This window comes from Pan paniscus, chromosome 20 (assembly GCF_029289425.2).
Source record: "Pan paniscus chromosome 20, NHGRI_mPanPan1-v2.0_pri, whole genome shotgun sequence".
In the NCBI taxonomy this organism is placed as follows: domain Eukaryota; kingdom Metazoa; phylum Chordata; class Mammalia; order Primates; family Hominidae; genus Pan; species Pan paniscus.
Genome location: NC_073269.2, coordinates 28,673,743 through 28,745,831, shown reverse-complemented (window position 1 = coordinate 28,745,831; position 72,089 = coordinate 28,673,743). Strand labels below are relative to the sequence as shown.

Sequence of the window (72,089 nt, the reverse complement as noted above, 5' to 3'; positions counted from 1 at the left end):
CTCTTTTGGTAGAAGCGGTGAAGAAACATTTGGGGCAATGGAAGCCTACAATGAAAAACTGAATATCTCCAGATAAAAACTAGAAAGAAGCTCTTTGTGAAACTTCCTAGTGATGTGTGAATTCATCTTACAGAGTTAAATCTTTCTTTTCTTTTTTTATTTTTATTATTATAATACTTTAAGTTTTAGGGAACGTGTGCACAACGTGCAGGTTTGCTGCATAAGTATACATGTGCCATTTTGGTGTGCTGCACCCATTCACTCATTATTTAGCATTAGGTATATCTCCTAATTCTATCCCTCCACCCTCCCCTGACCCAAAACAGTCCCCAGTGTGTGACGTTCCGCTTCCTGTGTCCATGTGTTCTCATTGTTCAACTCCCAACTATGAGTGAAAAAATGCGGTGTTTGGTTTTTTGTCCTTGTGATAGTTTGCTGAGAATGATGGTTTTCAGCTTCACCCATGTCTCTACAAAGGACATGAACTCATCATTTTTTATGGCTGCATAGTATTCCATGGTGTATATGTGCCACATTTTCTTAATCTAGTCTATCATTGTTGGATATTTGGGTTGGTTCCAAGTCCTTGCTATTGTGACTAGTGCTGCAATAAACATGCGTGTGCATGTGTCTTCATAGCAGCAAGATTTATAATCCTTTGGGTATATACCCAGTAATGGGATGGCTGGGTCAAATGGTATTTCTAGTTCTAGATCGCTGAGGAATCGCCACACTGACTTCCATGATGGTTGAACTAGTTTACAGTCCCACCAATGGTGTAAAAGTGTTCCTATTTCTCCACATCCTCTCCAGCACCTGTTGTTTCCTGACTTTTTAATGATCACTATTCTAACTGGTGTGAGATGGTATCTCATTGTGGTTTGATTTGCATTTCTCTGATGACCAGTGATGATGAGCATTTTATCATGTGTCTTTTGGCTGCATAAATATCTTCTTTTGAGAAGTGTCTGTTCATATCCTTCACCCCATTTTTGATGGGGTTGTTTGTTGTTTCTTGTAAACTTGTTTGAGTCCATTGTAGATTCTGGATGTTAGCCCTTTGTCAGCTGAGTAGATTGCAAAAATTTTCCCCCATTCTGTAGGTTGCCTGTTCACTCTGATGGTAGTTTCTTTAGCTGTGCAGAAGCTCTTTAGTTTAATTAGATCTCATTTCTCAATTTTGTCTTTTGTTGCCAATGCTTTTGGTGTTTTAGACCTGAAGTCCTTGCCCATGCCTATGTCCTGAATGGTATTGCCTAGGTTTTCTTCTAGGGTTTTTACGGTTTTAGGTCTAACCTTTAAGTCTTTAATCCATCTTGAATTAATTTTTGTATAAGGTGTTAGGAAGTGATCCAATTTCAGCTTTCTACATATGGCTAGCCTGTTTTCCCAGCACCATTTATTAAATAGGGAATCCTTTCCCCATTTCTTGTTTTTGTTGGGTTTGTCAAAAATCAGACACTTGTAGATATGCGGCATTATTTCTGAGGGCTCTGTTCTGTTCCATTGGTCTATATCTCTGTTTTGGTACCAGTACCATGCTGTTTTGGTTACTGTAGACATGTAATATAGTTTGAAGTCAGGTAGCGTGATCCCTCCAGCTTTGTTCTTTTGGCTTAGGATTGACTTGGCAACACGGGCTCTTTTATTGTTCCATATCAACTTTAAAGTAGTTTTTTCAAGGCAGTGTGCAGAGGAAAATTTATAGCACCAAATGCCCACAAGAGAAAGCAGGAAAGATCTAAAATTCACACCCTAACATCACAATTAAAACAACTAGAGAAGCAAGAGCAAACACATTCAAAAGCTAGCAGAAGGCAAGAAATAACTAAGATCAGAGCAGAACTGAAGGACCTAAAGACACAAAAATCCCTTCAAAAAATCAATGAATCCTGGAGCTGGTTTTTTGAAAAGATCAACAAAATTGATAGACTGCTAGCAAGACTAATAAACAAGAAAAAAGGGAAGAATCAAATAGACGCAATAAAAAATGATAAAGGGGATATCACCACCAATCCCACAGAAATACTAACTACATCAGAGAATACTATAAACACCTCTATGCAAATAAACTAAAAAATCTAAAAGAAATGGATAAATTCCTCGACACATACACCCTCCCAAGACTAAACCAGGAAGAAGTTGAATCTCTTAAAAGACCAGTAACAGGCTCTGAAAATGAGGCAATAATTAATAGCTTACTAACCAAAAAAAGTCCAGGACCAGATGGATTCACAGCCGAATTCTACCAGAGGTACAAGGAGGAGCTGGTATCATTCCTCCTGAAACTATTCCAATCAATAGAAAAAGAGGGAATCCTCCCTAACTCATTTTATGAGGCCAGCTTCATCCTGATACCAAAGCCTGGCAGAGACATACATAAAAAAGAGAATTTTAGACAAATATCCCTGATGAACATCGATGCAAAAATCCTCATAAAATACTGGCAAACCAAATCCAGCAGCACATGGAAAAGCTTATCCAACATGATCAGTTGGGCTTCATCCCTGGAATGCAAGGCTGGTTCAACATATGCAAATCAATAAACATAATCCAGCATATAAACAGAACCAATGACAAAAACCATATGATTATGTCAGTAGATGCAGAAAAGGCCTTTGACAAAATTCAACAAAAAACTCTCCATAAATTAGGTATTGATGGGACGTATCTCAAAATAATGAGAGCTATCTATGACAAACCCAAAGCCAATATCATACTGAATGGACAAAAACTGGAAGCATTCCCTTTGAAAACTGGCACAAGACAGGGATGCCTTCTCTCACCACTCCTGTTCAACATAGTGTTGGAAGTTCTGGCCAGGGCAATCAGGCAGGAGAAGGAAATAAAGGGTATTCAATTAGGAAAAGAGGAAGTCAAATTGTCCCTCTTTGCAGATGACATGATTGTATATCTAGAAAATCCAATTGTCTCAGCCCAAAACCTCCTTAAGCTGATAGGCAACTTCAGTGAAGTCTCAGGATACAAAATCAATGTACAAGAATCACAAGCATTCTTATACACCAATAACAGACAAACAGAGAGCCAAATCATGAGTGAACTCCCATTCACAATTGCTTCAAAAAGAATAAAATACCTAGGAATCCAACCTACAAGGGACGTGAAAGACCTCTTCAAGGAGAACAACAAACCACTGCTCAATGAAATAAAAGAGGATACAAACAAATGGAAGAACATTCCGTGCTCATGGGTAGGAAGAATCAATATCGTGAAAATGGCCATACTGCCCAAGGTAATTTATAGATTCAATGCCATCCCCATCAAGCAACCACTGACTTTCTTCACAGAATTGGAAAAAACTACTTCAAAGTTCATATGGAGCCAAAAAAGAGCCTGCATTGCCAAGTCAATCCTAAGCCAAAAGAACAAAGCTGGAGGCATCACGCTACCTGACTTCAAACTATACTTCAAGGCTACAGTAACCAAACAGCATGGTACTGGTACCAAAACAGAGATATAGACAAAGGGAACAGAACAGAGCCCTCAGAAATAACGCCACATATCTATGACTGTCTGATCTTTGACAAATCTGACAAAAACAAGAAATGGGGAAAGGATTCCCTATTTAATAAATGGTGCTGGGAAAACTGGCTAGCCATATGTAGAAAGCTGAAACTGGATCCCTTCCTTATACCTTATACAAAAATTAATTCAAGATGGATTACAGACTTAAACGTTAAACCTAAAACCATAAAAGCCCTAGAAGAAAACCTAGGCAATACCATTCCGGACATAAGCATGGGCAAGGACTTCATGTCTAAAACACCAAAAGCAATGGCAACAAAAGTCAAAATTGAGAAATGGGATCTAATTAAACTAAAGAGCTTCTGCATAGCTAAAGAAACTACCATCAGAGTGAACAGGCAACCTACAGAATGGGGGAAAATTTTTGCAATCTACTCAACTGACAAAGGGCTAACACCCAGAATCTACAATGAACTCAAACAAGTTTACAAGAAAAAACAAACAACCCCATCAAAAATGGGGTGAAGGATATGAACAGACACTTCTCAAAAGAAGATATTTATGCAGCCAAAAGACACATGATAAAATGCTCATCATCACTGGTCATCAGAGAAATGCAAATCAAACCACAATGAGATACCATCTCACACCACTTAGAATAGCGATCATTAAAAAGTCAGGAAACAACAGGTGCTGGAGAGGATGTGGAGAAATAGGAGCACTTTTACACCATTGGTGGGACTGTAAACTAGTTCAACCATCATGGAAGTCAGTGTGGCGATTCCTCAGTGATCTAGAACTAGAAATACCATTTGACCCAGCCATCCCATTACTGGGTATATACCCAAAGGATCATAAATCATGCTGCTATAAAGACACATGCACACGCATGTTTATTGCAGCACTAGTCACAATAGCAAAGACTTGGAACCAACTCAAATATCCAACAATGATAGACTAGATTAAGAAAATGTGGCCCATATACACCATGGAATACTGCGCAGCCATAAAAAATGATGAGTTCATGTCCTTTGTAGAGACATGGGTGAAGCTGAAAACCATCATTCTCAGCAAACTATCTCAAGGACAAAAAACCAAACACCGCATTTTTTCACTCATAGTTGGGAGTTGAACAATGAGAACACATGGACACAACAAGGGGAACATCACACTCCGGGGCCTGTTGTGGGGTGGGGGTAGGGGGGAGGGATAGCATTTGGATATATACCTAATGTTAAATGAGGAGTTACTGGGTGCAGCACACCAACATGGCACATGCATACCTATGTAACTAACCTGCACATTGTGCACATGTACCCTAGAACTTAAAGTATAAAGAAAAAATCCTAGGCCTCATTTTTGTATGAAGGTCATAGAGAATTACCTCTGTCTCACATTTAATAGAAAGCCCTTGGATGTTACAGGGAGTTTCAACACAGAGCCCAAGGCACAGGTGAAGTTGTGTTTCTCGTTATTTTCTCAATTGAATGAAGCCCATTATTGAGGTCCTGAATCTTACTGGTTGATGTAGTCTACATTTGAGATTGTGGCTATCATATGTAAACATGTAAACACAGTTGGGATGGTGACTCATTTTAAGGTCAACTCATAGGAAGGTGAAGATTCTTCATTCTGGACTCAGCTAATTGGAGAGACATTGACCCTCATACTTGGGCTGAAGAGCACAGGAATGATCCTGATTCACATCAGCACAAATGTCTCAGAGCAGATTGAGAATCTCATGCATAAGGTATAAAGCCCTAGGGTGATACATAAGTGAGATTTTGACACTCACTCAGTCAACAGAAAAAATTGTCATCTGTTGCAGGAAGTCAGGGACCCCGAACAGAGGGACTGACTGGAGCCATGGCAGAAGAACATAAATTGTGAATATTTCATAGACTTTTATCGGTTCCTAAAATTCATAGTTTTATTATTTCTTATGTCTGTCTTTACTGCAATCTCTGAACATAAATTGTGAAGATTTCATGGACATTTATCACTTCTCTAATAATACTCTTATAATTTCTTATGTCTGTCTTTACTTTAATCTCTTTATCCTGTTATCTTTGTAAGCTGGGAATTTATGTCACCTCAGGATCACTATTGTCCAAATTGATTGTAAAATATATGTGTTTGAACAATATGAAATCAGAGCACCTTAAAAAAGAACAGAATAACAGTGATTTTCAGGGAACAAGAGAAGATAACCATAAGGTCTAAGTGCCTGCAGGGTTGGGCAGAATAGAGCCATATTTTTCTTCTTGCAAAGAGCCTATAAATGGACGTGAGAGTAGAAGAAATATCAGTAAATTCTTCTCCTAGCAAGGAATATTGAATATTAAGACCCTAGGAAAAGAATTGCATTCCTGGGGGGAGGTCTATAAGTGGCCACTCTGGGGGTGTCTGTCTTATGCAGTTGAGATAGGACGGAAATATGCCCTGGTCTCCTGCAGTACCCTCAGGCTTAGTAGGATTGAGAAATTCCAGCTGGTAAATTTTGGTCAGACAGGCTCTCTGCTCTCAAACCCTGTTTCCTGTTAAGATGTTTATCAAGACAATATGTACACAGCGGGACATAGACCCTCATCGGTAATTCTAATTTTGCCTTTGCCTTGTGATCTTTGTTGCCCTTTGAAGCATGTGATCTTTGTGCCCTACTCCCTGTTCATGCACCCCCTCCCCTTTTAAAATCCCTAGTAAAAACTTGCTGGTTTTGCATCTCAGGGAACATCATGAACCTACCTATATGTGATGTTACCCCTGGAGGCCAAGCTGTAAAATTTATCTTTTTGTACTCTTTCTCTTTATTTCTCAGACTGGCTGATGCTTAGGGAAAATAGAAAAACCTACATTAAAATAGTGGGGGCTGGTTCCTCCAATAGTCATCTTCCCACAGCAACACAGCCCATTGTTAAGTCTCTGGATTTCACCACCAAAAGCAGTCAAACGTTGGAAAATTGAGTCTCATATGTGAATCTGATCCACAGGTAGGTTAATGACTCTAAGACCAATATTCAGCACATCCATGAGGTTGTAACTGACTCAGATAAAACAGCACACAGGAAGGATTGTGCCTCTTATGCACAGATCCAATTTATTGTTGAGATGAACTCATGTACTAAGACCCAACATACATAAGGCATTAACTCACGTACTCAGAAACAGGACATGCACTGGATTGTAAACATCATTATATGACCTTCCTACAAGTGTAAATGTGATATATGCCTCTGGCCAGCACCTGACTGATTGAAATTTCTAGCCTGGGCCCAGCCCACATACAGGATTGTGACTTATTGTTGGACCCAGCACCTAGGTGACATGGCTTTATTATCCTGCCTTGGTGCTGCCCAGAAGGGACATTGTTGAGACTCACTTCTCCTGCCTGGTTCCTGCTCACAGTGGGAATTGTGACCTATGACCTACTCTGTCCCTCTTCTACCTGTGCTAGACCTATTAATCGATAGGAATCCAATCTGGTAAGTCAATAATCAAAAGCTGTAACTCAATTTTCCCACTTTGTTCGTTGTTAGTTTTTTACATAGAAACACACTCAGCATGATAGCAGTAAGAGCAGAAGTCATAAGATCTAACAATTATTGAGCAATAGCTGCCAGCATCCTAATTTTTTTAAGCATCACTTTTTTCATTCATTATAATTCTATGACAGAGGGGTGTAGAAGTAATTATTATCCTCAGGATTTACATGAGAAAATAGGGACCCAGAGAGTGGGCCAGCTATTACAATGCAAACTGTTAAGTTTGTCTCCAGGGCTGTGCTTCTGACCCCTGACAGACTACCTACCATAGAGACATGATTCGTTCACCAAACAAATACTAACTGAAAACCTCCTGTGTGCAGAGTTCTTCCTGTTAGGCATGTCAAGGGAAAAGATGGGCACACCAAGGAAAAAGTATAAATGTGCTAGGACAGGGTTCTGGTTTCCAGAAATAAATCACAGCTTACCTATTCAACAGCTAATTTGAGCTAATATTTGACAATGTAAGTTAGAACTTCCCTTCTGTGATGGTCAGGAATGGAGATTCCTGTTCTGTGGACTGAGGGGCTTGCAGAGGTCATGTTAGTGCATGAACTGACTGACTTGGATTTGTGTGCCCTTAAAGAGGGGGGGTTCAACAAGACACTAAAGCAGAATGCTGGCAGACTGAGACCCAGTGGAAAAGTAGAGTGAAACCCTGAACAAATCCTGCCAAGTATCAAATTTTTACCATGTTTTCATTGGAAAGAATAGTATGTGAAAAAGTGGTGGTCTTTCACATGGTGGGAAATATTCCCACAGGTGAAAAAGAATGGGCATGGACTCTGTGATTCTGCTGGTCTTCTGTGTGGTGGGTAGTGGGAGACTTTCTTATCTCTTGAAACCTTTTTTGTGGACACCCACTTTTAACCTCACTGAAAGTGCTGAGCCCTGTTCAAAGACTCATATGAAACCTACTTTTGAAGAGATTTGAAACTGTAAACTCATAAGTGTTTGGGAAATTTAGTTTTGCTTTGGGTAGGCCCAACACTGTGAAAACAGGTCTATTGGTTTGTTATAATAGGTTATTGTCACTTACATAATATAGAAACTCAAGGTTTTGCCTCAGAATTTGCATTGGGTTAATCCTAAGAAGTTCATAACATATGATAGGAGCCAAGTAAGGGCAACAATTGAATTGACTTGACTACTAATTTAATCTAAAGATTTGTCCAAGATCAACTGTGATAGCCTCTGGGAGGTATTATTTCTTTGTTGTTCTGCTTTTTAAGCAGGAGGAGCTACACGTACTGGAGGACAGTGAGAGAAAAACCTTCTTTTTTTTTGAATGTTTAAGATGGGGTCATCAGCGTGCCTAGATTCTTTTATGAGGGTGCCTGAGCAAGTTATGAAATTGGCAAATCTTGCCTTGTGATAGGCACTTGAGGTTCTGTTTCCAGTTTTTTCCTATCTGTGGATAAGGACTATTTCAAAACTAGGAATAAACAGAGAATTGAAGTCATGCATGCTACCAGCTCAATTTTAACTGACTTATCTTCTGTATTTACTACTAGTATTATTATTATCATTGTTATTTTTCTCATGACATTGGGAGAGTTTCAACAAAACAATATTGGAAAGCAATCTGGATTAGTAGACCAGCATTCTGGCTCCTTTCTTTTCTCATCTCTTCAATATCACTTTCAGCAAGCTTGCATTGGGAACCATTTTTTGACACCTACACCTGGTACCAGGCTCTAGAACTACAAAGATAGATGTAATATGGTTCTGGTTCTAAAATTCACCAGTGCCTCACAACCAGCAAGAACAAGTGGAGAACTGGCAAGTGAGAAGTTGCAGTGGAAAGAAAAGGTGATACCCTCAAATGTGCAGGTTTTCCATGTGTAGAAGAAGAACGTGGGAAAGAAGAAATGTAAATTTGGGCAAAAAAGCAGTTTAAGTACAGGACTTGAAGTATTAAAATATGAGGCTTATTTGAGCACAGGGTAGGACAAGAAGTAGAGTGTGACAAGAGAATATAGTTTAGCGGGGTGGTGTAGCATTGATATGATAACAGGAGTTTGCCTTAGGAAAATGGATGTTGGCTCAGCTGTGTAGGCTGTTATGAGCCATCAAACGTTTTGGAGCTGGGCTGTAATGTGAGCAGCTCTGTGTTTTGGAGAGAACACTGCTAAGCTTTTCGAAAGTTTAAGCTGGAAAAAAGACAATGAGTTCAGCTAGGTGACGTGACTCTCCTCTTTTTCATTACCAAAATCCACAGGGGCATTGTGACATACAGGTAGGCCTTGCCCCCAGGTGATATGAGTCTCCTGTTCTGCCTTGGTGATGTTTGTAGGAAGCATTGTGACACATTGCTGGATTCAACACAAAGGTGATGTCACTTTTAGCCTTAGTCCTGCCTTCTAAAGGCACTATTAAAGATTGCTTGGGCCATTACCAAGGTGATTTGAGTTTCTTGCTTGGACCCTCCCCACAGTAGGCATTGTGACATATCACCTAGAAAATGTGACTCCTCATCTCTGCCTGCACCCTGACCACAGAAAGAATTGTGACATATCATTTGATCCAGAAACCAGATAATGTGTTTCTTTTGCCTGGGCCTTTGTCAGAAAAAGCATTGTTACATATCTCTGGGTCTCTTAGCTAGATGATGTGACTCACTCTCCTGCCTGGGGCCTTCACTCAGAGGGTATTGTGATATATTGTTGGACCAAGCATTTAGGTGATGCAACTTTCTCAACATCTTGGACTCTGACCAATAAGGAATTTTTATGTGGTGATGTGCCCTGCACCTTGGTGATGTGACTCTCCTCTCCTGCCTGGGCCCTGCATACATTGTGTGTTGTGACATATTGCATGTTGTCACGCCTAGGTGATAACTACTATCTCACATAAGCCCTGCTCACAAAGGCATTTTAATATATTTTTTATGTCTATTACCTATGTGATGTGTCTCTCCTCTTCTGCCTGGGTCTTAACAAAAAATGAGGGGTTGTGACGTATTACTGGACACAGATTCTAGGTAACATGTCACTCCTCTTTTGCCTGGCCCCTGGATATTTAGGGCTTTGTGACATATTTTTGCACTAAACATCTAGAAAATAAAAGGTTCCTGCCTGGGTCCTGCCCATAGGAGACCTGTGACATATCTCTACATCTATCACTTAGGAAATGTGACTCTCCTCTTCTGCCGGCACCTTGTGCACAGGGAAGATGGGGATATATTACTGAGCCCAGTGAGCATGTGATGAAACTCTCCTCTCCTGCCTGGCCCCCACGTATATTGTGCATCATAAAATATGGCTGGGTCCAACACCTAGGTGATATGACTCTCCTGCATAGGTCCTACCCACAAGGTTATTAAGATGTGTCTTTTTCTTCATCACCTAGGTATTTCAAATTTCCTCTTCTGCCTGGGCCATGCCAAAAGCACTGTGACACATTACTGGAGCCAGCACTAGGTAATGTGCCTTTGCTGACTCAGCCTAGCCACAGAGACATTATGACATATCGTTAGGCCCAGCAACAAGGTGAAGGGACTCTGATGCCTTAGTCCTGCTTTCAGGAGGGGATTATAACATATCATAACTAAAAACACAGGTGCTGTGACTCTGTTGCCTGTTGCTTACTCTCATGAAAAATTATGACATAACCCTAGCCCAGCAACAACATGGTGTGACTCTCTTTCCTGGTCACTGCCCTCAGAGAAGGTTGTAAATATCTCTGACACAGCATTCAGATGGTGTGATTCTCCTGCTCACTCCCTCCTTACCCAGTTATGGGGTTGTCACATATATCTTAATTCAGTTTACAGGTGTCATAATTACTCTCATAACTTGAGTCAGCCAATATGAAAATACTGTCTGTTTTAGGAAAACGTGTCAAATCCTAGGTCTCATTTTTCTATGAAAGTCATAGAGAACTACCACTGTCTCACATTTCATAGAAAGTCCTTGGGTGGTACAGAGAGTGTCAACACAGGGCTCAAGACACAGGAGAGGTTGTGTTTCTCATCATTTTCTCACTTAAACAAAGCCCATTATTGAGGTCCTGAATCTTACATGCAGACACAGTCCACAGTTGAGATTGTGACTATCATATGTAAACATGTAAGCACAGTTGGGATGATGACTCATTTTAAGGTCAGCTCATAGGAAGGTGAAGATTCTTCATTCTGGACTCGGCTAATTGGAGAGATGTTGATTCTCATGCTTGGACTTAAGGCCACAGGTACAATCATGATCCATACCAGCATAAATGTCTCAGAGAAGATTGAAAATCTCATGCATCAGGTATAAAGCCCTAGGGTGATACATAGGTGAGATTGTGACACTCACCAAGTCGACAGAAAAGATTGTCATCTTCCCACATGAACACAGCCCATTGTTAAGGCTCTGGATTTCACAACCCAAAGCTGTCAAACATTGGAAAGTTGACTTTTATATGTGAATCTGGTCCACAAGGTTGGTGACTCTAAGACCAATATTCAGCTCACCTGTGAGGCTGTAACTTCACTCAGATAAAACAGCACACAGGAAGGATTGTGCCTCTCATGCACAGATACAGTTTATTGTTGAGATTAACTCAGGTACTTACACCTAAGATACATGAGGTGTTAACTCACATACTTAGAAACAGGACATGTGCTGGATTGTAAATATCATTTTATGACCTTCCTGCAGGTGTAAATGTGATATATGCCTCTGGCCAGCACCTGAGTGATTTGACCTATAGTCTGGGCCCAGCCCACATACAGGATTGTGACTTATTGTTGGACCCAGCACCTAGGTGATGTGACTCTATTATCCTGCCTTGGCACTGCCTAAAGGGGACATTGTTGGGACTCACTTCCCTGCCTGGTTCCTGCTCACAGGGTGTATTGTTACCTATGACTAACCCAACACCTGGCTGACGTGACTCTTCTTCTTCTTTGTATGTTCTTCCCTCAGGGGAGATTGTGAGATATTACTGGGCCCAAAAGCCCAGGTGATGTGTCTCTCCTTCATGTTCCTTGCTAACAGAGAACATTGTAATTTACTGCTGGCTCAGCGTCAAGGTAAGGTGACTTTGCTGTCTGTGACCTGCTTTCAGGAGGGGATTGTAACATATCTCTAGCCCAGGTGAGATTGTGACACTCTTATGCACACAAAGCTCTTAGTAAAGATTTTCATTCTTGCACGTGAATTCAGTTTACTGCTGAGGTTCTGAATCTCACATTAGGAGGAAGTTATAAGTTGGATAATTGACTCATACTACGATGTAATTCACAGGTGGGTTGGTGTATTTCAGACTAAGATTCAACTCACCTGTGAGGCTATTACTCCATGAATAAGATACGGTCCACAGAAGGGATTGAAGTTCTCGTGAACAAATTCAGTCCACTGTTGATATTGTGAATTTTGTACTAAGACCCAACATAGAAGAGGTGTTTGCTCTCATACCCAAATAGGGACATGTGTAGGATTTTTAATCTTATCCTTGAACCTACCTGCAGCTCAAATTGTGACATACACTTCTTCCAAGCACCTGAGTGAGGATGTCACAATAAAGACATATACCCTATATGTTAGGTCCAGGAAGGTCACATGGAATTGTGACATACTTCTGCACCTAGCACCTAGGGTATATGTTTTTTATTCTTCTGTCTTGGCATTGCCCAAATTGCATCTTGTGACATATTTCTAGGTCTAAAACCTAGGTGATGTGAGTCTCCTGCCTAGATTCTGCCTACAGGGGGAATTGTGACATATTTCTGGACCCATAGTCTATTTGACGTTACTCTCCTCTCTTACTTCATATTTGCCAACAGGTGACATTGTGACATATCTCTGGCCCCAACAACTAGATAATGTGACTCTCCTTTTCTTCCTGGGCTCTGGTCACAGAAGGGAGAGTAAATTATCCCTGGACACAGCCCAGAGGAGATGTGATTCTTCTGCCTGGTTCCTGCCCATGAGGACAAGAGATAAATACATTGTGATGTATCTCTGTGACCATCAACCAGATTATGTGACTCACCTTTATTTCTAGAGACCTGTCCACAGTGTGAGTTATGACATATCACTTGGCACATCATCTACGTTATGTGACCCTCCTCTTATGCCTGGGCCCTGCTCACTGAGGTTGTTGTAACATATGGCTGGCCCCAGCCCCTAGGTTACTTTTCTCTTCTCTTCTTCCTGAGACTTACCCACAGTAGGCATTTTGACATATTCCTGGAACCCTCCCGAGGCGATGTGATTCTTCTGCCTGGGCCCTTTTTCAGGGTGTGTTATGCCATATTTTTGGGTCCAGCAGCAAGGATTACCTCTACTGTTTGGGCTTTGCCCTAAAAGAGATTGCAATGTATTGCTGGGCACAACACCTAGGTGATGTGACTGTCCTCTCCTGTCTGGGCTCTGCATACATTCTGTATTGCAAAATATTCGGCACCTATGTGTGTGACTCTCCTTCCATGTTTGAGCTCTTGCCACTAGAGTGATTGTGACACATAGATCAGCCCACCTATTAGGTTACATAACTTCCCTCTTCATTCTGTTCTTTACCCACACAGAGATTGGGACATATTTCTAGACCTCTCACATAGATGATGTTACCCTTTTACCTGGGTCATCCTCTTCGGGGTCATTGCAAGATATTGCTGGACCTAAAGCCTAGGAGGTGTGACTCTCCTCTGCTGCTTAGCCTTTGCTCAATAAAAAATTTTAATGTTTCCATGGGTCCAAGACCTAACTGATGTGACTATCATTTCTTGCCTAAGCCTGGAATACATTCTGTATTATGACATATGGCTGGGTCCAACATCTAGATGTTATGACTGTCTTGCATGGGCCCTGCCAACAGAAGGCATTATGACATATCTGTGGCTGCATCAATTATGTGATGTGACTCTGCTGTTTTATGTGGACTTTGAAGAGATAGTGACATAGAAGAGATAGTGACATATTTCTGGGCCAAACAGCTAGGTGTTGTAACTCTCCTCTTTTCCCTGTGCCAGACCCACAGAAGGAATAATGAATTATCACTGGGCCCAGCACACAAGCAATGTCATTCTTCTGCCTGGGTGTTGCTCACAAGGGCCACTGTGACGTATTTCTGGGCCCATGACCTATGTGATTTGATTCTCGTTTTCTGTCTTGGACCTGTCCACGGTAGAAATTGTGACATACTGCTTGATGCAGTACCTACATAATATTACTCTCCACTCTTGCCTGAGCCCTGCCCACTGGTGAGATTTTGACAGATAAATGAGCACTGACCCTACATTATGTGATGCATCTCTTTTTTTCTAGCCCTACCCACCAGGGACATTGCCCCATATTTCTTGTCACCTCACCAAGATGATGTGACACTTCTGCCTAGGCCTTTCTGGAAGTATTGTGAAAAATTGTTGTACCTGGCACCTAAGTAATGTGACTCTTCTCTACTTCTTGGGCTCTGCTCAAGGAGCCATTGCGATGTATACCTGGACGCAGCACCTAGGGGATGTTACTCTCTTCTCCTGCATGGGCCCAGCATTCATTGTGTATAGTAATATATGGCTGCACCCAACAAGTAGGTGATGTGACCCTTCCGCATGAGCCCTGAAGACAGGGGTATTAGATGATACTCTTTGTTCAGCACCTAGGAGATGTGACACATTTTTGTTGCCTGGGACCTGCCAAAGAAGACTGTGACACATCACTTGACCCAGCATCGAGGTGAGGTGAGTCTCTCTCTCTCTCTTTTTTTTTTTTTTTTTTGCCTGGTCCCCACATGTTTTGAGTATCATGACATATCGCTGGGCCCAATACCTAGAAAATGGAAGGCTCCTGCCTGGGGCCGTCCACAGTGGACCTGGTGACATATCTCTGATGTGGCTGTCTTCTTGTGCCTGCACACTGCCTACAGGAAAGACTGTGACATATTGCTGGCCTCAGCAAACAGATGATGAGTCTCTTGTAATTGGGCCTTGCCCACAGAAAGAATTTTGACACAAAGCTGGGCCCATTAAAGAGGTGATGTGACTCTGCAGCCTGCACCCTGCTTTCAGGAGGGGATTGTAACATATTCCTGGCTGAATACCCAGGTGATGTGACTCTTCTGCCTGGTCCCTTCTGTCAGGGAATATTGTGATATATTCCTGGCCCAGAACACAGGTGATGTGACCCTCATGTTTGCTTCCTACCTACAGGTAAGACTGTGACATATATCTTGGTCCAGCCAGCAGTTGGAATGGCGACTCTCATACCACACACCAGCCAATAGAAAAGATACTGTCTGTTTTAGCTGGGATTAGAGAAATGGGCATACATGTCTCTTTTTGTATGAAGGTATAGAAAATTGCCACTTTCTCACACACTATATAAAGCCCTAGTGTGGAACAAAATGCCATCACAGACCCCAGCATCCAAATGAGTTTGTGTTTCTCAGCCTACTATCCATCAGGATTTTCACCCTTCCACGTGGACAGAGCCTGCAGGTGAGGTCCTGAATCTCACAGGTTGACATAGTACACAGCTGGAATTGTTTCTGTCATATGCTACAGTTGATGGTAACTCACTTCTAAACCTAGTTCATTGGTAGGTAAGGAAACTTTTATTTGGACCCAGCCAATTGGAGAGAAGTTGACTCTCAAAGAGGTTTGGTAAAAATTATAACCATGGCTCCCACCAGCAGGGAGGCCTCTGATCATATTGAGACTCTCATGCATAAAGACCTCAGGTGCTACAAAGAGTTTCCTGACAAGGCACAGCCCAGGTGAGATTTTAACACTTGTATGCACATCCAGTTGACAATAAAGATTGTCATACTGCCACATGAACACGGCCAACTTTTGAGGTTCTGAATGTCACATTTGGAGATAATCGAAACTTGAAAAAGTGGTTCTTACACGTAGATCCAGTCCACAGGTGGGTTGCTGACTCTCAGACCAAGATTCAGCACACCTGTGAGGCTGCAACTCTACTAAGGAGGCATAGTGCACAGAAGAAAGTGAGCTTCTCATGCAAAGGCCTAGTCCATTAAGATTGTGACTTGGCCAGGTGTGGTGGCTCATGCCTGTAGTCCTAACACTTTGGGAGGCTGAGGCGGGTAGATCACTTGAGGTCAGGAGTTTGAGACCAGCATGACCAATATGGCAAAACCCCGTCTCTACTAAAAATACAAAGATTAACCTGGTGTGGTGGCGTGCACCTGTAGTCCCAGCTACTCAGGAGGCTGATACAGGAGAATCGCATGAACCTGGGAGGTGGAGGTTGCCGAAAGCTGAGATCATGCCACTGCACTCCAGCCTGGGCAACAGAGCGACATCCCATCTCAAAAAAAAAAAAAGAAAAAAAAAAGAGATTGTGACTCATGTACTTAGACCCAACATAGAGATGTTGACTCCCATACTTAGAAATGGGTCATGCGCAAGAATTTTAATCTTATCCCTATATCGTTCTACATGTGAGATTGTGTGACGTACACCTCTGTCAAGCAACTAAGTGCTTTGACCCTTCTGCCTGTGCCCATCACACAGATGGAATTTTGACATATTGCTAAACCCAGCACCCTCATGATGAGACTCTAGTCCACTGCCTTGGCACTGCCCACAGACAGCATTTTGACATATCACTGTCACTAGGCCTTATATTCAGTTAATGTGAGTCTACCCTTCTCTTTTGTCACTGTGCACAGAAGGCATTGTGACATATCACTGGGCCCCACACCCAGGTTATGTGATTCTCCTGCCTGTACACTGCCCAAATGGCCCATTGTGATATATTACTGTGTCCAAAACCCAGGTGATGTAACTCTCCTGCCTGATCCCTGCCTACAGGAGGCACTGTGACATCTCTGCACCCATTACCCATGTGATATGACTCACTTCTGCCTGATCTCTGCTCATGGGAAATATTGTGACTCATCATTGGGCCCAGCATTGAGTTGATGTGACTCTTCTATTCGTTTTAGGTTCTGTCTGCAGGAGAGGTTGTGACATGTCTCTGGACCCAACAGTAAGGTGATGTTACACTGTTGCCTTGGTCCTTACTTCAGAAAGCTTTGTGACATTTTGTTGGGCTCAGCACTAAGATGATGTGAGTCTCTTGTCTGGACCCTGCCCACAGGGAGCATTGTGACATATCTCTAAGTTAATGAACTACTTGATGTGACTCTTCTCACTTACTTGGGCTTTGCCATTAGAAGAGATTGTGACATGTCTCTGATACCAGCACCTAGGTGTTGTGACTCTCCTTGTTTGCCTGTGTTATGCCCACAGAAGTTAGAGTGAATTATCACTAGGCCCTACACACAGGTGATGTGATTCTACTGCCTGCTCATTGCCCACAGGGGTCACTGCAACATATCTCTGGCACCATTATCTAGATTGTGACATATTCCTTCACCCAACATTTATGTGATGTGATTCTCCTCTCATGTCTGGACTCTTACACCCGTTTTAATTTTGACATGGAGCTGGTCTCATCTGTCTAGGTTATGTGACAGGTTGTGTGACTCTCTTCTTTTTTCCTAAGCCCTACCTACAAGGAGAATTGGTACATAGCTCTGGGCCCCTCTCCAAAAATAATGAATTCTTATTCTTTGGCCCTTTCCTCAGTAAGTATTGTGACATATTGATGGACTCAGCACCTAGGTGAGGTAACTCTCTTCTACTTTGTGGGCTCTGACCAAGGAGGTATTGTGATGTATCACTTAGCCCAGCACATAGGTAAATGTTATTCTTTTCTCCTGCCTGAGCTCAGCATAAATTGTGTATTGTGACATGTGGACTATCTTAACAACTATGAGATGCAACTTTTCTGCATGAGCCCTGCCCACAGGGGTATTATACCATATTTTTTAACATATAACTTGGCCCAGCACCTATGTGATGTGACTCCTTTCTCCCAGGCCCCAAATATTTGGTGTATTGCAAAATAATGCAGGGTCCAACACCTAGAAAATAAGAGGCTCCTGCCTGGACCCTCCCCATAGGGGGCCTTGTGGCATATATCTGCGTACACTACCTAGGAAATGTGACTCTTCTTTTCTGCTGGACCCTCCTAACAGAAAAGATTATGACATATCACTGGACCCCACAACAAGGTGATGAGGCCCTTTTGACTGGGTCTTGAATACATAGATCATTGTGACATATTACTGAGCCCTTAGAGAAGATTGCCACATAAAACTGGCCCCAAATCCAGGTAATGTTACTCTCCTGCTTACTCCTAATCCAGAGGAGGGATTGTGACATATATCTTGGCCCAGCTTACAGGTGTGATGATCATTCTCATACCTTGAACTAGCCAATAAGAAAGATAATGTCTGTCATAGCTAGGCTTAGGGAAAAAGGTAAGATCCTGGGTGTCTTCTTTGTATAAAGGTCACAGAGGTTTACCTCTCTCTTGCATATTGTATAAAGCCCTCAAGTGGTACAGAGAGTATCATCACAGGTCCAAGGACACAGGAACTATTGTATTTCTGGTATGCACACCCTGCCAATCCTTAAAATAGTCATCCTCACCCATGGACGCAACCCACTGGTGAGATCCTGAATCTCACATGTAGACACAGTCTACAGATGGAATTGTGTCAGTCATATGTGAACATCTGGCCACATATGGGATAGTGACCCCTTTCTAAACCCAGCTTATAGGCAGATGAGTCCTTTTCTATTTAGACCCAGCCAACTGGGGAGGTGTTAACTCTCACACCTGAGCTTAGAGTGACATGTACAATCATGTGTCCATATCGGCATAAAGGTCTTAATGCAGATTGCAACTCTCTTGCATATCATATTGTATTAGTTCATTTTCACACTGCTATAAAGAACTCCTCAAGACCAGGTAATTTATGTAGAAGAGAGGTTTAATTAGCTCACAGTTCCACATGGCTGGGGAGGCCTCAGGAAACTTGCAATCATGGCAGAAGGGGAAGCAGAGACCTTCTTCACAAGGTGGCAGGAGAGAGAAAGTGAATGAAGGAGGAACTTCCAACACTTATAAAACCATCAGATCTCCTGAGAACTCACTCACTATCATGAAAACAGCATGGGGGAAACTGCCCCATGATATAATTACCTTCCTCCCCTGACACGTGGAGATTACAATTGTAGATGAGATTTGGGTGAGGACATAGAGCCAAACTATGTATCTCATAAATTCTTTGGGTGGTACAGATAGGTACTAACAGAGCCCAGCTCAAAGGTGAGATTGTAACACTAGTAAGCAGACAGTCAAGAGTAAAGATTGTTGTCCTCTCACATGAGTGTGGCCCACTGTTGAGGATTTAAATCTTATATCTAGAGGTAGTCAAGAGTTGCAATGTTGACTCTCATATATGGATTTGTTATGCATGGATTTGGTGACCCTCAAACCAAAATTTAACACACATGGCTGGTTATGACTTATCTAAGGGGCATAATGCCCAAAAAACATTGAGAAGCTGCTGCACAGATCCAGTTCACAGTTGAGATTTTGACTCATGTACTTCACCAAACATACAAGACATGTTGACTCTCAGACCTAGAACCAGGACATGTGAGGGGTTGGTAATCTCATCCCTGAATTTTTTTGAAGGTATGATTTTGACATATGCCCCTGTCAAATACCTGATTTGACTCTCCTGCCTGGGCTCACTTCACAAATAGAATCATGATATATTGCTGGACCCAGCACCTAGATGAGATGACTCTATTCTCAAGCCTTGGTGCTTCTTACAAAAGGCATAGTGACATATCGCTGGGACTTGCACTCAGGTGACGTAAGTTTTCTCTCCTACCTTGGTGCTGCCCACAACGGGCATTGTGAAATATTGCTCATTTTAACACCCAGGTGATGTGACTTTTCTGCCTGGGCCCAGCCTAAAGGGGGGATTGTGGCATCTCTCTGCACTCCTCACCCAGGTAATGTACTCTCATCTCTTGCCTGGTTTCTGCTCACAGGAGGGATGGTGACATATCCCTGAGCTCAACACCTAGCTAATGTGACACTTCTCTTCTTCCTAGGTTCTGCCCACAGGGGAGACTGTTACATATATACTGGACCCAGCTCCAAGATGTTACTTATTTGCCTTGACCCTGCCTTCAGAAGGCATTGTGACCTATTGCGGGGCCCAGGACCAAGGTGATGTGATATTCTTGCCTTGACTCTGTAAAGAGAGAGCATTGTGACATATCTCTGGGTCCATAAAATATTTTATGTGTCTTTCTTTTCTTACCAGGGTTTTGCTTATAGAAGGGATTGTTACATATCTCTGTGCCCAGCATCTAAATGATATGACTCTCCTCTCCTACCTGGGCCATGCCCACAGATGAAAAAGTGACTTATCCCTGGGCCCAGCACACAGGGAATCTTATTTATTTCTCCTAGTCTCTTTCTACAGGGGGCATTGCGAAGTATCTCTTAGCCCATCAATTAATTGATGCAAATCTCTTCTCTTACCTGGGATTTGCCCAAAGGGGATGTTGTAACATATCTCATGGTCCAGCAAGTAGGAGATGACACTCTCCTCTGATTGTTACATATTGCTTTGCTCAGCACCTACTTTATGTGACCCTCCTCTCATGCATCGTCCCTGCCCCTTGGGGTGATTGTGACATATAGCTGGCTGTAGCTCCTAGGTTATGTAACTTTCCTCTTCTTCCTGAGCCTTACCAACAGAAGGCATTGTGCCATACCTCTAGGGCTCTTACCTAGGTGATGTGGCTCTCCTGCTTTGGTCTTCATCTCAGAAAGTATTGTGATGTATTGCTGGACCTAGAACTTAGGTGATGTTTGGGCTCTGACCAAGAAGAGATTGCAATGTATCACTGGGCCAAGCACTCTTCTCTCTCCTAGGCACTACATACATTGTGTATGGAGACATATGGCTTGATCCCAAACCAAAATAATGCAACTGTTTTGCATTGGCAACGTCCACAGGTGTATTACTACATATCTTTTCCTTTAGCTCTGAAATTGAGCTCTGAAATAATCTGGATCTGTGTGCTCATCTCTCCTATCGAATTTAAACTTTAATCCAAAAGCCATGAAAACAGTCATAATTACTAAACACCACAAAGTGATGGCTTTTTTCATCTTCTTCTCCTTTTCTCTTCCTCCTTTCCATCTCCTTTCCTCTTCCTCTTCTGCTCCTCCTCTCATCCTTGTCCTCTCCTCCTCCTCTCTTACTCCTCTCCCCTCCTCCTTTTTCTCCTCTGTCTCCTCCTCTTTCTCCTCTCCTCATTTTCTCCTCTTTCTCTCTTCATCCTCCTCTCCTTTTCTTCCTCTCATCTTTCTCTCCTCCTCCTCCTCTCCTCTTCCTCCTCCTCTCCTTTTCTTCCTCTCATCTTTCTCTCCTCCTCCTCCTCTCCTCTTCCTCCTCTACTCCTCCTCTCCTCCTCCTTCTCCTTTCCCCCTCTTTCTTTTCTTTTCCTCCTCCTCCTTCTCTCCTTCTCCTACTTGTCTTCTTCTCCTCCTTCTCCCCTCCTCCTTCTCCCATCCTCCTTCTCCTCTCCTCCTCCTCCTCCACAGTTCCTCCCCCTTCTCCTCTTCTCCTCCTCTCCTCTTCTCCATTGCCTCTTCCTCCTCCTGTCATCCTCCTCCTTCTCCACTGGTTCTCCTCTATTTCTCCTCTCCTCCTCCTCTCATTTTATCCTTTATCTCCTGCTCCTCTGCTTCTCCTCCTACTTTTTCTCCTCTCCCTCCTTCTACTTTATTTCTCCTTCATCTCCTCTCCTTGTCCTTCTCCTCTCCTGCTCTCATCCTCCTCCTCCTTCTCTTCTCCTCCTTCTTTTTCTCATCTCCTACTCTGTTCCTCCTTCTCATCTCCTGCTCTTGTCTTTCTCCTCCTTCTCTTCTCCTCCTCCTTTTTCTCATCTCCTACTCTGTTCCTCCTCATCTCCTCCTCTTTTCCTCCTGATTCTGCTCCTCTCCTTTTCCCCCTAAACCTTTCCTCCTACTACCAATCTTTTACTTTGCCTCCTCCTTTTTCTCATCTCCTACTCTGTTCCTCCTCATCTCCTCCTCTTTTCCTCCTGATTCTGCTCCTCTCCTTTTCCCCCTAAACCTTTCCTCCTACTACCAATCTTTTACTTTGCCTCCTCTCCTACTCCTTCTCTGACTCCTCTCCTCCTCAACTCCTCCTTCTTCTCCTCTCCTCTTCTTCTTTCTTTCCTTTTCTTCCTCCTCATCTCCTCCTCCTTCTGTCCTCTTCCTCCTCTCCTTTTCTCCTCCTACTCTTCCTTCTCCTCTCCTCTTCCTCCTTCCTCTTCCTTCTCTTCCTCTCTTCATCTCTTCCTCCTCCACTCCTTTCCTCTCTTCCTCCTGCTCTCCTCCTTCTCCTTGTCTCCTCTTCCTCTTCCTCCTCCACTCCTCCTTCTCCTCTCCTACTCTTTTTCCTCCTACTCCTTCTCCTGTTCTCCTCCTACTCCTTTTTCTACTCTCCTTCTCCTTTTTCTCCTCTCCTAATCCCCCATTCTCCTCCCCTTTTCTCCTTCTCTCCTCCTCCTCACCTCCTTCTCCTCATTTTCTCTTCCTCTTTCTCCTCTCCTCGTCTACCTTCTCCTCCTCCTTTCCTTCTTTTTCCTCCTGCATCTCCTCTTCCTTTCCTTCTTTTCCTCCTCTCCGTCTCCTCTTCTCCTGCTCCTCCTCCTCCTTCTCCTCTCATCCTCCCCTCCTTCTTGTTTTCCCTCCTCCTACTTCTCTCCTATTCTTCCTCCATTCCTCCTCCTTCTCTGCTCCTCCTCTCCTCCTTCTCCTCCTCCTTCTCCTCTCATCCTCCCCTCCTTCTTCTTTTCCCTCCTCCTACTTCTCTCCTATTCTTCCTCCATTCCTCCTCTCCTCCTCCTTCTCTGCTCCTCCTCTCCTCCTTCTCCTCCTCTTCTCTTCCTCCTTCTCTCCTCCTCCACCTTCTCCTCTTCTACTCTTTTTTCCTCTCACCTCCTTTTCTTCTTCTCCTCTTCCTCTCCTCCTTTTCCTCTCCTTCTCATCTCCTGCTCCTCCTCCTCTTCTCTTCTCATCTTCTCCTTCTCATCTCCTGCTCCTCCTCCTCTTCTCATCTTCTCCTTCTTTTCCTTTCCTCTTCTCCTCCATCTCTTTTCCTGCTTCTCCTTTTCCTCTCCTCCTCCTTCTCGTCTTCTTCTCCCCCTCCCCTCCTCCTCCCCTTTTCCTGTCTCTTCTTCTCCTTCTCTCCTTCTTCCCTCTTTACTTCCTCTTCTGCTCCTCCTCGTCCTATCTTCCTCCTTTTCTCACTCTTCTCCTCCTTCTCTTCTCCTCCCCTTCTCCTTCTTTTTCTCCTCCTCTTCTCTGCTCCTCCTCTCCTCTTTCCTCCTCTCCACTTTCTTCTTTCCTCCTCCTCCTCTCGTCCTTCTCATCTCTTCCTCTCCTCCTTCGATTACTTATTCATTTTCTCTTCATACTTCTCCCATCCTCCTTCTCCTCTTCCTCTCCTACTCCTCTTCCTCCTTCCCTCCTTTTTCTCTCCACCTCTCCTCCTAGTCCTCCTCTTTTCCTCCTCCTCATTATCTTTTCCTTCTCCTCTCGTTGTCCCAGCTTCCTTTTCCTCATCTCTTCTCCTGGTCCCATTGTCCCCTTCTGATGTTTTTTTTTTCTCCACTTCCTCTATTCTTACTATCTTTTTCTCATTTTCTCCTCCTCTCCTCTTGTTCTTCTCATTTTCTCCTCCCATTTTCTCTCCTCCTTTTCCTCTTCTCCTTTTCTTCTCCCCTTCTTTTTTCCTCTTCCTCTATCTCCACTCCTCCACTGCTACTCCTCCTCTTACAGAGCCACTGGTCATGCCAATCAGCATCCAGCACACATAGTGGCAGCTTCTGCAGTGCTGCACTAGCAAAACCTAATGTGCATCTATATTAGCTTGTGGAGGATAGGAATCCGGCCCAACCCCCGTGGCTGAGTTTATTTATATAGTTGTTTATTTATTTATTTTTTGATAAAGGGTCTTTCTCCGTCACCTAGGCTGAAGTGCAGAGGCACAAGATTATGACTCACTGTAGTCTCAAGAGATCCTCTCACCTCAGCCTCCCGAGTAGCTGGAAACACAGGCGTGGCCCATCACACCTGACTAAATGTTTTTTGTAGTGACGGCGTCTGACCACGTTGCCCAGGCTGATTTGAAATTTCTGGGCTCGAATGCTCCACCTGCCTTGGCCTCCCAGAATAGTGGGGTGAATTCATTTGCTACAGCACCACCAGGACTCAGAAGGTGCAAGCCTTGAATGCCAGAAACATCTTCCCAACGCTGCCCACCACTTTCTGCCCTCTCTCTCCCGGCATCCTTCCCCTGTGGAATGAGGAACTTTCCTTCTGTGGTCTTTCCAGGCCCTTTCTGGCAGGGAATCCTGGAAACTAGGGCTCCTGCTTTCCCCTGCAGCCGCAAAGCATTGGGGGTGCCAGCCGTGAGGTGGCCTCCTGGGGTGCTCTCGCCAAGGTATTTGGTGGAAGCCCCTGGTGCACCCTGCTCTGCGGATTTGATCTTCCTGGGCAGAGGACACTGGCGTCGAGGGGGCAGCGGGCACCCTCGCACCCTGGCCTTTTCCTGGCTGGCGGTTGTGTTGTGGCCGACTACCACCTAAGGCACACAGGAAAGAAGGGTGTCAGGGACTTGCCATGGGGGCGCCTATCGTTCCTCACCCTTCCATTGGATGGGTGCGTGTTTTGCAGGGATCCATCAGTGTGGAGTTCACCTTCCTTGTGCGAGTCGGGGGCTCGGTGCCAGGTGCCGTCGTGAGTCCTGGAAAAAGGCGGAGGACCTTCTCCCGCTGAAACAATTTGTAGCAGTTCCGGGGCTTCCCTTCCTCCTCCCACACCAGCCCTCATCCTACTGTGGTTTCCTCTGCCCCCAGCACCAGCCTCTGCCTGGGACCCCTCTCCCCATCCCACTCGTGTCTGTTAGGAAACTGCGACCCTAATGTTTACTAAGGAGTAGGAGAGGTCATTCCAGTTGCCGATGCCCTCCTTGCGAAGCGGCGCGTTTTCTGGGCCGAGGGCACATCGAGGATGTGACCCATTCCCTGGCCAAGAGTGAGGACGGGGCACAGCGGCTGATTCCACTGCCTGGCGGGACCACTTCCTTTCCAGGCAGGGCGGAGATATGCAGGGCGTGGGGACCCTGCTCGGTGCAGAACGTGCTGGCCATTGGGCCACTTTGCACGGGCCCCATGCCCTGGCCACCCTCCTCAGCGCTGAATCCATGAACGATTACAACGAGGAGGAAAGAATTTTTACCTGCTCAGCGGATTTGTCCTCCCTCTCTCCTTACTGGTTAGGAGATCCGGGCCAGCAGTTCACACTCCATTACAAAACTCTACAGAGCTTCTGAGCTAGCAGCAGCACACATTCGGGGAACATTGAAGGGATTGTCTTCTTCTTTTGTGGGTGGTGATGTTAGTGGTTGTGGAGAGAGAGAGAAGGGTGAATAAAAAATATAAAGATTTGGTTCCAAGTCTTTGCTATTTTGAATAGTACTGCAATAAACATACGTGTGCATGTGTCTTTATAGCAGCATGATTTACAATCCTTTGGGTATATATCCCGTAATGGAATGGCTGGGTCAAATGGTATTTGTAGTTCTAGACCCCTGAGGAATTGCCACACTGACTTCCACAATGGTTGAACTAGTTTACAGTCCCACCAACAGTGTAAAAGTGTTCCTATTTCTCCACATCCTCTCCAGCACCTGTTGTTTCCTGACTTTTTAATGATCGCCATTCTAACTAGTGTGAGATGGTATCTCATTATGGTTTCGATTTGCATTTCTCTGATGGCCAGTGATCATGAGCAGTTTTTCATGTGTTTTTTGGGTGCATAAATGTCTTCTTCTGAGAAGTGTCTGTTCACATCCTTTGCCCACTTTTTGATGGGGTTGTTCTTTTTTACTTGTAAATTTGTTTGAGTTCATTGTAGATTCTGGATATTAGCTCTTTGTCAGATGAGTAGGTTGCAAAAATTTTCTCCCATTCTGTAGGTTGCCTGTTCGCTCTGATGGTAATTTCTTTAGCTGTGCAGAAGCTCTTTAGTTTCATTAGATCTCATTTCTCAATTTTGGCTTTTGTTGCCATTGCTTTTGGTGTTTTAGACCTGAAGTCCTTGCCCATGCCTATGTCCTGAATGGTATTGCCTAGGTTTTCTTCTAGGGTTTTTATGGTTTTAGGTCTAACGTTTAAGTCTTTAATTCATCTTGAATTAATTTTTGTATAAGGTGTAAGGAAGGGATCCAGTTTCAGCTTTCTACATATGGCTAGCTTGTTTTCCTGGCACCATTTATTAAATAGGGAATCCTTTCCCCATTTCTTGTTTTTGTCAGGTTTGTCAAAGATCAGATGGTTGCAGATATGTGGCATTATTTCTGAGGTCTCTCTTCTGTTCCATTGGTCTATATCTCTGTTTTGATACCAGTACCATGCTGTTTTGGTTACTGTAGCCTTGTAGTATAGTTTGAAGTCAGGTAGCGTGATGCCTCCAGCTTTGTTCTTTTGGCTTAGGATTGACTTGGCAATGCAGGTTCTTCCCAAATGTCCAACAATGATAGACTGGATTAAGAAAATGTGGCACATATACACCATGGAATACTATGCAGCCATAAAAAATTATGAGTTCATGTCCTTTGTAGGGACATGGATGAAGCTGGAAACCATCATTCTCAGCAAACTATTGCAAGGACAAAAAACCAAACACCACGTATTCTCACTCATAGATGGGAATTGAACAGTGAGAACACTTGGACACAGGAAGGGGAACATCACACACCAGGGACTGTGGTGGAGAGGGGGGAAGGGGGAGGGATAGCATTAGGAGATATACCTAATGCTAAATGATGAGTTAATGAGTGCAGCACACCAACATGGCACATATATACATATGTAACAAACCTGCACATTGTGCAATGTACCCTAAAACTTAAAGTATAATAATAATAAAATTAAAAAAAATAAGCCACCTTGTCAAAAAAATATATAAAGATTTGTTACGTTTATATATAAATATATAAAGATTTGGAAAAACCTGTCTGGGATTTTCATTAATAAAAAATTTAACCCTCATTCTTGTTTAAGAGTTTAGATTTAAGCTTAGCCCTTTCAAAGTCAATGGAAACAAAATTTGCCTGTTAGGTAAGAATGCTGAAAATAGTGAGACACTTCTGTCTGAAGGAAACAAAATTATTTCTGCAAAGGCAATATTGCCAGTCCATCCCCAAATATTTGAGGGTTTTCTCCTTTTTTAGATATGTAGTGGTCTCTGCACCTGTGCATAATGATTCTGAAGTATATTTAAGAGAAGTGGAAGGTGAGAAAAAGTGAATTGCCAAAAGTAGAATGTGATTTTGTTTTCATTTTTGTACATCCGTGAAATGTAGTCTGTAGTTGTGATGCTTTTTCAAGTAGGCAGGTATAGTTTCTAAGCCATATTTTAATCAGGGAGTCTGTTAGAGACTAAAATCTTGGCTAAAACCTCTTTGGAAACACACACACAAAAAAACGCTTAGTTCTGTGCTACCTTCAAGAGACCACAGAACTTTTGCAGGAATGGGTATGAATTCCTTCAAAAAGAACTTGTGCTCCATTTCAGGTAAATGAAGCTGCACTGTCTTATCATTCTTAAAAATATTGCTGGCTGGGCACGGTGGCTCACGCCTGTAATCCCAGCACTTTGGGAGGCCGAAGCTGGCGGATCATGAGGTCAGGAGATCGAGACCATCCTGGCTAACACAGTGAAACCCCGTCTCTACTAAAAAACACACACGCAAAAAATTAGCCGGGCGTTGTGGTGGGCGCCTGTAGTCTCAGCTACTAGGGAGGCTGAGGCAGGAGAATGGCGTGAACACAGGAGGCGGAGCTTGCAGTGAGCCCATCTAGCATCACTGCACTCCAGCCTGGGTGACAGAGCGAGACTCTGAAAAAAAAAACAATTGCTAAACTGGCTGCATATTAGGATATCTTGTTTTTAAAGGATTTGCTGGATGTGTGAGACTTTTAAGATATGCTACTGATGCTTATGGATATATGGAATATCATTCTCTGGGGTTTTGTACATGCCACTTTATTTCTCATCAGAAATTCAAACTCTAAGCCCTTAGCGTGGCAAACAAGTATTTGTTATGTGATGGTAAACATTCATCTCACTAAGCTGGTACAGGTGGCACATTCATACCTAACTTGTAACAAGTTAGGGGGTCCAGGTGATTGTTTGATGAATGGGTCTTTTGTTTTATGTTACTTCAGGCAGACTCCGGAGGTCTTATTTTCATCTGACACAAGTACAGCATGTTAAAGGAGAAAAAATAAACCTTACTTTATTATTCCTGCATTAGATCAATAGCTGTTTATTGGCTACCTGTTGTGTGCCAGGCACTGTAAAACATAGGTGCCCTGGTAATAAATGGATGGTAATAAATGTAGTTGCCAGCCGGGTATGGTGGCTTGTGCCTGTAATCCTAGCATTTTAGGAGGCTGAGATGAGTGGATTACCTGAGGCCAGGAGTTTGAGACCAGCCTGGCCAACATGGTGAAACCCCATCTCTAGTAAAAATACAAAATTAACCGAGCATAGTGGTTCATGCCTGTAATCACAGCTACTGGGGAGGCTGAGGCAGGAGAATTGCTTGAACCTGGAAGTTGAAAATTGCAGTGAGCCAGGATCATGCCATTGCACTCAATAAATAAATGAATAAATGTAGTTGCCCTACATCGGGGCCCCCAACACCCAGGGCACAGACTGATACCAGTCTGTGGCCTGTTATAAACCAGGCTGCACAGCAGGAGATGAACAGTGAGTGAGCGAAGCTTCATCAGTATTCACAGCCACTCCCCATTGTTCATATTACAGATCAGTGGCAGCATTAGATTATCGTAGGAGTGCAGACCCTATTGTGAACTGCACATGTGAGGGATGTAGGTTGCACACTATTTATGAGAATCTAATGCCTAAGGATTTGTTACTGTCTCTCATCACCCCCAGATGGGAACATCTAGTTGCAGGAGAACAATCCCAGGGCTCTCACTGATTCTACATTATGGTGAGTTGCATAATTATTTCATTATACATTACAATGTAATAATAGAAAGAAAGTGCACAACAAATGTAATGTGCTTGAATTATTCCAAAAGAAAACCATCCCACCACATATGTGAAAAACCTGTCTTCTGCAAAACCAGACCCTAGTGCCAAAAAGGTTGGGGACCACTGCCCTACATTATACAGTGCCTGCGTACTCCAGGTAGCCAAAAAAATTTCTTAGTGGGGTTAATTAGAGCTTTTAAAAGCTGCATTTGTCTTTCTCTAGCTGGCTTTGTACTTTCTCTTTTTTCCCTTTCCTCAGAGACAATGGGATAAGATTACATAAAATGTGTGATATTTCTGGTGGTTTAATTACTTTAAAATGTTCCTTATTTATTTTGATGTACCTTCTTGGACTAAGTTATTTTCACCCTGCTTTTTTGAAACCATTCAGCAAAGATTCCATGTTTATACTCAGAGTAACACTATTAGGGTTGGGTGGGTATGTTGACCTATTTGATAGCTGCTTTATGATATGCCCAGAGCTGGAAATAAATTAACCTCAGGATCCACAATGCATAACTACCCCTAGCTCCATGGAAAAACTGCTTTATAGAGTCAACTTGATCTAAAAAAAAAGTAGCTTTAAATGTATACTGCTTATTTACCTCTGTGTGTGTTGTTATTTTTAATAAAGAAGACCTTTTTTTTCAAAATTTTATTGAATTTGAAGGTATAAAGGAATTTAAAATGAAACTTTAGCCTTTGGTGGCATTGTCATTGCTGACTACGATGATAGGCATCTTTTCAGTAGATTTTCTACCTCATGGGATAGTTGTAAGGATAAAATACATGTTCCAGAAACTCAAAACCTACATATGTAATCAAGTGTTATATTTTGAGATTAGGAAGCTTCGTGGGCATCCACTGTGGATTTCCTTTCCAGAATTTTGAATGTCTTGTGTTGGGGAAGGATGCTACCGGCCTTTAGTGCACAGACATTAGAAATGCTGCTCCGCATATTACAATGCACAGAACAGCCACAGATGTCAGCAGAGCTGAAGTCAAGGAAGCCTGCTTGGAAGTTATAGTAGTGGCCTTTAAAACATCCACAAGCATACTGGGTGCATGACTTGTATTGCATGTGCTATTTTTAGAAATCTGAAATTACATAAAGTAGGTAAGCTTTTATTTGCCTCTAAGATGCCATGGTTGGCAAGGTGAAAGTTTTACAAGAAGCTTGGGATTGAGGAAAACATTAAGTGGTGTTCAATGTATTTGAAAACTCCATAGTAAATAAGAGCTCTAGAACTCATCAGCTTCTGCAACAAATGAGATGCATTGGTTCTGTAAAGCTATTTTGGTAGATGGCTCAGTGTTCCCAATCACCTCCTCGGTTATTAAGGAAACTCACTCTGATGCTGTCATCTGCCAGTCTCCCTCATGTTTTAAGTTATGTGGAGTATATCTTTTTAAAAAATTGTTTGACAGACAGGCATGGTGACTCATGCCTGTAATCCCTGCACTTTGGGAGACCAAGACAGGTAGAGCACCTGAGGTCAGGAGTTCAAGACCAGCCTGGCCAACATGATGAAACCTCGTCTTTACTAAAAATACAAAAAATTAGCTGGCCGTGGTGGCATGCGCCTGTAATCCCAGCTACTCAGGAGGCTGAGGGAGGAGAACTGCTTGAACCCAGGAGGAAGAGGTTGCAGTGAGCCAAGATCACACCACTGCACTCCAGCCTGGGCAACAAGAGAGCAAAACTCCGTCTCCCTCCTCCAAAAAAAAAATTGTTTGAACAGCTCTTACTTGCTTGACAGTTCATGTTTTTGCATTCATTAAAAACTCATGTTTTTACAAAATTCTTACATAACTCTGCCCTTTTCATAGAGCAGTGTTTCTGAGCCACATCTTCTGTCCTTGCATGTCGTCTTGAGAAGGTGGATGTCAGTCACCTGCCCTGGCTGACAAGGATGGGGATAATACAGGGAAGCAATAAAGGAGACAGTGATCATTTTTATGTTCTGGGACCCCAGGCCTCAGACAAGAACTGTCTAGTATAATGAAAGGTGTGATCTTTTAGCCATACAGTGCCACTGGTCTGACCTTTGTCCTGCCCTCCTCCTTGTTTAGTTAAATGAATATGTATGTGGTTAAAATATTCTACTTAAAAGTTTTAAACCAAGAGTAACTTAAAGGAGGCTTAACTTGTGTTTCTCTGAATTTGATGTGTATTTAAATTATGAAAATAAGTTTTCTAAGAACCATTTTGTGTTCAAAAACTTCTTAAAGTTTCACAACTTAATTTTCGTAAGTACAATTCTGATTCAGATTTAGCCTTCTTTTAGAAAAGAGACAGTTTTTCACCACCAAATTTACCATTCCCATGATAAGTTGTTGTAAGAAGTAAAGTTGTTGGGAAAAAGCTGAGTGTTGGGAGGCAAACTGAGGCAGGACTTGCATAAAGTCCTCTGAAATGTGACTAGACTTGCTGGCTCCTTGCTTCTAGCCTTCCTAGGCTCCATTCCCATTATCTCAAGTAGCAGAACATGTTACATATAAATGCTAAACCGTCACAGCTGTAGATAATGGGCCCACCCTTTTGACCTCCACGTTCTCACCACCTGTTTCTTTGTTGGATTACCAATAAAATCGGTGGGTTCCCAGAGCTCAGGGCCTTCGCAGCCTCCACAGTTAGCGATGGCCCCCTGGTGTCCCACCTTTTTCGCTCTCAATGTCTTTTTCTCAGTCCTTTGACTCTGCTGGACTTTGTCACTCCCATGACCTGGTGTTGGGTCTGATCACCCCTACATTCCTGGTCGCCCAATGTGGGGTGACAAAGACCCCGGTGAAGGAATGCTAGAGCATGTGAAAGCAGAGGACGCATCGCCAAAGGTAACCCGAGGACGTTTAAAAGAACGTCGGCAGGAAAGTTGAGGGCTTGGAAGAACCAGGGTAAAAAAATGGGACAACGTGAAAGTATTCTGCTTATTTAAATTTCTTAAAGCACTTATTACGAAGAGGGGGAGTGAAAGTTAGTACTCAGAATTTGTTATCACTCACTTTTTAGTGCAATAAAGCAGTTTTGTCCATAGTTCCCAGAACAAGGGACTATGGCGTTGGAGGAATGGGAGAGTTAGCAGAGATTTTTTAAAAGTGTATAAAGATGGAGCAAAAATTCCAGTCTTGGTTTGTTCAATGTGGGTGCTAATAAAAGCAGCTCTTGAGGTATTTCAAACGGATGATGAAGCAGATTCAGATAAAGAAGAGGAGGACGAGTGTAAAAACTAACTTCAGATTCTGAATGTGAGGAACAGGAAACAGAAATTAAAAGAAAGGGAAACTGAAAAAAGTATGTTTTACTAGCCCATTGGCTCCACCTGCTCAATTAAGTGAAGGCCACCTCCTCTCTCTCCCCTTAATGGGTGAGAAGATGAATTAGCTATGAGACTTACTGCTCCTGTAGTTGCAACATTAAAACCTGGAGCAATTGGTGGTGCTATATAAAATTATATTCAAAAGGCTAGAGTAGAGGAAGACCTTGAAGCATGGCAATTTCCTGTAACTTTAATCCAGCCGGGAGGACCGCAAATGTCCTTCCACTGTGTTTCCAAAATCCATCTACAAAGGAGAAAGAGAGATGCAAGTAGTTAAAGAAAAAACAGCGTACCTTAGTCCTTTAAAAGCCAGGATAAATTTAAAACCTATAATTGATAACTAATGGTCTTCTCCGTGACCCTATAACACTCCAATACTATATTGTTGTCAGTGTAAACAAGGGCATTGCCTAAAAGCACTAAGACCACTGACAACCAGTAGCCTTCCTATCAAAAATCCTTAACACCAGTAACCTGTAGATGGCCCAAATGTATTCCATCGGTAGCAGCCACTGCTTTGCTAACAGAAGAAAAGAGAAAAATAACTTTTAGAAGAAACTTCATTGTGAGCACATCTCACCAGTTCAGAGCGATCCAAAGTAAAAGGAGCAAAAAGGTAGCTTACTAACTCAATCTTAAAGTATGGGGCTATTCTGTTAGAAAAAGTTGATTTAACATTAACCACTGAAAATTCCGTTAACCCAGCAGATTTCCTAATGAGGTATTTAAATCTTAATTACCATACAAAGGTCCGACCAGACCTAGGAGGAACTCCCTCCAGGACAGGATGACAGATGGTTCCTCCTGGGTGATTGAGGTGGGGGTGGGGGGAACAATAGGGAAACTCTTGTAGAAGCAGAGTTAGGAAAATTGCCGAATAATTAGTCCTCTCAAGCGTGCGAGCTCTTTGCACTCAGCCAATCCTTAAAGTACTTTCAGAATAAAACAACTCTATCTCAATCCTGACTCAAAAGCTTACCTACACCCTCTCTGAAATGAATTTACATAAGAACTGTTTATGGGAGTGCATCTTGATGGGGCAGCTGGGTTGTTATCAAATAGGAACCCAGCCCAGCTCTAGAACTCACCTCTTGAGTGCAAAGGCAATGTTGGGCATGCTGGTAAAGGACCACTGGAATCCAGCAGCCCAGACCCCTTTCTTTGTGGTCAAGAAAGGTGAGAAAACAGATGCAGGACTGCTACATCGGTGAACATATCTAATCCAATAAGCAGAAGTCCATGGGTGATTATGCACCCTGGAAAGGAATAAGCATTAGGACATAGAGGATGCTCTAGGACTAATGCTCAGTGGAAAGTGACTAGGGGTGCTGTCATCTCTATGTTCTTTTTTTCAGATGGGAAATGTTCTCCCCAAGGCAAAAACACCCCTAAGATGTATTCTGGAGAATTCAGCCCAGTCAGAGTTTATGTAACTTTTTTCCTGTCAGACTTGAAACAAATTAAAATAGACCTAGGTAAATTCTCAGATAACCATGATGTTTTACAAGGGTTAGGACAATCCTTTGATCTGACATAGAGAGATATAAATGTTACGGCTAGATCAGACACTAATCCACCATAACTGCAGCCCGAGAGTTTGGTGATCTCTGGTATCTCAGTCAGGTCAATGATAGGATGACAACAGAGGAAAGAGAACAATTCCCCACAGGCCAGTAGGCAGTTCCCAGTGTAGAGCTTCATTGGGATGCAGGATCAGAACATGGAGATTGGTGCCACAGACATTTGCTAACTTGCATGCTAGAAGGACTGAGGAAAACTAGGAAGAAGCCTATAAAGTATTCAGTGATGTCCACTATAACACAGGGAAAGGAATAAAACCCCACTGCCTTTCTGGAGAGACAAAGGGTGGCATTGAGAAAGCATACCTCTCTGTCACCTGACTATTGAAGGCCAACTAATCTTAAAGGACAAGTTTATCACTCAGTCAGCTGCAGGCTTTAGAAAAAACTTCAAAAGTCCGCCTTAGGCCCAGAACAAAACTTAGAAACCCTATTGAACTTGGCAACCTCAGTGTTTTTGTTTTTGTTTTTTTTTTATACTAGAGATCAGGAGGAGCAGGCAGAATGGGACAAACTAACAACAACAAAAAAAGGCCACAGCTTTAGTCATGACCCTCAGGCAAGCAGACTTTGGAGGCTCTGGAAAAGGGAAAGGCTGGGAAAATCAAATGCTTAATAGGGCTTGCTTCCATTGTGGTCTGCAAGGACCCTTTTAAAAAGATTGTCCGAATAGAAATAAGCCACCTCCTTGTCCATGCCCCTTATGTCAAGGGAATCACTGGAAGGCCCACTGACCCAGGGGACAAAGGTCCTCTGAGTCAGAAACCCTAACCAAATTATCCAGCAGCAGGAATGAGGGTGCCCAGGGCAAGCACCAGCCCATGCCATCACCCTCCAAAGGTATGCTTGGCCATTGAGGTCCAGGAGGCTAACTGTCTCTTGGACACTTGTGTGGACTTCTCAGTCTTATTCTCCTGTCCTGGACAACTGTCCTCCAGATGTGTCACTATCCAAGGGGTCCTAGGACAGACAGTCACTGGATACTTCTCCCAGCCACTAAGTTGTGACTGGGGAACTTGACTCTTTTCACAAGCCTTTTTAATTATGCCTGAAAGCCCCACACCTTTGTTAGGGAGAGACATCCTAGCAAAAGCAGGAGCCATTATACACTAGAATTAGGAGAATGAAAAAGGGTAAATATATATACAAACTTTATGCTTAGCTAGACCTCCATGCCCACACAGCAATATGGAAAGGGAATTCCTAACTTCCAAAGGAACACCTATCAAACATCAGGAAGCCATTAGGCCCCAAAATTCTCCTTACCTCTGAGTCTACTTCCTCCGATCCCTGCCTAAAGATAATTTTATGGGGAAGGGGATTTGGTTGTGTCTCTCCAGGTGACAATCAGGTGCCTATGTGGGTGCCCACCAAATATCTGAAGATCTATCATAAGCCACAGCATCTAGTGGACCCACATGTACAGTGAGAATTGAAGGTTTGAAAAGTCTCGATTTGCTTTCTCTATACCTTCTGTTAATCAGAAAAAGCCTGTTTCTCATTATCAGTGGCCTCCTGGCTATAGCCACAAAATTTTTGCTTCTGTTTCAGTAGATTTACTAACGTAGGGGTGAGGGTATGCTTGTGTTTTTGCAGGAGATGAACAAACCATGTGGACACCCTCAAGATGTGTACGACCATGGAATGGGAGACTGGAGGGACACATGGATACCAACCATGGAACGGGTTTCCCCAGTACGAGCCATGAGACAATCGAATCTGAATGAGAAGATGGAATGAGGACCGACCAGAGTCATGATGCTTAATGGACCAATGCTTTCTGACTCAGCTCCTCTCTGTCGTGAATACAAGAAATGCTAATAGTTAGGCAGGAATATCATCACCTCTATTCAGCATGAAGTTACAGAAGATGGACCTTCATCCTTCTGCAACCCCTAGGATTAAGGGTCCTTTTGTAAAAGGGAAAGGGGAGCTATATGGCAAGCATTCAAACCAGAGCGACTCCAGTTTGAATAAAGGCTAAGAAAAATAAAGCTGGATCACCCACCATCAATTAAGGACTGCAAAGCCTGCAATCGCCTTGCTCAATTAAAAGAGGGCACTTTTTATGCTAGTAATAATGATAGCTAGTAATAATGATACCTTCTCTTTTACAAAAAAGATAAGGGGGCATGTTGGGAAAAAGCTGTGTTGGGAGGGAAACTGAGACAGGGCTTGCATAATGTCCTCTGGAATGTGTCTAGACTTGCTGGCTCCTTGCTTCTAGCCTTCCTAGGCCCCTATTCCCATTATCTCAAGTAGCAGAACATGTTCCATATAAATGCTAAACCGTCACAGCTGTAGATCATGTGCCTGCTCTTTTGACCCCCACATTCTCACCACCTGTTTCTTTGCTGGATTACCAAAAAATACCATGGGCTCCCAGAGCTCAGGGCCTTTGCAGCCTCCATGATAATGATGGCCCCCTGGTGTCCCACTTTTTTCTCTTTGTCTTTTTCTCAATCCTTTGACTCCCCCGGACTTTGTCACCCCGACGATGTGGTGTTGGGTCTGATCACCCCAACATAAAGTTTGGCCTTTTTGTATGGGAGAGGAATGGAGGATGCCGGGATGCAGGTTCAGGAAGGTGACCCATGGAAGTGATATTTGAGCTAATATCTGAAGGATGAGTGACAGGAGGAAAAAGAATGCTTCAGAGAACAGCGTGGATGCTGGTGCCTCAGTGAGATTGGAATGCTGGATTAAGCAATGCATATGAACAGGGAATGTTTACTACTCTTTAAAGAGTTATGTATATGCTTTCCATGATTTTAGCTATTTCTCTACTTGTAATGTGTTTTAGTTGGTTAAAAATTATGTATGGCATGGATGAAGCAAGAAAAGTACTTATGTAACTAGAAACCAATGTTACATTTTTACCTATGAAAATAATTAAATGGCTTTCTCCTATTTTCCTTCTTTCCTTTTATTGATACTAAAATGCAAAGGAAAGATTTCTTGTAGATGGCTTGAGCTTTTGAATGATTTTCAGATGAGATGTACACCTACATGTTAAGAGCGTTGAAGTTTGTGTTTGATTTACGGATGTTTTATCTGTTTGACCAGTAAGCCTAGGATTCATGAGAAGAGACTTTGGGTAGGAACAAAGCTAGGACTGTCACAATGGCTTAAGCACATCAGAGCAGTTCTGATGCTACTTAGGAGCATCGAAACTCCTTTCATGGCCAGATTTTTCACCTCATTTCTTAATTGAAACCCCATAAAGAACATGAGTGGTCTTGTGATACCCTTCATGTCTTAGAGTTATATCAATATTTTGCTTCACCAGTAATCCGTGAAAATAAAGTTTAGTAAACAGAAGTTGCTGTTTATCTACTGTATACTAGGATCTTGGCTAGATCTGTCAGTGCCCAAGAAAAAGATTTATTTTACCCCTCTCACAAAGAGTTAAATTTATTTCCACAGAGTGTTTGTCTAGCCAGTATTTAAATACTTCTGATGACAGACATGCTCCCTACCCCTAGGTAGTTCTTGGCTTTCTACTATATTAATTTTTTTAAAATGGCAAAGCATTTTTGAAACAAAATAGACAGTGATGTGTTTTCTGCTGAGTTGGTTCATTCTAGAAGCTGGAGTGCAGGCATGCTGTTCTGTGCTTTATGCAACTCGGGGAGACAGTGTGAAATCTGACCCCCAGAGAGTTCCATCAGGGCATTCCTCAACTACTCAGTGAGTGGCCATCTCCTACATTAAGATTTCTGCTCCTGAGAAAAAATATCAGTCTCTCTTGGATGCACTGCCGTCCTCTTCTGTGTGAGTTGGGCCACCATCTTCTAAGACAATCTCACATGAAAGTCTTATTGGGATGCTCATTTTGTGTAATGCTTGTCTCTGATGTCATCCACATGACTCACCAAAATCTCAGGTGAGCCCCACTGTTCTCCAAAGATGGTTTTCTTGCATGGTATCAATTCTGACAGATGTAACCTGAACATCTCTTTGGGCCCCAGGTAGCACTGGTTTCTCTATTTTGGGGAAACCATAATTTTTCATTTCTTGCTTGGAAGCATAGATATTTCTGTATTACCACAACCATAAATATCATTAGGACAGACATCACACTTTATTCCTTTTCTGTATGGGATAAGATAAACTGAACAGAAAGAAATAAAACTTTTAAAAGCCCTCCCTACTCCTCACTTTTTAAAATTGAAATAGCTTGGTGAAGAGATGCTGGGTGGAATACTTGTAAAACTAAGCTTAAGAATGTTTTTTGGAAATTTAAATCTTAAGGTACTCTACAAATAACTCAGAGTTTTTTTCACCTCACTGTGACACAAGTATATGTGTGCATTTAGGAATCTAATTACAAGTTATTGTAAATATATCTTACCAGATAATTACCTTGTTGTGAATATCCAAAATTGGAATAGTATGTTCAGAACCAATTTGTGGTGACAAGTATATATAAGCCAACTTTTGAATAAGCTATTCATAGCTACTTATTTTGGAGAGTGCTGGGTAGTGGTGACCATACATGATCTTTGTTGGGTGATGTAGGTTTTCTTAAATATTTGTATATTTGCACTGTTGTAGTGTTGCTTCCTCAAGGCCCTGTTGTGTTAAGTTTTCTATGCTTTGGGGTATGAGCATGTCTTACATATGGCTGTCTTCTGGATATGTTACACCATCTATTGTGGTAAGATTAAGTGAATGAAAGTTGAATATACTTTCTGTGAAGTCCCTGTGGAAATTAATGAAATAAGTTAATAAAGAAATACATGTCTGAAATTTGAGTTTACTTCAGAGAAATTAAAAATTGTATCAGGTAAGCCAGGCCATATGATGTGTCTTAAGGGTGTCTATAATATGCCTGTTCTTTGTGTGCTCAAAGCCAGTGTCATCTTGCTAATAATGTGAGATTGAGATATATGCTGTAAAGTTACTTTTTCCTCAGGAAAGTGGATGCTCTGCCTTAGAATGAGACAGTGTGTGGGCATGTTTTCTTTTCTTGTGACAATAAGTGCTGAAAATAGGGTAGTCACTCATCTTCTCAGTTTCTCATTGACTTTGTTTTAAGCAGTGCTAGATATAGATGTGGTGAACATGGCTGACTGTGTTCTGAAGCTTGCTTATGCCTTTGTTCCTCTGTTCCGCACTGGAGAGAAGATGGTGTGTAGTCATGTATCTGTTTTGTGTTATGCTAAGAAAAAGGGAGAAGTATCAGTGTACTGGAGAAGTGGAGTGGTTAACACTAGTCAAATTCTTATGTTCAGAGATTATTATTTGTTGGGAACAGGCCTCCCAAAATCTGGCCATAAACTCGCCTCAAAACTGGCCATAAACAAAATCTTTGCAGCACTGTGACATGTACATGATGGCCATAATGCCCATGCTGGGAGGTTGTGCATTTACCAGAATGAGGGCAAGGAACACCTGGCCCACCCAGGGTGGAAAACCATTTAAAGCCATCCACAGAGACTAGGAGGAGGGAGAAGAAGCTGGAAAACTGCCTTCTAACTAACTGGCTGATCCCATAATGCATCGTTAAGTGGCCATCTTAAGCCTCATCCTACATCTGGCAGATTCTGTAGCTGGTTCTGTAAAGGTTGGTGGAATGGCAGGTCCGTCTATCATGCTACCCTGCCACTACAATGGAGCTGTCACATCCATGTGCTGGAATAGAGGTGCATGTTCTTTATTCACATGCCGAAATAGCATTGTCTGGACCAATGGAACCCACGTCACCTATCAGAAGGACACACACTATAAGCTATTGGGGGACCTTTCAAGAAGGGATGTCCCTTTGACTATAGAAAATACAGCTGTGTCTGACAGTGGCTTATATTGTTGCCATGTTGAGCACAGTGGGTGGTTCAATGACATGAAAATCACTCTATCATTGGAGATTGTGCCACCCAGGGTCACAACTACACCAATTGTCACAACTGTTCCAACCACCACTACTGTTTGAACGAGCATCACTGTTCCAATGACAAGAACTGTTCCAACGACAATGAGTGTTCCAACAACTAGTGTTCCAACGACAACAACTGTTCCAACGACAAAGACTGTTCCAACAACAACGAGCGTTTCAATGAAAACAAGTGTTCCAATGACAACAATGGTCTCTACCTTTGTTCCTCCAACGCCATTGCCCACGCAGAACCATGAATCAGTAGCCACTTCACCATCTTCATCTCAGCCAGCAGAAACCCACCCTATGACACTTCAGGGAGAAATAAGGACACAACCCACCAGCTCACCATTGCACTCTTTCACAACAGATGGGAATGACACCATGACAGAGTCTTCAGATGGCCTTTGGAATAACAATCAAACTCAACTGTCCCCAGCATATAGTCCACAGGTGGTCAACACCACTAAAGGAATCTGTGCTGGAGTCAGTATTTCTGTCTTGGTGCTTCTTGCTCTTTTGGGTGTCATCATTGCCAAAAAGTATTTCTTCAAAAAGGAGATTCAACAACTAAGTGATTCATTTAGCAGTCTTCAAATTAAAGCTTTGCAAAATGCAGTTAAAAAGGAAGTCCAAGCAGAAGACAATATCTACATTGAGAATAATGTTTATGCCATGGACTAAGACCCAGTGGTGCTCTTTGAGAGTTTATGCCCATGACTGCAGAAGACTGAACAGGTATCAGCACATCAGATGTCTTTTAGACTCCAAGACAATTTTTCTGTTTCAGTTTCATCTGGCATTCCAACATGTCAGTGATACTGGGTAGAGTAACTCTCCCACTCCAAACTGTGTATAGTCAACCTCATCATTAATGTAGTCCTAATTTGTTTTGCTAAAACTGGCTCAGTCCTTCTGATCATTGCAGAGTTTTCTCTCAAACATGAACACTTTAGAATTGTATGTTCTCTTTAGACCCCATAAATCCTCTATCCATCAAAGAGAATAGTCCCTGGAAACATAGCAAATGAACTTCTATCTTGGCCATCAAAGCTGTCCAGAAGAGGGGAATCTGTCTCCAAAATCAGCAAATCCAATGTGAGACTTCATTTGGAAGCATTGCATGATTATCTCTTGTTTCTATATACTTCCAAATGTTGCATTTCCTATGTTTTCCAAAGGTTTCAAATCGTGGGTTTTTATTTCCTCTATGGGGAAACAAAGTGAGTATAATTCACTCTAACAGGTTTAGCTGTTTTCTCATGACTCTGGAAATGTGATGCATTAAGTACTGGATCTCTGAATTGGGGTAGTTATTTTACCAGTTAAAAGAGGCTACAATAGTATGGAACACATAGACACCAGGGGAAGAAAATCATTTGCCAGGTGATTCAACATATTTATGCATTTTTTTTTTTTTTTTGAGATGGAGCTTTGCTCTTGTTGCCCAGGCTGGATTGCAATGGTGAAATCTCATCTCACTGTAACCTCCACCTCCCGGGTTCAAGCGATTCTCCTGCCTCAGCCTCACGAGCTGGGATTACAGGTGTCTGCCACTATGCTCAGCTAATTTTTTGTATTTTTTTGGTAGAGACAGGGTTTCACCATGTTGGACAGAATGATCTCGAACCCCTGACCTCAGGTGATCCAGATGCCTTGGCCTTCCAGGGTGCTGGGATTACAGGCATGAGCCACCACGCCCTGTCCATTTATGCAATTTGTATTACATGTGTGTCATGGTGCTAAGCGTTTAAACAACCATCAGTATTTCTGAACAAATTTTTAGAACCAAGAAGGTCAGAAATAAAAGAGAGGGAAAAAAAAGGCTGCAGTAGGGAAAAGGCTGCCTTTTCTGACTTATAAGTTACATTGCAGATATAAGTGTTTGAAACTCACTAGTTTTGACCCAAATTCTAAATCGTCTCCAAACCACTTTTATGTTTAAAATTGATTTGGAGGCTAGTACCGTGACTCATGCCTGTAATCCCAGCACTTTGGGAAGCCAAGGTGGGCAGATAGCTTGAGCCCAGAAATTTGAGACCAGCCTGGGCAACTTGGCAAGACCCCATCTCTATTAAGAAAAAAATTTAAGAAAAAAAAAGAAAGATAAAATTGTTTTGGAAAGGCAAATTGTCCTTCTCATATCTAGTCAATTCCTGTAATTTTTTTTATAATTCAATTAGACTTATTGTAAGGATATCTTTAATCAGTACAAAAATATATAAAAAACAATTATACTAAACCAGCATAATTGTTTAGAAGTATATCTTTGCCAGCCAGGCATGGTGGCTTATGCTCTAATCCCAGCACTTTGGAAGGCTGAGGCGGGTGGATCACTAGAGGTCAGGAGTTTGAGACCAGCCTGACCAACATGGAGAAACCCCGTCTCTACTAAGCATAGATTTGCAAGAGCTAGATTTGTCAGAAAAGAAATATTTCTACATGAACAGTTAAGGCTGGGTATTAATTTCAATTTCAGTTTGAAAAAACTCTGAAATAATTCATGGTTGAGGTTCAGAGCTACCCATACCATAGTTGTCTGGGGTAACAGGATGCTTGCTTTCAGAGGAAAACGTTTGTTTTCATTTTTGTTTTTTTGAGATGTAGTTTTGCTCTTGTCAGGCTGAAATGCAATGGCACAATCTTGGCTCACTGCAACCTCCGCCTCCTGGGTTCAAGTGATTCTCCTGCCTCAGCCTCCTGAGTAGCTGGGATTACAGATGCCCACCACCACACCCAGCTTATTTTTTATTTTTAGTGGAGACGGGGTTTCACCATGTTGGCCAGGCTGGTCTCCAACTCCTGACCTCAGGAGAGCCACCTGCCTTGACCTCCCAAAAGTGTTGGGATTACAGGCATGAGCCACTGCGCCCAGCCAGAGGCAACATTTTTTAACACCGTTATCATTCTAGGAAATTTATAGGTCCTTTGAAGGAAAATTCTGTGGGCAAATGAGATTATGATACATGGTATTTCAGTTTTCCCAAATGTGGCTGGCCCGATCTGGTCAAAAATTTTATTTGTTTTAAACTATAGTGTCTTTTTTTCTTAAATTTGAGGCAACACGCACAAAACTGGAGATTTGAAATTAAAGCCAAGATTTATAGCTTCTCTGGAAAGACCCAGCAAGATTGGGCTGGATTGCTATGTGACCAGGCTTCCATTAGATGGGGATGCATCCTCTAATCCCCAAGTCCTTACTTTCCCTTGCATGCTCACCTTTGTTACCTGCTTGAAACTTGTGGGACTTTTAACTTTATGGCACCTGCTCTATACTCTGGATCCTTCCTGGGGATTTATGATGCATAATAAAGACTCTGGGAATCTGGTTAGCTTTGCTTAACACAACATATCCAAAACTTGTTTGAATGCATGAGCACAGTCACTAGTAGCATTCTGTGAAGTACAATGTATGGGGGCTTAGGAGTTTAGGGTAGTATACAGGATTGGGAATAGGACTTGAGTCTAATACTAACTCTTAGCAGTTACACTGGATGACATTAGAGCGAATGGTTCTTTATGTCTACATTTTCTTCATCTGTTAGATGTAATAATTTCCATATCAACTATGATGTAAAGTGGTAATTCCAATGAAATGTTACATGTGGGAAGTCTTTGAAATGTAAAAAAACACTGCAGATACTGAAGCAGTTCAGAGAATTAAAAAACACTATGAAAACACAGCTTGGTAAATAATTTTTTTTTCTTTTGAGACAGAGTCTGGTTCTGTCATCCAGGCTAGAATGTAGTGGCACAACCTTGGCTCACTGCAACCTCCGCCTCCCGGGCTCAAGCAGTTCTCCTGCCTCAGCCTCCTGAGTAGCTGGGATAGCCACCATGTCCACTTAATTTTTGTATTTTTAGTAGAGACAGGGTTCCACCATGTTGCCCAGGGTGGTCTTGAACTCCTGACCTCAAGTGATCTGCCTGCCTCAACCTCCCAAAGTATTGGAATTGCAGGTGTAAGCCACCATGCCCGGCCAGGGCTTAGTAAATAATTTCAGTGGTGTTACACCTATAAGTCTCTTGCTGTATGGTATCTTCTAAAATAACATTTCTTTTTTGAAACAGTTGATATTGGGTAATTTGTCCATCATCATATACTGTAGAAAAAAATTGGCAAGTGAAAGGGAGAATAGGTAAGAAGGAAGAAAGGGGAGGAATTTAGTGAATATGAATTATTTTCCTTTAAATATATTAGTCTTGTAGATCACACTGAGTTTTTTAAATTATTATTTAAGATTTTGTTGAGATTCCATTACCTACAATCAGTCTTGGGACATTAGAACACTGGTATAATTAAGACTGTATGTTTAAATTGAGAAATTTTGCACAACTTTAACAAGTAGCAGAACTAATCGTTCACTGATGGCTTTAGAGATGAAATAATATTGTGAATACATGAAACTGTGAGGGACTCTTCGTGGTTGTCTAGGTTTATTTGTATGCATACTCATTAATAAAATTTTTCTGTTTCTTAAAAAAAACCCCACAAACAACAGCATGAGCAATCTGTGCCTTAAGGACATGCTCCTGCTGCAGATAACTAGCCCAACCCATCTCTTTATTTTGACCCATCCCTTCATTTCCCATAAGGGATACTTTTAGTTAATCTAATATCTATAGAAACAATGCTAATGATTGGCTTGCTGTTAATAAATATGTGGGTAAATCTCTGTTCGAGGCTTTCAGCTCTGAAGGCTGTGAGACCCCTGATTTCCCACTTCACACCTTCTGTGTGTGTGTCTTTAATTCCTCTAGCACTGCTGGGTTAGGGTCTCCCTGACAGAGCTGGTCTCAGTAATTATTTATTTCATTATTATCTTTACCATAAATGGAATTTTGTAAGGGCTCATTTGCCCAACTTGTCTCTAGGAATTCCGATAGCAGCTTGGGCTGTCTCTTGTGTCTCTTCAGAAAACTGAATAAACATAAATCCAGTCCTAAACACCAGAAACTATGACATGCTTATATTACAAATGAATCTGTCTAGAGTACTTTTAAATTAGTTTAACCTACAGCATTCAAGTTGCAGACAAACTTTGGTGAAAAGCATTTCTTATCCAGGTTTTCCTGTATTTGCATTAAATCAAATAAACCAGAAGTTAAGTATTTCTTTCTCTTCTACCTGTGCTAGACCTGTTAATCCATAGGACTCCAGTCTGACAAGTCAACAATCAAGTTTTACTTTAATTTTCACCCTTTGTTGGTTGTTAGTTTTTATACATAGAAACACACTCAGCTTGTTGGTTGTTAGCTTTTATACATAGAAACACACTCAGCTTGATAGCAGTAGGAGCAAATGTCATCAGATCTGAATTACTGAGAGCTAGCTACCAGCATCCTAATTTTTCCTTATGCATCATCTTTTTCATTCATCACAATTCTTTGACAGAGAGGTGTAGATGTAATTATTATCCTCAGGATTCAGATGAGGATATAAAGACCCAGAGAGGCAACCAGCTATTAGAACTCAAACTATTAAGTTTGTCTCCAGGGCTGTGCTCCTGACCCATGCCAGACTACCTACCATAGAGACATGATCCATTCACCAAACAAATACTAACTGAAAAACTCCTGTGTTCAGAGTCCTCCCTATTAGGCACATCAAGGGAAGATTGGCACACCAAGGAAAAAGTGTAAGTAAGTGTGCCAGGACAGGGGTCTGGTTTCCAGAATTAAATTACAGCTTACCTATTGAACAACTCATTTTAGCTAATATTTGACCACATAAGTTAGACCTTCCCTTCTGTGATGGTCAGGAATGGTGTTTTGTAGAGTGAGGGGCTTGCAGAGGTCATATTAGTACACGAACTGACTGATGGGGATTTCTGTGCCCTTAAAGAAGGGGAGTTCAAAAAGACACTAAAGCAGAAAGCTGGCAGACTGAGACCCAGTGGGAAAGTAGAGTGAAACCCTGAACAAATCCTGCTGAGGATGAAATGTTTACCATGTTCTCATTGAAAAGGATAGCATGTGGAAGAGAGGTGGTCTTTCACATGGTGGGAGATATTCTAGAAGCGAAAAAGGGTGGGCATGGACTCTATGATTCTGCTAGTCCTCTGTGTGGTGAGTAATGGGGGGCTTTCTTATCTCTTGAAACCTTCCTTGTGGACACCCACTTTTAACCTCACTGAAAGTGCTGAGCCCTGTTCAAAGACTCATATGAAGCCTATTTTTGAAGAGATTTTGAAACTAAACTCATAACTGTTTGGGAAATTAAGTTGTGCTTTGGGCAGGGTCAATGCCTTAAGAACAGCTCTACTGTTGTTTCATAACAGGTTACTGTTATTTTACATAATATGGAAACTCAAGGTTTTGCCTCAGAATTTGCATAGAGTGATCCTAAGAGGTTCATAATATGTGATATGAGCCAAGTAAGGGCAAAAATTGAGTTGACTTGATTACTAATCGAATATAAAAACTTGAAGATCAGGCCAGGAACAGTGGCTCACGTCCGTAATCCCAGCACTTTGGGAGGCTGAGGCAGGTGGATCACGAGGTCAGGAGATCAAGACCATCCTGGCTAACACGGTGAAACCTGGTCTCTACTAAAAATACTAAAAAATTAGCCAGGCGTTATGGCAGGCGCCTGTAGTCCCAGCTATTCAGGAGGCTAAGGCAGGAGAATTGGCGTGGGCGAACCTTGCAGTGAGCCAAGATCGCACCACTGCACTCCAGCCTGGGCAACAAAGCGAGATTCCATCTTAAAAAAAACAACAACAACAAAAAAAACACTTGTCCAAGTTCAAGTGTCATACCCTCTGGGAGGTATTATTTCTTTGTTGTTTTGCTTTTTAAGAAGGAGGAGCCACATGTACTGGAGGACAGTGAGAGGAAGACCTTCTGTCTCCTTTGAGTGTGGGTGAGATGGGGTCACCAGTGTGCCTAGTTTCTTTTATGAGGGTGGCTGAGCAAGTTATGAAATTGGCAGGTCTGGCATTGTGATAGACACTTGAGGGTCTGTTTCCTGTTTCTTCCAATTTGTGGATAAGGAATATTTTGAAACCAGTAATAAATACAGAATTGAAGTTATGCATGCTACCAGCTCAATTTTAACTGACTTATCTTCTGTATTTGCTACTAGTATTATTATCATTGTTATTTTTCTCATGACATTGGAGAGTTTCAGCAAAACAATAGTGGAAAGTAATCTGGATTAGTAGATCAGCATTCTGGCTCCTTTCTTGTCTCATCTGTTGAAGATCACTATCAGCAAGCTTCCATTGGGAACCATTTCTTGACACCTACACCTGATACCAGGCTCTAGAACTGCAAAGATGGATATAATATGGTTCCAGTTCTAAAATTCACCAGTGCCTTACAACCAGCAAGAACAAGTGGAGAACTGGCAAGTGAGAAGTTGTAGTAGAGAGTAAAGGTGATACTCACAAATGTGCAGGTTTTCCATGTGTAGAAGAAGAATGTGGGAAAAGAAAAATGTACATCTAGGCAAAAAAGCAGTTTAAGTACAGGACATGAAGTATAAAAATATGAGGCTTATTTGAGGACAGGGTAGGACAAGAAGTGGAGTTTGACAAAAGAATATACTTTGGGAGTGTCGTATAGATTTGGGATGTTAAGAGATGTTGGCCTTAGAAACATGGATGGGGGCTCAGCTTTGCAGGCTGTTATGAACGACCAAATGTTTTGGAGCAGGGCTGCAATGTGAGCAGCTCTGTGTTTCACAGAGAATACTGCTAACCTTTTAGAAAGTTTAAGCTTGAAAAAATACAAGGTGTTCAGCAAAGTGCAGTGCAAACTTGGAATTTGGTACCCTCTTTGATAGAATACATTTTCTCTTTTTAAAAAGAGACTTTTCACCCCAGAATGTATAGGCTGCCTTCCTACACATGGTTAAATAATAATGGAAAGGTGAGAACATTTATTTTCCCCAAATCAAATTTAATTAGACAGTGTTTAAACTTCCCTAATTGTGTATTACTAATTGGTACATATTTAAACTAAGAGTAGACATCTTTAGAAGGGAGGAACTCCTTTTCTGTCAAAAGCATTGAAGATGGACTCTGGGAGCTGAATGAAGATACATGTAAAATAATTTTAGACAACTTATTACTATAATGTGGATAGCAAAAGCTTATATAAATCAGTAAAGAGTTAAATAATTTAATAGCAAAATAAGCAGAAGGCATGAGTAGGCAATTCAAAAAGTAGTACACTACACATATATAAAAACAAGTTACCTAATACTTACTGAAATTCATATTAAAATAATGAGATGTCACCAAGCGCGGTGGCTCATACCTGTAATCCCAGTACTTTGGGAGGCCAAGGTCAGGAATTTGAGACTACCCTGGCCAACATGATGTAAACCTGTCTCTACTAGAAATACAAAAATTGGCCAGGCGTGGTGGCACACACCTATAATCACAGCTACTAGGGATGCTGAGACAGGAGAATTGCTTGAGCCCGGGAGACAGAGGTTTCAGTGAGCCGAGATCATGCCACTACACTCCAGCCTGGCCAACAGAGCGAGACTCTATCTCAAAAGTAAATAAATAAATAAATAAATAAATAAATAAATAAATAATGAGATGCCATTTTTTCACATACCAAAATGGAAAATATTTTTTAAAACAGCATATTCCATTAAACTATTCATAAATAGTTAGTGTAGGGTAACAAGACCTTTCCTAACACTGTTACTGGAAGTATAATTTGATGTCATATTCATATATGGCAGTTTTTGCACTGTGCATCAGTGGTCTTTAAAATGTGCTATATTGAGGGAGGAGCCAAGATGGCCGAATAGGAACAGCTCTGGTCTACAGCTCCCAGCGTGAGCGACGCAGAAGACGGGTGATTTCTGCATTTCCATCTGAGGTACCGGGTTCATCTCACTAGGGAGTGCCAGACAGCGGGCGCAGGCCAGTGGGTGCGCGTACCGTGCGCGAGCCGAAGCAGGGCGAGGCATTGCCTCACCTGGGAAGCGCAACGGGTCAGGGAGTTCCCTTTCCGAGTCAAAGAAAGGGGTGACGGACGCACCTGGAAAACTCGGGTCACTCCCACCCGAATATTGCGCGTTTCAGACCGGCTTAAAAAACGGCGCACCACGAGACTATATCCCACACCTGGCTCGGAGGGTCCTACGCCCTCGGAATCTCGCTGATTGCTAGCACAGCAGTCTGAGATCAAACTGCAAGGCGGCAGCGAGGCTGGGGGAGGGGCGCCCGCCATTGCCCAGGCTTGCTTAGGTAAACAAAGCAGCCAGGAAGCTCGAACTGGGTGGAGCCCACCACAGCTCAAGGAGGCCTGCCTGCCTCTGTAGGCTCCACCTCTGGGGGCAGGGCACAGACAAACAAAAAGACAGCAGTAACCTCTGCAGACTTAAATGTCCCTGTCTGACAGCTTTGAAGAGAGCAGTGGTTCTCCCAGCACGCAGCTGGAGATCTGAGAATTTGCAGACTGCCTCAAGTGGGTCCCTGACACCTGACACCCGAGCAGCCTAACTGGGAGGCACCCCCCAGCAGGGGCACACTGACACCTCACACGGCAGGGTATTCCAACAGACCTGCAGCTGAGGGTCCTGTCTGTTAGAAGGAAAACTAACAAACAGAAAGGACATCCACACCGAAAACCCATCTGTACATCACCATCATCAAAGACCAAAAGTAGATAAAATCACAAAGATGGCGAGAAAACAGAACAGAAAAACAGGAAACTCTAAAATGCAGAGCGCCTCTCCTCCTCCAAAGGAACGCAGTTCCTCACCAGCAACGGAACAAAGCTGGATGGAGAATGATTTTGACGAGCTGAGAGAAGAAGGCTTCAGACGATCAAATTACTCTGAGCTACGGGAGGACATTCAAACCAAAGGCAAAGAAGTTGAAAACTTTGAAAAAAATTTAGAAGAATGTATAACTAGAATAACCAATACAGAGAAGTGCTTAAAGGAGCTGATGGAGCTGAAAACCAAGGTTTGAGAACTACGTGAAGAATGCAGAAGCCTCAGGAGCCGATGCGATCAACTGGAAGAAAGGGTATCAGCAATGGAAGATGAAATGAATGAAACGAAGCGAGAAGGGAAGTCTAGAGAAAAAAGAATAAAAAGAAATGAGCAAAGCCTCCAAGAAATATGGGACTATGTGAAAAGACCAAATCTACGTCTGATTGGTGTACCTGAAAGTGATGCGGAGAATGAAACCAAGTTGGAAAACACTCTGCAGGATATTATCCAGGAGAACTTCCCCAATCTAGCAAGGCAGGCCAACGTTCAGATTCAGGAAATACAGAGAACGCCACAAAGATACTCCTCGAGAAGAGCAACTCCAAGACACATAATTGTCAGATTCACCAAAGTTGAAATGAAGGAAAAAATGTTAAGGGCAGCCAGACAGAAAGGTCGGGTTACTCACAAAGGGAAGCCCATCAGACTAACAGCGGATCTCTCGGCAGAAACCCTACAAGCCAGAAGAGAGTGGGGGCCAATATTCAACATTCTTAAAGAAAAGAATTTTCAACCCAGAATTTCATATCCAGCCAAACTAAGCTTCATAAGTGAAGGAGAAATAAAATCCTTTACAGACAAGCAAATGCTGACAGATTTTGTCACCACCAGGCCTGCCCTAAAAGAGCTCCTGAAGGAAGCGCTAAATATGGAAAGGAACAACCGGTACCAGCCGCTGCAAAATCATGCCAAAATGTAAAGACCATCAAGACTAGGAAGAAACTGCATCAACTAACGAGCAAAATCACCAGCTAACATCATAATGACAGGATCAAATTCACACATAACAATATTAACTTTAAATGTAAATGGACTAAATTCTCCAATTAAAAGACACAGACTGGCAAGTTGGATAAAGAGTCAAGACCCATCAGTGTGCTGTATTCAGGAAACCCATCTCACGTGCAGAGACACACATAGGCTCAAAATAAAAGGATGGAGGAAGATCTACCAAGCAAATGGAAAACAAAAAAAGGCAGGGGTTACAATCCTAGTCTCTGATAAAACAGACTTTAAACCAACAAAGATCAAAAGAGACAAAGAAGGCCATTACATAATGGTAAAGGGATCAATTCAACAAGAGGAGCTAACGATCCTAAATATTTATGCACCCAATACAGGAGCACCCACATTCATAAAGCAAGTCCTGAGTGACCTACAAAGAGACTTAGACTCCCACACATTAATAATGGGAGACTTTAACACCCCACTGTCAACATTAGACAGATCAACGAGACAGAAAGTCAACAAGGATACCCAGGAATTGAACTCAGCTCTGCACCAAGCGGACCTAATAGACATCTACAGAACTCTCCACCCCCAATCAACAGAATATACATTTTTTTCAGCACCACACCACACCTATTCCAAAATTGACCACATAGTTGGAAGTAAAGCTCTCCTCAGCAAATGTAAAAGAACAGAAATTATAACAAACTATCTCTCAGACCACAGTGCAATCAAACTAGAACTCAGGATTAAGAATCTCACTCAAAGCCGCTCAACTACATGGAAACCGAACAACCTGCTCCTGAATGACTGCTGGGTACATAACGAAATGAAGGCAGAAATAAAGATGTTCTTTGAAACCAACGAGAACAAAGACACAACATACCAGAATCTCTGGGACGCATTCAAAGCAGTGTGCAGAGGGAAATTTATAGCACTAAATGCCACAAGAGAAAGCAGGAAAGATCCAAAATTGACACCCTAACATCACAATTAAAAGAACTAGAAAAGCAAGAGCAAACACATTCAAAAGCTAGCAGAAGGCAAGAAATAACTAAAATCAGAGCAGAACTGAAGGAAATACAGACACAAAAAACCCTTCAAAAAATTAATGAATCCAGGAGCTGGTTTTTTGAAAGGATCAACAAAATTGATAGACCGCTAGCAAGACTAATAAAGAAAAAAAGAGAGAAGAATCAAATAGACGCAATAAAAAATGATAAAGGGGATATCACCACCGATCCCACAGAAATACAAACTACCATCAGAGAATACTACAAACACCTCTACGCAAATAAACTAGAAAATCTAGAAGAAATGGATACATTCCTCGACACATACACTCTCCCAAGACTAAACCAGGAAGAAGTTGAATCTCTGAATAGACCAATAACAGGAGCTGAAATTGTGGCAATAATCAATAGTTTACCAACCAAAAAGAGTCCAGGACCAGATGGATTCACAGCCGAATTCTACCAGAGGTACAAGGAGGAACTGGTACCATTCCTTCTGAAACTATTCCAATCAACAGAAAAAGAGGGAATCCTCCCTAACTCATTTTATGAGGCCAGCATCATTCTGATACCAAAGCCTGGCAGAGACACAACTAAAAAAGAGAATTTTAGACCAATATCCTTGATGAACATTGATGCAAAAATCCTCAATAAAATACTGGCAAACCGAATCCAGCAGCACATCAAAAAGCTTATCCACAATGATCAAGTGGGCTTCATCCCTGGGATGCAAGGCTGGTTCAACATACGCAAATCAATAAATGTAATCCAGCATATAAACAGAGCCAAAGACAAAAACCACATGATTATCTCAATAGATGCAGAAAAAGCCTTTGACAAAATTCAACAACACTTCATGCTAAAAACTCTCAATAAATTAGGTATTGATGGGACATATTTCAAAATAATAAGAGCTATCTATGCCAAACCCACAGCCAATATCATACTGAATGGGCAAAAACTGGAAGCATTCCCTTTGAAAACTGGCACAAGACAGGGATGCCCTCTCTCACCGCTCCTATTCAACATAGTGTTGGAAGTTCTGGCCAGGGCAATCAGGCAGGAGAAGGAAATAAAGGGTATTCAATTAGGAAAAGAGGAAGTCAAATTGTCCCTGTTTGCAGATGACATGATTGTTTATCTAGAAAACCCCATCGTCTCAGCCCAAAATCTCCTTAAGCTGATAAGCAACTTCAGCAAAGTCTCAGGATACAAAATCAATGTACAAAAATCACAAGCATTCTTATACACCAACAACAGACAAACAGAGAGCCAAATCATCAGTGAACTCCCATTCACAATTGCTTCAAAGAGAATAAAATACCTAGGAATCCAACTTACAAGGGATGTGAAGCATCTCTTCAAGGAGAACTACAAACCACTGCTCAAGGAAATAAAAGAGGATACAAACAAATGGAAGAACATTCCTTGCTCATGGGTAGGAAGAATCAATATCGTGAAAATGGCCATACTGCCCAAGGTAATTTACAGATTCAATGCCATCCCCATCAAGCTACCAATGACTTTCTTCACAGAATTGGAAAAAACTACTTCAAAGTTCATATGGAACCAAAAGAGAGCCCGCATCGCCAAGTCAATCCTAAGCCAAAAGAACAAAGCTGGAGGCATCACACTACCTGACTTCAAACTATACTACAAGGCTACAGTAACCAAAACAGCATGGTACTGGTACCAAAACAGAAATATAGATCAATGGAACAGAACAGAGCCCTCAGAAATAACGCCGCTTACCTACAACTATCTGATCTTTGACAAACCTGAGAAAAACAAGCAATGGGGAAAGGATTCCCTATTTAATAAATGGTGCTGGGAAAACTGGCTAGCCATATGTAGAAAGCTGAAACTGGATCCCTTCCTTACACCTTATACAAAAATCAATTCAAGATGGATTAAAGATTTAAACGTTAGACCTAAAACCATAAAAACCCTAGAAGAAAACCTAGGCATTACCATTCAGGACATAGGCGTGGGCAAGGACTTCATGTCCAAAACACCAAAAGCAATGGCAACAAAAGACAAAATTGAGAAATGGGATCTAATTAAACTAAAGAGCTTCTGCACAGCAAAAGAAACTACCATCAGAGTGAATAGGCAACCTACAACATGGGAGAAAATTTTCGCAACCTACTCATCTGACAAAGGGCTAATATCCAGAATCTACAGTGAACTCAAACAAATTTACAAGAAAAAAACAACCCCATCAAAAAGTGGGCGAAGGACATGAACAGGCACTTCTCAAAAGAAGACATTTATGCAGCCAAAAAACACATGAAAAAATGCTCACCATCACTGGCCATCAGAGAAATGCAAATCAAAACCACTATGAGATATCATCTCACCCCAGTTAGAATGGTGATCATTAAAAAGTCAGGAAACAACAGGTGCTGGAGAGGATGTGGAGAAATAGGAACACTTTTACACTGTTGGTGGGACTGTAAACTAGTTCAACCATTGTGGAAGTCAGTGTGGCGATTCCTCAGGGATCTAGAACTAGAAATACCATTTGACCCAGCCATCCCATTACTGGGTATATACCCAAATGACTATAAATCATGCTGCTATAAAGACACATGCACACGTATGTTTATTGCGGCATTATTCACAATAGCAAAGACTTGGAACCAACCCAAATGTCCAACAATGATAGACTGGATTAAGAAAATGTGGCACATATACACCATGGAATACTATGCAGCCATAAAAAATGATGAGTTCATATCCTTTGTAGGGACATGGATGAAATTGGAAACCATCATTCTCAGTAAACTATCGCAAGAACAAAAAACCAAACACCGCATATTCTCACTCATAGGTGGGAATTGAACAATGAGATCACATGGACACAGGAAGGGGAATATCATACTCTGGGGACTGTGGTGGGGAGGGGGGAGGGATAGCATTGGGAGATATACCTAATGCTAGATGACGAGTTAGTGGGTGCAGCGCACCAGCATGGCACATGTATACATATGTAACTAACCTGCACAATGTGCACATGTACCCTAAAACTTAAAGTATAATAAAAAATAAAAATAAAATAAAAAAATAAAAAATAAAAATAAATTTAAAAAAAAAAATAAATAAATAAATAAAAAATAAAAAATAAAATGTGCTATATTTTTCCATGCGCGGTGTCTCCCGCCTGCAATCCCAGCACTTTGGGAGGTCAAGTCAGGTGGATTACAAGGTCAGGAGATCAAGACCATCCTGGCTAACACGATGAAACCCTGTCTCTACTAAAAATAGAAAACATTAGCCAGACGTGGCGGCACGCGCCTGTACTCCCAGCTACTCAGGAGGCAGAGACAGTAGAATCGCTTGAACCAGGGAGGTGGAGGTTGCAGTAAGCTGAGATCGTGCCACTGCACTCCAGCCTGGGTGACAGAGTGAGACTCCATCTCAAAAAAAAAGTGCTATATTTATTAATAAAGCAATTTTAATAAATTAATGAGTTTTAACATACTGAAGTGGCATCACGTGTGTGGGGTAAAGACCCGAGGTTCGTCATCTCATGCCAAGGAAATCAGTGCATGGACACACAAGAAGGTGGTTTAAGAGCAGTGGTTTAATAGGCAAAAGAAAGAGAAAGGAGAATAGCCTTCTCTTCTGAGAAAGAGCAGTGCCTCTCAGTGGGACTTCCAGCCTGCAGCGAAGCACAGTGGATTTTACACACTGGCTTCAGGAGCAGGTGGCTGGTTTACATAGGGCCCAAACATTGGTTGGATCAGGTTTGAAAGTTTACACAGCCGAGGCGGGCAGCTGAGAAGGTCAAATAGGAAAAGCTCTGGACTACAGCTCCCAGCATGAGTGACACAGAAGACAGGTGATTTCTGCATTTCCATCTGAGGTACTGGGTTCACCTCACTAGAGAGTGCCAGACAGTGGGTGCAGGACAGTGGGTTCAGCGTGCCATGTGCAATCTGAAGCAGGGCAAGGCATTGCCTCACTCAGGAAGCACAAGGGGTCAGGGACTTCCCTTTCCAAGTCAAAGAAAGGGGTGACAGACGGGACCTGGAAAGTCGGGTCACTCCCACCCTAACACTGCGCTTTTCCAACAGGCTTAAAAATGGCAAACCAGCAGATTATATCCTGCACCTGGCTCAGAGGGTCCTATGCCCACGGAGTCTCGCTGATTGCTAGCACAGCAGTCTGAGATCAAACTGCAAGGTGGCAGCGAGGCTGGGGGAGGGGCGCCCGCCATTGCCCAGGCTTGCTTAGGTAAACAAAGCAGACGGGAAGATCCAACTGGGTGGAGCCCACCAAAGCTCAAGGAGGCCTGCCTGCCTCTGTAGACTCCACCTCTAGGGGCAGGGCACAGACAACCAAAAAGACAGCAGTAACTTCTGCAGACTTAAATATCCCGGTCTGACAGCTTTGAAGAGAGCAGTGGTTCTCCCAGCATGTAGCTGGAGATCTGAGAACAGGCAGACTGCCTCCTCAAGTGGGTCCCTGACCCCTGAACCCCAAGCAGCCTAACTGGGAGGCACCTCCCAGTAGGGGCAGACTCACACCTCACACAGCCGGGTACTCCTCCGAGACAAAATTTCCAGAAGAATGATCAGACAGTAGCATTCGCAGTTCACAAAAATCAGCTGTTCTGCAGCCATCGCTGCTGATACCCAGGCAAAAAGAGTCTGGAGTGAACCTCTAGAAAACTCCAACAGATCTGCAGCTGAGGGTCCTGCCTGTTAGAAGGAAAACTAACAAACAGAAAGGACATACACACCAAAAACCCATCTGTACAACACCATCATCAAAGACCAAAAGAAGATAAAACCACAAAGATGCGAAAAAAAACAGAGCAGAAAAACTGGAAACTCTAAAAAGCAGAGGGCCTCTCCTCCTCCAAAGGAACGCAGTTCCTCACCAGCAATGAAACAAAGCTGGACAGAGAATGACTCTCATGAGTTGAGAGAAGAAGGCTTCAGATGATCAAACTACTCCGAGCTACAGGAGGAAATTCAAACCAAAGGCAAAGAAGTTAAAAACTTTGAAAAAAATTTAGATGAATGTACAACTAGAATAACCAATACAGAGAAGTGCTTAAAGGATCTGATGGAGCTGAAAGCCAAGGTTCGAGAACTACGTGAAGAATGCAGAAGCCTCAGGAACCGATGCAATCAACTGGAAGAAAGGGTATCAGTGATGGAAGATGAAATGAATGAAATGAAGCGAGAAGGGAAGTTGAGAGAAAAAAGAATAAAAAGAAATGAAAAAAGTCTCCAAGAAATATGGGACTATGTGAAAAGACCAAATCTACGTCTGATTGGTGTACCTGAAAGTGATGGGGAGAATGGAACCAAGTTGGAAAACACTCTGCAGGATATTATCCAGGAGAACTTCCCCAATCAAGTAAGGCAGGCCAACATTCAGATTCAGGAAATACAGAGAACGCCACAAAGATACTCCTCGAGAAGAGCAACTCCAAGACACATACTTGTCAGATTCACCAAAATTGAAATGAAGGAAAAAATGTTAAGGACAGCCAGAGAGAAAGGTCAGATTAGCCACAAAGGGAAGCCCATCAGACTAACAGCGGACCTGTTGGCAGAAACTCTACAAGCCAGAAGAGAGTGGGGGCCAATATTCAACATTCTTAAAGAAAAGAATTTTCAACCCAGAATTTCATATCCAGCCAAACTAAGCTTCATAAGTGAAGGAGAAATAAAACACTTTACAGACAAGCAAATGCTGAGAGATTTGGTCACCACCAGGCCTGCCCTAAAAGAGCTCCTGAAGGAAGCACTAAACATGGAAAGGAACAACCGGTATCAGCCACTGCAAAATCACACCAAATTGTAAAGACTGTCAAAGCTACAAAGACACTGCATCAACTAACGAGCAAAATAACCAGCTAACATCATAATCACAGGATCAAATTCACACATAAAAACATTAATTTTAAATGTAAACGGACTAAATGCTCCAATTAAAAGACACAGACTGGCAAATTGGATAAAGAGTCAAGACCCATCAGTGTGCTGTATTCAGGAAACCCATCTCATGTGCAGAGACACACATAGGCTCAAAATAAAAGGATGGAGGAAGATCTACCAAGAAAATGGAAAACAAAAAAAGGCAGGAGTTGCAATCCTAGTCTCTGATAAAACAGACTTTAAACCAACAAAGATCAAAAGAGACAAAGAAGGCCATTACATAATGGGAAAGGAATCAATTCAACAAGAAGAGCTAACTATCCTAAATATATATGCACCCAATACAGGAGCACCCAGATTCATAAAACAAGTCTGGAGAGACCTACAAAGAGACTTTGACTCCCACACTATAATAATGGGAGACGTTAACACCCCATTGTCAACATTAGACAGATCAATGAGACAGAAAGTTAACAAGGATACCCAGGAATTGAACTCAGCTCTGCACCAAGTGTATCTAATAGACATCTACAGAACTCTCCACCCCAAATCAAGAGAATATATATTTTTTTCAGCACCACACCACACCTATCCCAAAATTGGCCACATAGTTGGAAGTAAAGCTCTCTTCAGCAAATGTAAAAGAACAGAAATTATAACAAACTGTCTCTCAGACCACAGTGCAATCAAACTAGAACTCAGGATTAAGAAACTCACTCAAAACCACTCAACTACATGGAAACCGAACAACCTGCTCCTGAATGACTACTGGGTACATAACGAAATGAAGGCAGAAATAAAGATGTTCTTTGAAACCAACGAGAACCACGACACAACATACCAGAATCTCTGGGACACATTCAAAGCAGTGTGTAGAGGGAAATTTATAGCACTAAATGCCCACAAGAGAAAGCAAGAAATATCAAAAATTGACGGCCTAATATCACAATGGAAAGAACTAGAAAAGCAAGAGCAAACACATTCAAAAGCTAGCAGAAGGCAAGAAATAACTAAAATCAGAGCAGAACTGAAGGAAATAGAGACACAAAAAACCCTTCAAAAAAATTAAAGAATCCAGGAGCTGGTTTTTTTGAAAGGATCAACAAAATTGATAGACTGCTAGCAAGACTACTAAAGAAGAAAAGAGAGAAGAATCAAATAGATGCAATAAAAAATGATAAAGGGGATATCAACACCGATTCCACAGAAATACAAACTACCATCAGAGAATACTACAAACACCTCTATGCAAATAAACTAGAAATCTAGAAGAAATGGATAAATGTAGAAGAAAATCTAGAAGAAATGGATAAATTCCTCGACACATACACCCTCCCAAGACTAAACCAGGAAGAAGTTGAATCTCTGAATAGACCAATAACAGGCTCTGAAATTGTGGCAATAATCAACAGCTTACCAACAAAAAGAGTCCAGGACCACATGGATTCACAGCCGAATTCTACCACAGGTACAAGGAAGAACTGGTACCATTCTTTCTGAAACTATTCCAATCAATAGAAAAAGAGGGAATCCTCCCTAACTCATTTTATGAGGCCAGCATCATCCTGATACCAAAGCCGGGCAGAGACACAACCAAAAAAGAGAATTTTAGACAAATATTCTTGATGAACATAAATGAAAAAATCCTCAATAAAATACTGGCAAACCGAATCCAGCAGCACATCAAAAAGCTTATCCACCATGATCAAGTGGGCTTCATCCCCGGAATGCAAGGCTGGCTCAATATACACAAATCAATAAATGTAATCCAGCATATAAACAGAACCAAAGACAAAAACCACATGATTATCTCAATAGCTGCAGACAAGGCCTTTGACAAAATTCAACAACACTTCATGCTAAAAACTCTCAATAAATTAGGTATTGATGTGACATATCTCAAAATAATAAGAGCTATCTATGACAAACCCACAGCCAATATCATACTGAATGGGCAAAAACTGGAAGCATTCCCTTTGAAAACTGGCACAAGACAGGGATGCCCTCTCTCAACACTCCTATTCAACATAGTGTTGGAAGTTCTGGCCAGGGCAATTAGGCAGGAGAAGGAAATAAAGGGTATTCAATTAGGAAAAGAGGAAGTCAAATTGTCCCTGTTTGCAGATGACATGATTGTATATCTAGAAAACCCCATTGTCTCAGCCCAAAATCTCCTTACGCTGATAAGCAACTTCAGCAATGTCTCAGGATACAAAATCAACGTACAAAAATCACAAGCATTCTTATACACCAACAACAGACAGAGAGCCAAATCATGAGTGAACTCCCATTCACAATTGCTTCAAAGAGAATAAAATACCTAGGAATCCAACTTACAAGGGACGTGAAGGACCTCTTCAAGGAGAACTACAAACCACTGCTCAATGAAATAAAGGAGGATACAAAGAAAGGGAAGAACATTCCATGCTCATGGGTAGGAAGAATCAATATCATAAAAATGTCCATACTGCCCAAGGCAATTTATAGATTCAATGCCAACCCCATCAAGCTACCAATGACTTTCTTCACAGAATTGGAAAAAACGACTTTAAAGTTCATATGGAACCAAAAAAGAGCCCACATCGCCAAGTCAATCCTAAGCCAAAAGAACAAAGCTGGAGGCATCATGCTACCTGACTTCATACTATACTACAAGGCTACAGTAACCAAAACAGCATGGTACTTGTACCAAAACAGAGATATAAATCAATGGAACAGAACAGAGCCCTCAGAAATAATGTCGCATAGCTACAACTATCTGATCTTTGGCAAACCTGAGAAAAATAAGCAATGGGGAAAGGATTCCCTGTTTAATAAATGGTGCTGGGAAAGCTGGCTAGCCATATGTAGAAAGCTGAAACTGGATCCCTTCCTTACACCTTGTACAAAAATCAATTCAAGATGGATTAAAGACTTTAACGTTAGACCTAAAACCATAAAAACCCTAGAAGAAAACCTAGGCATTACCATTCAGGACATAGGCATGGGCAAGGACTTCATGTCTAAAACACCAAAAGCAATGGCAATAAAAGACAAAATTGAGAAATGGGATCTAATGAAACTAAAGAGCTTCTGCACAGCTAAAGAAATTACCATCAGAGTCAACAGGCAACCTACAAAATGGGAGAAAATTTTCGCAACCTACTCATCTGACAAAAGGCTAATATCCAGAATCTACAATGAACTCAAACAAATTTACAAGAAAAAAACAACCCCATCAAAAAGTGGGCAAAGGATGTGAACAGACACTTCTCAAAACAAGACATTTATGCAGCCAAAAGACACATGAAAAAATGCTCACCATCACTGGCCATCAGAGAAATGCAAATCAAAACCACAGTGAGATACCATCTCACATCAGTTAGAATGGTGATCATTAAAAAGTCAGGAAACAACAGGTGCTGGAGAGGATGTGGAGAAATAGGAACACTTTTACACTGTTGGTGGGACTGTAAACTAGTTCAACCATTGTGGAAGTCAGTGTGGCGATTCCTCAGGGATCTAGAACTAGAAATACCATTTGACCCAGCCATCCCATTACTGGGTATATACCCAAAGGACTATAAATCATGCTCCTATAAAGACACATGCACACGTATGTTTATTGCGGCACTATTCACAATAGCAACGACTTGGAACCAGCCCAAATGTCCAACAATGATAGACTGGATTAAGAAAATGTGGCACATATACACCATGGAATACTATGCAGCCATCAAAAATGATGAGTTCATGTCCTTTGTAGGGACATGGATGAAATTGGAAATCATCATTCTCAGTAAACTATCGTAAGGACAAAAAACCAAACACCACATGTTCTCATTCATAGGTGGAAATTGAACAATGAGAACACATGGACACAAGAAGGGGAACATCAAACTCTGGGGACTGTTGTGGCTTGGGGGAGGGGGAAGGGATAGCATTAGGAGATATACCTAATGCTAAATAACAAGTTAATGGGTGCAGCACACCAGCATGGCACATGTATACATATGTAACTAACCTGCACATTGTGCACATGTACCCTAAAAGTTAAAGTATAATAATAAAATAAAATAAAGTTTACACAGCACACAAGGAAGCTGGCTGCTCCACCCTAATCTTCTATTAAGCAAATGGAGCATTTGCCAGCACCCTGTTGCCTGCTTCTTACTGTACATGTGGTTAACAAGGAAATGGGAAGAGGGAGTCACCATTTTAAACATGTGCCGTCCCCATTTAGCCCCTTTTCCTATTGGCACAGCTGCCGACATTTATTCATGCAAGCTTTCAGCTTGCTTATCGATGTTTGGAGCTTGATTTTACAGGCTATTCTTTGTTAAAAAAAGAAATAATTTGTGGGCTGCTTTTTATTAAAAGGAAAGTTTTACGAAGGACTTTCTTGCCCTCACTCACTATCTGCCTAAATAATTTCTTTTTAACTCCTGTATCAATAATAATGTCATGGGAAACATTTATGATGTATTTGTATGTATGAATAAGCAAGATAGCAAACTCTAGTTGTTCTTTTTAATTTATTTTTACAAAAGTGTTGTGTACAAATGTAATTTAGTTACATGCATAGACTGCATAGTGGCGAAGTCAGGGCTTTTAGGGTATCCATCACTCAAATAATTTACATTATAACCCTTAAGTAATTTCTCATTATCCAGCACCCACCCTACCTTCTCACCCTTTTACTTCAGGTTTGCTGGGCCTCAATGACAAATAAAACAAAGATAAATTAATTGTTTTCTGGGAGTTAGAATTAAAAATCAACCTAAGAGGAAAGATGACTCCTAAGCCAAAATTTGTGAGATATATATATATATATATATATATATGTATGTGTGTGTGTGTATATATACACACACACACAGAAACATGTTTGTGTGTGTGTGTGTGTGTGTGTTTGCTTATACTCAAGAAACTTATCCAGTCTTTCCCACTGCACAAACCCAAAATTAAAGCCAAATGGCTCTATGCGATAAACATCATGGTAATAACTTCAAAAAAAAAAAAAACCTTCCTCCAGTGAATGTAAATTTAAAAAAAGAAACAACTGTTTCTCCAGGTGTGCAGAAATCAATATAAAGACACATACAGACAGAGAAAACACAGAAAAGCAAGGTTTATGACACTTTCAAAGGAACACAATAATTCTCCAGTATTCCAAGAAAAAAAAAATCATTGAAAGGACTTTAAAAGACTTTTAAAAGGCTTCAAAATATAGATTTTAAAGAAGCTCAAAGAGATGCAAAAGAAATCTAAAAACCAATACAAAAATAAATAAATAAATTTAGAGTATGAATGGGAAATGTGCCAAGGAGATAAATATCTTTTAAAAGAAACCAAAACAAAATTATGGAACTGAAAGATTTACTGAAGGAAAAAGAAAATACATTCAATGATCCAATAGTAGACTGAAAAGGCATAATCAGAATTTTCAGACATTTAAATGGGTCTTTTAAAATAATCTATTCAGACAAAACTAAGAAGAATTTTTAAAAATGAACGAAAACTTTGAGATGTTTCTGACTACAGAAAGTGACTAAACATAAAAATTATCAGTGTTTCTTAGAAAGAAAAAAACATGAAAAAGTTTAGAAAACCTATTTAAGAAAATAAATGATGAAAACTTTCCAAGTCTAGCAATAGAATTAGACATACATATACAGGAAGCTCAGCAATCACCAGTAAAATAAATTGCAAAACAGACTTCATCATGGCACGTGATTATCAGAATTTCTAAAGTCGAAATGAAATAACTAATTATAAAATCAGCAAAAGAAAAGCATCTAGTCATTTATAAAGAAAACCACATCAGACTAAAAGCACACTTCTCAACAGAAACTTTACTGGCCAGAAGATAATGGAATGGCACTTAGAGAGTGTTGAAATAAAAGTGCCAGCCAAAAATTTTACATCAAGGTAAATTAACCTTCACAAATGAAGAAGAAATAGTCTTACCCTGACAAGTAAATGCTGGGGAAACTAATTACCACTAGACTGGGTCTATAAAAGATGTCAGGGATTTCTTTCTTTTTTTTTTTTTTTCTGAGACTGTTTTGCTCTTGTTGCCCAGGCTGGAGTGCAATGGCACAATCTCGGCTCACTGCAACCTCTGCCTTCCAGGTTCAAGTGATTCTCCTGCCTCAGCCTCCCAAGTAGCTGAAAGTACAGGCACCCGCCACCTCACCCAGCTAATTTTTGTATTTTTAGTAGAGACGGAGTTTCACCATGTTGGCCAGGCTAGTCTCAAACTCCTGACCTCAGGTGATCAACCCACCTCAGTCTCCCAAAGTGCTGAGATTTCAGGCATGAGCCATTGTGCCAGGCCGGTACTTCTAATAGAAAAACAAAAGATTGATATTCACCATCATTAAAACATATAAAAGTATAAAACTAATAGGTCTTATAAAACAAAAGAGAAAAAGAAATAAATCAAATCACAACATGACAGAATTTTATTAAACCAGGAAGATAGATGAAAAAAAAACAAAATAATTAACATTATGATAGTAACAAAACCTACATGTTAATATTAATATTAACCATGGCCGGGTGAGGTGGCTCATACCTTTTGGAGGCCGAGGGTGGATCACCTGAGATCAGGAGTTTGAGACCAGCCTGGCCAACACTGTGAAAACCCATCGCTACTAAAAATACAAAAAATTAGCTGGGCATGGTGGTGGGCACTTGTAATCACCGCTACTCAATAGGCTGAGGCAGGAGAATCACTTGAACTTGGGAGGCAGAGGTGGCAGTGAGCCAAGATCGCACCATTGCACTCCAACCTGAGCAACAAGAACGAGACTCCATCTCAAAAAATAAAAAGAAAAAGAAAGAAAAAATTAACCTTGAATATAAATTAATTAAATCCTTCATCAAAATGTATAGATTTATGATATGAATAAGAAAACATGGTCCAACTCTATGGTGCCTACAAGAATCTCATCTTACTTGTAAGACACATATAGATTAAAAATAAGGGAGGAAAGATATCAACAGAAACAGAAACCAAAAGCAAAGAGGAGTATCTGTATGTATATCAAACACTTTAAATAAAAAGTGACAACAAAAAGGGTAAAGAAGGTAATCATCCAATAATAAAGAAATCTTTTCAGCAAAATGATATAACAATTCTAAGTATCTATGCACCCAACATCAAAGCACCCAGATTTTAAATAGAAATATTATTAAACCTATAGAAAGAGATAGTAACACAATGATAGTGGAGAAATTCAACATTCTACTCACAGCATCAGAGAGACCGTTGAGATAGGAAATTGGCAAATCAACAAAGTACCCCCATAAATCACAATTATATCAACTACCTACTTAGATCACAGGAGAATAAAACTACAAATCAATATCAAGAGAAATTTCAGAAACTATAAATTTACAAAGAATTTAAACAACATACTCCTGAACAGTCACGGTGTAAATGAAGTAATTAAGATGTCCGGCCAGGGGTGGTGGCTCACAGCTGCAATCCCAGCACTTTGGGAGGCTGAGGCAGGTGGATCACCTGAGGTCAGGAGTTTGAGACTAGCCTGGGCAACATGGCAAACCCCATCTCTACAAAAAATACATATTAAAAAAGCTAGATGTGGTGGTGCACACCTACACTCTTAGCCACTCGGGAGGCTGAAATAAAAAGATCGCTTTAGCCTGGAAGGCAGAGGTTGCAGTGAGCCAAGATTGTGCTACTACACTCCAGCCTGGGTGACAGAGTAAAACCCATCTCAAAAAGAAAATTAAAATGAAAATTTTAAAATTGTGGGAAAAAAGATGGAAATAGAAACGCAATATAATAAAACCTGTGAGATATGCAAATATAGTACAAAGAGAGCAGTTTATAGCCTAAATGCCTGCATCAAAATAGTAGAAAGCTTACATATTAAGGACTTGACATCACACTTCAAGGAACTAGAAAATTAATAACAAACCAAATTCCAAGTTACAAGAAAAAAAAAACAAAAATCAGAACAGAACCAAATGAATTTAAGACCAAAACCAATAAAAACGATCAACAGAATAGTTGATTTTTCAAAAAGACAAAATTGATAAATTGCTAGCTAGCTTAATCAAAAACAGAAGACAGATCTAAATAAACAATCAGAAGTGAAAGAACAGACATTTCAATGGATACAACAGTAACACAAACCAATAATGAGTAGCATGATTGAGGCAGTAATAAAAAGTCTTGAAAAAGAAAAGCTCGAGAGTAGATAAATGGACAGCCAAATTCTACCAAATGCACTAAGAATAATAATCCTCCTGAAACTCTTCCCAAAAATTCAGGATAATGAAATTCTTCCTAAGTCACTCTGAGGTATCACCTTGATACCAAAACTAGTCAAGAACACACACAAAAAAAACTATTATTATGTTATTATTATAAAAAATAGATAAATGGGATTCAAACTAAAATGTTTAGGCACAGCAAGAAAAATAATCAACAGGGTAAATAGGCAACCTACAGAATAAAAGAACATATTTGCGAACTATGTGCCAACATGTAACTAATATTCAGAATTTACAAATAATTCAAACAACTCAAAAATGTCATAATAAAAAAAGGATTCCATTGAAAATAGGCAAATAACATTACTAAGCATTTTTCAATAAAGAATACAAATAGCCAACATGCATATGAAAAAAAAAACTCAATCTCAACTAAAAATAGAGCTACCATTTGATTCAGAGATCTCATCATTGGGTATCTACCCAAGAAAAATCATTTATTATATGAAAATGATATCTGGGCCAGGTGCGGTGGTTCACGCCTGTAATCCCAGCACTTTGGGAGGCCAAGGTGGGCGGATCACGAGCTCAGGAGATCGAGATCACCCGGGCCAACACGGTGAAACCCCATCTCTACTAAAAATACAAAACATTAGCCGGGCATGGTGGCGGGCGTCTGTAGTCCCAGCTACTCGGGAGGCTGAGGCAAGAGAATGGCGTGAACCTGGGAGTTGGAGCCTGCAGCGAGCCGAGATCGAGCCACTGCACTCCAGCCTGGGCGACAGAACAAGACTCCGACTCAAAAAAAAAAAAAAATGCTACCTATACTTGCATGTTTACTGCAGCATGCTCACAATAGCAAACAATATATACAAGAAAAGTTTAATATTAAAAATATATAGGAAATTCAAAGTAGAGGCAAGTATAATAAAAACAATTATAATCCACCTGAAAAATGGTCAAAAGACTGAAAAAATATTTTGCCAACAAATATATACAAATGACCAATAGATATATAAAAACGTGCTCAATATCACCTACCAACAGGCAATTGCAAATGAAAACAATGAGGAACTACCATTTCAAATCTGTTAGGATTGCTAATATCAAAATGAAAAAATAGAAAAATAACAAGTAACATCTGTCACTAATGTTCCTAAGATTTCTGAAACAAATCTTAATATCACCACTGCTCTCACACATTTCAGACATGATGGGAAAAGAAAACTTAAGAAATAATCTTATATGCAGCTCCTCAAAAATAATCAAGAGGCGTTCTTATATCCCCCCAAAGCAATGGAACAACAGGAATAACATGTGATACCTCATAAGCCATAAAGAGGACCTTAGCTCTCACAAGACCCTCAAAGGAAAATCACTAAGTAGGAAGTGGAGCCCTTAGAGAATTTAAGGGTATGGAACAAAAGATGCTCCTATTTGAGAGCTAGAGAAAAAAATGACTTTCTAGGAAATATTTCCATTGAAGCAGAGCAACACATACCACATTTTAAGGTCTGGAATTCTTTGACCTTTGTACCTCTTGTCTTTGTTATCTGCCTCATTCATGCTTAGCTATCTGAGTATTTGACTACTGTCTCATATCTCTTCACATTCCAGGGCTCTTTTATTTGCTTAAAGCAGGAGATCAGATCAATGTTAGAGACATCAAGGCCTGTTTTGTTAGAAAAAAAGTAATATGACTTGCTGGGATTCTCCAGTTACCAACCTAGTACTCTGTTCAGTAGAGAGGAGAGAATATTATGAAGGATTCTAGAATTTTAATTCCAAAATACTGTTTTCTGACAGAAACTTTAGAATATTTAGGTTAAAATATTTAATATGTATTTTAGTTTTCTGGATCCTTAGCTCTACTATTCAATACTATTGAATTTAAAATTGGTGATGAATATTGGATTTTAATACTTGGGGAAAATACTTTATGCCACTGAATGTCTAGAATTATCATTAATCTAGAGTGAAAGATACAGTTTAGCTCAAGAAAGGGGAAGTTTCCTGTTAAGATATAACATCTTGAAAATTTTCTTTTCTATTCCAATAACTTCAAGTTTTCCTTAATTTTATTGATCTAAAAATAATTTATGCATAGCAAAAACTCCCAAAATCATTCTACAAAGGGATAAAATAGAAGCTTTAAGGTATATTAGGAAAACTGGGGAAAAATTATTCTCACCTAAAGAAAGCAGGTTTCTGTAGTTCTCTAACACCGCATCTCTATATAAATTTCACTGAGCAGGATTCAGACACACCCACTCCTCCTGAGAGAATTCTATGGCCACAGCCTTGAATATTAACATCTTCTAAAAAACCCCAAACACCCACACATATTTAGAAAGTGGCCATAGGCAGAATTGTTAATTGTACTCTAGGTGTTTGAGAGTTAAGAGAACTGGCTCTGTTTTACATGAGACTGAAATTATCCAGTAAAATATTATTTAATAGAGAAAGCTTCTCTAATGTATTCCATCATTCTGAGGAAAGAGAATAAGATCCACAAAACCAGGGTAGGTACTATACTTTTCTGATGATACAGCATAAAATGTATGGCACAAACACAAGCATATAGTTTTGAGTGCCATATTTACATTATACAGAGTAAACTGTGTATAGTTCCCATATGGAGAAGTCACAGGACATTAGAAATTACCTCTCAAATTTTAATGCATACATCAATAAACTAGAGATTTTGTTAAAATATGTATTCTAACTCAACAGATCTGGGATGAGACCTGAGTTACTGCATTGCTAACAAACTGACCAATGATGTCAATGATTCTAGCTTAAGGAAAATACTTTTTAAAACATATAGTAAGTGACTGAACCTGGGTTTTATCCCACTGTATATGACCAGTAAAAAAAAGATGACACCCTTCATTTTCCAAAGCAACGTATAAACAAAGATAAACTATTAAGAAAAGGAATGTAAGAAAAATGGATGTGCTGTGGTCAAGAATAGGCCGAGGTAAACATCTGGTTCAGCATGACTCAGTGAGTTTGGAGCACACATGCACAATTCTACTCATTATGTAACCTGGTTGTGTAAGATCATACTTGGCTCTCAGCCACTATTATGTGTTAGGAGTACACAGAAAGGTGGACAGGAGAGGGAGAGAGAGTAAAGCTGCTGACCCTGTACACAGGGCTCATGACCAGGCTTGTGACCATAGAGAGAATAAAGCCATGCCAAAACTCCCCACCAATCCTCGGTTGTTTTTCCAGCAACCCACCACTCACCCACAGACTCCCGTCAGACCTCAGCTTGGACTGGAACCTGATACTTGGTGTAACAGGGGAGCTTTCAGATTAAATGTGATTGTTTATTCACATTAGTCAGTCTCTCCAAAGTAGTTGTGAATAATACAGTTTTTATGAAGTAACTTTAGAGTGAAGAAATCCTGGCTGGGAGTGGTGGCTCACACCTGTAATGCCTGCACATTGGGAGGCCAAGGCAGAGGGATCATGATGTCAAAAGTTCAAGACCAGCCTGGCCAACATGGTGAACCCCATCTTTACTAAAAAATACAATAATTAGCTGAGCGTGGTGTCTCATGCCTGTAATCCCAGCTACTCAGGAGGCTGAGGCAGGAGAACCACTTGAACCCAGGAGGCAGAGGTTGCAGTGAGCTGAGACCGTGCCATTGCACTCCAGCTCTGGATGACAGAGCAAGACTCCATCTCGGGGAAGGGGGAAGAAGTCTTTCAGAAAACACATTAACCAAGTGAATAAAATTAATGGGACAGATTGGTATCATGTGCTGATACATATAGGATGATGCAACATGACTTCGGTGAAATTACTGGCCAAAAAACGTAAATCATAATCAGAATCTAATTATGAAAACATGTTTTATGTAAAGTTCAAGCCACATGTTGCCCATGTTTTGTAATTTCTAATAGTGTATTTAAATACTCTCTGTAGCATTCTAGAAGTCACATTTCTTTGAATTACTTCCTTTGCATATCTTTCTAATTATTCCAGGCTACCCATTCTTTTTCTTTTCTGGGGGGGGATGGAGTCTACTCTGTCACACAGGCTGGTGTGTAATGGCACAATCTTGGCTCACGGCAACTTCCGCCTCCTGGGTTCAAGTAATTCTCCTGCCTGTCTCCCAAGTAGCTAGGACTACAGGTACACACCACCTTGCCCAGCTAATTTTGTGTGTGTGCGCTTTTTTTTTTTTATTGGAAAATGTTTTCCAGATTTATTGCTTGTGTGTGTGTTTTTAGTAGATACAGGGTTTCACCATGCTGCTCAAGCTGGTCTTGAACTCCTGACATCATGATCCACCCACTTCGGCCACCCAAAGTGCTGGGATTACAAGTGTGAGCCACCGTGCCCAGCCTAATTCTATCCTTTTGTTTTGTTTTGTTTTGAGATGGAGTCTTGCTCTGTCACCAGGCTGGAGTGCAGTGGCGTGATCTCATCTTCTCATCTCACTGCAACCTCTGTCTTTCAGTTTCAAGTGATACTCCTGCCTCAGTCTTTTGAGTAGCTGGAGTTACAGGTACATGCCAACAAGCCCAGCTAATTTTTTATTTTTAGCAGAAATGGGGTTTCACCATGTTGGCCAGGATGGTCTCGATCTCCTGACCTCGTGATCCACCCGCCTTGGCCTCCCAAACTGCTAGGATTACAGGCATGAGCCACCGCACCCGGCCAATTCCATCCTTTTTAAGTGTGCATTTAAAAATTATATTCTTCATAGAGCTGATGGAGCATTCAGATGGAACCTAAACAGTGCACTTTTCTCCCTCACTGATATCTGAGGACCCAGCACCATACCCAATAAGAATGTTTTATATTCCCACCTGCCCAGGCTGACCTGTCAACATAGGGAATACTTCCAATATTTCAGCATATAAACTCAAGATGAGTATTATTTGTGATATGTAAGAAGCCTGGATGGAGAGAATAAAGACAAGTCTCTGATATATAGGGGAGAACTATTTTAAAGAAGTCCTTTCACTGTCATGAGAAGAAAAGGGAAAAGGTAGTTGAAATAATCTTCTTAGGCAAAAGCATCAGAAGTAGAAATGTAAATGACTGCAATTCTAAACACATGACATTCTAAAAGAAAATGTGGACACTGTTTTTACCTGGGACACACTTATCTGAGAATCTTGAGAATGTGTCTTTAAAGGCATCAGGACAGACCCTCTGAAGGAAGCAGACTGCTACTGCAGGACCCTGGCGACACTCCAAATACTGTGAGTGCCCCAAATGCAGAAGTGAGAAAGGGAGACCCTCCTCTCCCAAACACGCACCCCCACTGGAGAAGCTGAAAGTCTGTTTGTGGGATAATTTCCTGACTACCTGGAGCTGCATCAAATTAGAGCCAAGCTGAGTGAAATACAGGGGTGGAGCAGGCAGCAGGGAGGCCCTGGGGGCTTGATAAATCCCCAAGCAGCCCATTCCTGCCTGGCACCACAGGGATCCTTCAGGAGGGAGGACAGAGGAGCAGGGGTAAAATTCCAAGTGGAAAAAGACTTCCTTAGCTGAACTTTGTAACAATTTGAACGGGCCAAGAAGCCTCCTGCCCAGAACTCAGGGAAAGGCGCGAATCTGACTTGCAGACTTCACAGGCGGGGAAGAACTAAAGCCCTTTTTTTTCCTGCAACTGGAAGGCAGAAAGCCTTGAGCAATTTTCAAGCCCAACTAGCCTTCCACCTGGAAACAGACTTGGGGTTGTTGTGGGGTACACAGTGGGAGTGAGAATGGCCCTCTGGTTTGCATGGGAGCTGAGTGAGGCCTGTGACTACTCGCTTTCCTCCACTTCCTTGACACTCTGTGTGGCTCAGCAGAGACAGCTATAATTCTCCTAGGTACACAACTCCAGTGACCTGGGACTCTCACCTGCATCCCCTACACCAACCACAGCAAGACCTGCCCGAGGAGAGTCTGAACTCAGACACGACCAGTGCCCCCTGCACCCAATGGTCCTTCCCTATCTGACCTGGTAGGGGAAAACAAAGGACATATAATGTTGGGAGTCCTAAGGCCCCACCCACCACCAGTCCCTCTGCACACTACTACAGCTGATGCTTTCTAGAAGTGCTACCTCCTGGCAGGAGGCCCACTAGCAAAAATAAATACATACATAAAGCATTAAACGATCAAAACTAAGGACTCCCACAGAGGCCACTGCACCCTTCACCACCTCCACTGGAACAGGCACTGGTATCCATGGCTGAGAGATCCACAGTCGATTTACATCACAGGACTCTGCAGACAACCCCAAGTATCAGCCTGGAGCAGGGAAGACTCACTGGGTGGCTAGACCCAGAAGAGAGACACCAATCACTACAGTTCAGCTCACGGAAAGCCACATCCACAGAAAAAGGGAACACCCTGTGGGTCAAAAAATCTAAACAGCTTTCAGCCATAGACCTTCCCTCTGACAAAGCCTACCCAAATGAGAAGGAACAGAAAAGCAAACCTGGTAATATGAC

At 41.6% G+C, this 72,089-nt stretch overlaps 1 pseudogene; it reads left to right on the top strand.

Annotated features, from left to right (window-relative positions):
- The first annotated feature begins 39,408 nt into the window (after positions 1-39,408).
- Positions 39,409-40,470, top strand: LOC100990612 (hepatitis A virus cellular receptor 1-like; annotated as a pseudogene).
- The last annotated feature ends 31,619 nt before the right edge of the window (positions 40,471-72,089 follow it).